This window comes from Vulpes lagopus, chromosome 10 (assembly GCF_018345385.1).
Source record: "Vulpes lagopus strain Blue_001 chromosome 10, ASM1834538v1, whole genome shotgun sequence".
Taxonomy (NCBI): domain Eukaryota; kingdom Metazoa; phylum Chordata; class Mammalia; order Carnivora; family Canidae; genus Vulpes; species Vulpes lagopus.
Genome location: NC_054833.1, coordinates 36,171,862 through 36,243,950, shown reverse-complemented (window position 1 = coordinate 36,243,950; position 72,089 = coordinate 36,171,862). Strand labels below are relative to the sequence as shown.

At 38.4% G+C, this 72,089-nt stretch overlaps 4 protein-coding genes across 4 annotated transcripts; 1 reads left to right on the top strand and 3 right to left on the bottom strand.

Moving 5' to 3' along the window:
- Positions 1-9,855: 9,855 nt before the first annotated feature.
- Positions 9,856-18,225, bottom strand: LOC121500868 (olfactory receptor 8B3-like). Its single transcript, XM_041772981.1, has 4 exons — positions 17,966-18,225; positions 17,041-17,156; positions 13,426-13,495; positions 9,856-10,816 (listed from the first exon to the last, which is right to left on the bottom strand). The coding sequence occupies exons 1-4, from the start codon at positions 18,223-18,225 to the stop codon at positions 9,856-9,858; spliced, it is 1,407 nt and encodes a 468-aa protein (XP_041628915.1).
- A 12,522-nt stretch (positions 18,226-30,747) lies between these two features.
- Positions 30,748-31,680, bottom strand: LOC121500162 (olfactory receptor 8B8-like). The gene has a single exon (XM_041771669.1). It carries the CDS (start codon positions 31,678-31,680, stop codon positions 30,748-30,750), a length of 933 nt encoding a protein of 310 aa, XP_041627603.1.
- A 7,580-nt stretch (positions 31,681-39,260) lies between these two features.
- LOC121500867 (olfactory receptor 8B3) lies at positions 39,261-49,244 on the bottom strand. Its single transcript, XM_041772980.1, has 2 exons — positions 48,709-49,244; positions 39,261-40,224 (listed from the first exon to the last, which is right to left on the bottom strand). The coding sequence occupies exons 1-2, from the start codon at positions 49,242-49,244 to the stop codon at positions 39,261-39,263; spliced, it is 1,500 nt and encodes a 499-aa protein (XP_041628914.1).
- Positions 49,245-60,732: 11,488 nt separating this feature from the next.
- On the top strand, positions 60,733-61,668 carry LOC121500343 (olfactory receptor 143-like). Its single transcript, XM_041771989.1, has one exon. It carries the CDS (start codon positions 60,736-60,738, stop codon positions 61,666-61,668), a length of 933 nt encoding a protein of 310 aa, XP_041627923.1. The 5' UTR covers positions 60,733-60,735.
- Positions 61,669-72,089: the final 10,421 nt, after the last annotated feature.

Below are 72,089 nucleotides of genomic sequence, written 5' to 3'. Positions count from 1 at the left end.
TTTTTCATTTCTGGTTGCTTCCCACACCCTTTTTCCCCCCCTTTCTTTCTTTTTCTTTCTCTTTTTCTTCTCTTTTTTCCTTTTTTTCTTCCTTTTTTCTTTTTTCTTTTTCTCTTTTCTTTCCTTCTTTCTCTCCTCTCTTTTTCTCCTTCTCCCAATACAACTTGTTTTTGGCCTCTCTGCACTGAGCAAAATGACTAGAAGGAAAACCTCACCTCAAAAGAAAGAATCAGAAACAGTCCTCTCTCCCACAGAGTTACAAAATCTGGATTACAATTCAATGTCAGAAAGCCAATTCAGAAGCACTATTATACAGCTACTGGTGGCTCTAGAAAAAAGCATAAAGGACTCAAGAGACTTCATGACTGCAGAATTTAGATCCAATCAGGCAGAAATTAAAAATCAATTGAATGAGATGCAATCCAAACTAGAAGTCCTAACGACGAGGCTTAACGAGGTGGAAGAACGAGTAAGTGACATAGAAGACAAGTTGATGGCAAGAGGGAAACTGAGGAAAAAAGAGGCAAACAATTAAAAGACCATGAAGATAGATTAAGGGAAATAAATGACAGCCTGAGGAAGAAAAACCTACGTTTAATTGGGGTTCCCAAGGGCGCTGAAAGGGCCAGAGGGCCAGAATATGTATTTGAACAAATCCTAGCTGAAAACTTTCCTAATCTGGGAAGGGAAACAGGCATTCAGATCCAGGAAATAGAGAGATCCCCCCTAAAATCAATAAAAACCGTTCAACACCTCGACATTGAATAGTGAAGCTTGCAAATTCCAAAGATAAAGAGAAGATCCTTAAAGCAGCAAGAGACAAGAAATCCCTGACTTTTATGGGGAGGAATATTAGGGTAACAGCAGACCTCTCCACAGAAACCTGGCAGGCCAGAAAGGGCTGGCAGGATATATTCAGGGTCCTAAATGAGAAGAACATGCAACCAAGAATACTTTATCCAGCAAGGCTCTCATTCAAAATGGAAGGAGAGATAAAGAGCTTCCAAGACAGGCAAGAACTGAAAGAATATGTGACCTCCAAACCAGCTCTGCAAGAAATTTTAAGGGGGACTCTTAAAATTCCCCTTTAAGAAGAAGTTCAGTGGAACAATCCACAAAAACAAGGACTGAATAGATATCATGATGACACTAAACTCATATCTTTCAATAGTAACTCTGAACGTGAATGGGCTTAATGACCCCATCAAAAGGTGCAGGGTTTCAGACTGGATAAAAAAGCAGGACCCATCTATTTGCTGTCTACAAGAGACTCATTTTAGACAGAAGGACACCTACAACCTGAAAATAAAAGGTTGGAGAACCATTTACCATTCAAATGGTCCTCAAAAGAAAGCAGGGGTAGCCATCCTAATATCAGATAAACTAAAATTTACCCCGAAGACTGTAGTGACAGATGAAGAGGGACACTATCTCATACTTAAAGGATCTATCCAACAAGAGGACTTAACAATCCTCAATATATATGCCCCGAATGTGGGAGCTGCCAAATATTTAAACCAATTAATAACCAAAGTGAAGAAATACTTAGATAATAATACACTTATACTTGGTGACTTCAATCTAGCTCTTTCTACCCTCGATAGGTCTTCTAAGCACAACATCTCCAAAGAAACGAGAACTTTAAATGATACACTGGACCAGATGGATTTCACAGATATCTACAGAACTTTACATCCAAACTCAACTGAATACACATTCTTCTCAGGTGCACATGGAACTTTCTCCAGAATAGGCCACGTACTGGGTCACAAATCGGGTCTGAACTGATACCAAAAGATTGGGATCGTCCCCTGCATATTCTCAGACCATAATGCCTTGAAATTAGAACTAAATCACAACAAGAAGTTTGGAAGGACCTCAAACATGTGGAGGTTAAGGACCATCCTGCTAAAAGATGAAAGGGTCAACCAGGAAATTAAGGAAGAATTAAAAAGATTCATGGAAACTAATGAGAATGAAGATACAACCATTCAAAATCTTTGGGATGCAGCAAAAGCAGTCCTAAGGCGGAAATACATTGCAATACAAGCATCCATTCAAAAACTGGAAAGAACTCAAATACAAAAGCTAACCTTACACATAAGGTAGAGCTAGAGAAAAAACAGCAAATAGATCCTACACCCAGAAGAAGAGAGTTAATTAAGATTCGAGCAGAACTCAATGAAATCGAGACCAGAAGAACTGTGGAACAGATCAATAAAACCAGGAGTCGGTTCTTTGAAAGAATTAAGATAGATAGATAAAACATTAGCCAACCTTATTAAAAAGAAGAGAGAGAAGACTCAAATTAATAAAATCATGAATGAGAAAGGAGAGATGACCACCAACACCAAGGAAATACAAACGATTTTAAAAACATATTATGAACAGCTCTATGCCAATAAATTAGGCAAACTAGAAGAAATGGACGCATTCCTGGAAGCCACAAACTACCAAAACTGGAACAGGAAGAAATAGAAAACCTGAACAGGCCAATAACCAGGGAGGAAATTGAAGCAGTCATCAAAAACCTCCCAAGACACAAGAGTCCAGGGCCAGATGGCTTCCCTGGGGAATTCTATCAAACGTTTAAAGAAGAAACCATACCCATTCTACTAAAGCTGTTTGGAAAGATAGAAAGAGATGGAATACTTCCAAATTCGTTCTGTGAGGCCAGCATCACCTTAATTCCAAAACCAGAAAAAGACCCCACCAAAAAGGAGAATTACAGACCAATATCCCTGATGAACATGGATGCAAAAATTCTCAACAAGATACTAGCCAATAGGATCCAACAGTAAATTAAGAAAATTATTCTCCATGACCAAGTAGGATTTATCCCCGGGACACAAGGCTGGTTCAGCACTCATAAAACAATCAGTGTAATTCATCATATCAGCAAGAGAAAAACCAAGAACCATATGATCCTCTCATTAGATGCAGAGAAAGCATTTGACAAAATACAGCATCCATTCCTGATCAAAACCCTTCAGAGTGTAGGGATAGAGGGAACATTCCTCGACATCTTAAAAGCCATCTACGAAAAGCCCACAGCAAATATCATTCTCAATGGGGAAGCACTGGGAGCCTTTCCCCTAAGATCAGGAACAAGACAGGGATGTCCACTCTCACCACTGCTATTCAACATAGTACTGGAAGGCCTAGCCTCAGCAATCAGACAATAAAAAGACATTAAAGGCATTCAAATTGGCAAAGAAGAAGTCAAACTCTCCCTCTTCGCCGATGACATGATACTCTACATAGAAAATCCAAAAGCCTCCACCCCAAGATTGCTAGAACTCATACAGCAATTTGGTAGCGTGACAGGATACAAAATCAATGCCCCGAAATCAATGGCATTTCTACACACTAACAATGGGACTGAAGAAAGAGAAATTAAGGAGTCAATCCCATTTACAATTGCACCCAAAAGCATAAGATACCTAGGAATAAACCTAACCAAAGAGGTAAAGGATCTATACCCTAAAAACTATAGAACACTTCTGAAAGAAATTGAGGAAGACACAAAGAGATGGAAAAATATTCCATGCTCATGGATTGGCAGAATTAATATTGTGAAAATGTCAATGTTACCCAGGGCAATTTACACGTTTAATGCAATCCCTATCAAAATACCATGGACTTTCTTCAGAGAGCTAGAACAAATTATTTTAAGATTTGTGTGGAATCAGAAAAGACCCCGAATAGCCAGGGGAATTTTAAAAAAGAAAACCATAGCTGGGGGCATCACAATGCCAGATTTCAGGTTGTACTACAAAGCTGTGGTCATCAAGACAGTGTGGTACTGGCACAAAAACAGACACATAGATCAATGGAACAGAATAGATAACCCAGAAGTGGACCCTGAACTTTATGGTCAACTAATATTCGATAAAGGAGGAAAGACTATCCACTGGAAGAAAGACAGTCTCTTCAATAAATGGTGCTGGGAAAATTGGACATCCACATGCAGAAGAATGAAACTAGACCACTCTCTTTCACCATACACAAAGATAAACTCAAAATGGATGAGAGATCTAAATGTGAGACAAGATTCCATCAAAATCCTAGAGGAGAACACAGGCAACACCCTTTTTGAACTCGGCCACAGTAACTTCTTGCAAGATACATCCACGAAGCAAAAGAAACAAGAGCAAAAATGAACTATTTGGGACTTGATCAAGATAAGAAGCTTTTGTGCAGCAAAGGATACAGTCAACAAAACTAAAAGACAACCTACAGAATGGGAGAAGATATTTGCAAATGATGTATCAGATAAAGAGCTAGTTTCCAAGATCTATAAAGAACTTATTAAACTCAACACCAAAGAAACAAATAATCCTATCATGAAATGGGCAAAAGACATGAACAGAAATCTCACAGAGGAAGACATAGACATGGCCAACAAGCACAGGAGAAAATGCTCTGCATCACTTGCCATCAGGGAAATACAAATCAAAACCACAATGAGATACCACCTCACACCAGTGAGAATGGGGAACATTAACAAGGCAGGAAACCACAAATGTTGGAGAGGATGTGGAGAAAAGGGAACCCTCTTACACGGTTGGTGGGAATGTGAACTGGTGCAGCCACTCTGGAAAACTGTTTGGAGGTTCCTCAAAGAGTTAAAAATAGACCTACCCTACGACCCAGCAATTGCACTGCTGGGGATTTACCCCAAAGATACAGATGCAATAAAACGCCGGGACACCTGCACCCCAATGTTTATAGCAGCAATGTTCACAATAGCCAAACTGTGGAAGGAGCCTCGGTGTCCATCGAAAGATGAATGGATAAAGAAGATGTGGTCTATGTATACAATGGAATATTCCTCAGCCATTAGAAACGACAAATACCCACCATTTGCTTCAACGTGGATGGAACTGGAGGGTATTATGCTGAGTGAAGTAAGTCAATTGGAGAAGGATAAACAGTGTATGTTCTCATTCATTTGGGGGAATATAAACAATAGTGAAAGGGAATATAAGGGAAGGGGGAAGAAATGTGTGGGAAATATCAGAATGGGAGACAGAACATAAAGACTCCTAACTCTGGGAAATGAACTAGGGGTGGTGGAAGGGGAGGAGGGCGGGGGGTGGGGGGGAATGGGTGACGGGCACTGAGGGGGACACTTGACGGGATGAGCACTGGGTGTTATTCTGTATGTTGGTAAATTGAACACCAATAAAAAATAAATTTATTTTAAAATAATAAAAATAAAATAAAATAAAAGATTTGGCCTTCCCTCTTACACAGCTTCTATATTCTCTCTTCATCTCCAATTCAGATTACTCTAATAGTTTTCTAACCTGAACTACTACCAAGATGAGAATTTGTAACTTTTCCAACCTGTACCATCACTGTACAGACATGCACATCCTCTTCTTGCTCTCTATTCCTAATTCCTACTACTGTATGATTATAATTATAAATCAGGTGAGTTGGTGCCATTTTTAATCCCTTTTCTGTCATGTTAGTGATTTCAAGACGAAATAGAGACAACTTGCTTACATTAGTCTTTCATCCTTAACCAGAGTCTCCACTGTACTTTTAGGATACAACCTAGGAGAACACTAAGTCCACAGGAACCTGAAGCCTGGAACTTAATGTTCCAGGTTTGAGAGTTCTATTCTACCCAAAGTAGATGGTACATGAGGGCTAAAACTCCATAAATAGACACTCTCTTTATTTTAGAGGTCTTCCTGGCCCATTTCATTTAATGAACAATTTTTGAGCATTTAGACTGCAAGACAGAGTGAACACACACAGAATGAGGTATAGGCCTTGACCTTATGATTTCTCAGTATAATTAGAGAGAAATCTAAGGACATAGATTTATACCACTATTAGTTATTGTTAGCTAGTCACAGTGCTAGACTCTTTATCCACCTTCCCTCATGTCCTCCTTGATGCCCATCCTCTAAATTAGGCAGGAAGGATTAATTGAATGTTCCATGTTCAAAACAGCAACTGCCAGAACAAGATTCATATTTTAGTGTCTATGGATCCAGAATTAATTTATTTTACTACTACATTATGCAGAATTGTGTAGTATATGTGAAATATTTTGTAGATTACATTAAGAATCCTTCAAATTAAGTGACATAAATTCAAGGTGAATCTAACTAAATAAGCCAGCCTATTCCACAAAAGTGGTAAATGAAATCAGTAAATTGAGGATTTACATGGCTTCTTGTAGGGATGTACAGGACCAAGTCATTCACGTGTGTGTCTCTCTTCCCACTTTTTGTTCTGCTTAGTTCTACACAGTTTTAATCTCAGAAAGGTTCTCCCAAGGTAGCAAAAAGAACCAACAAAATTCCTAGACTTAATCTTAACAACTCAGTAACTCTAGGGAGAAAAGAAAGGTTAAAAAAATAGTTATGGTAGAAAAGACAAATCAAATGTCTACTACTGACTAATCACTGCCATTGAGGTTTGGAATGTGCTGATTGGACAAGATAATGTCTCCTAAAGTAAGTAAATCAACCTATAAAAATCACATAAAATGTGCTACCTGTATCAGACACGGTATAATCAGAAAAACAAATGGCATAATATGTGCTTCTTATAGAGTGTATTTAAAACAAGGAATTGGTTTATACAGATATTGTAAGGGGGGAAGAGAAAAAAGTTGAAAAATATAGAAAATAGCTACGACTCTCACAACTGCTAAAACACATGAAAAGAGGAAGTATAACCAGATTCTAGAATCTCCTCATCTAGAGGAGAAGTCTATATGCCTGTGCTTGGATGAATGGAGGGTTTCAAGGTGCCCCACATATGGTGCTTGGACCTCTGAAGTAGAGGCTCAACCCAGGGCGGGGCCCAACATGGAAGAAGACCAATGAGCAGGCCTAACAAGTGCTTAAACCTCTCAAGTGGCATAACCCATGCAATGAAGCGAGGGACGACAGTATAGCTGCCAAGAGAGTGTTGTGCAGCTACTGACTACACATCTAAGGAGATGCAGAAGGTAAAACACATTCCCATGGGCTTATTGGCCATTTGCATGCCTTTTGGGGGGATATGTCTTTCAAATCATCTGTCCATTTATGAAATATTCTTTTAGTGCCCGTCACCCCTTCCCCTCCAACACCCGCCCTCCTCCCCTTCCACCACCCCTAGTTCGTTTCCCCGAGTTAGGAGTCTTTATGTTCTGTCCCGTTCCTGATATTTCCCAACATTTCTTCTCCCTTCCTTTATATTCCCTTTCACCATTATTCATATTCCCCAAATGAATGAGAACATACACTGTTTGTCCCTCTCCGATTGACTTATTTCACTCAGCATAATACCCTCCAGTTCCATCCACGTTGAAGCAAATGGTGGGTATTTGTCGTTTCTAATTGCTGAGTAATATTCCATTGTATTGTCAAGGTATCTTTCAGTTTTTAACTTGTTATATATTATGGTTACAATACCTTTATCAGATAAATGTATTGCAAATATTCTTCAAATCTGTGGTTGCCTATGAATTTTTTTGGTAAACAGATGCTCTAATTTTAATGCAGTTTATTTTATATTTGTTTTTTTTCTTTTGAGACTAGTGCTTTCTAGAATATGTTTTAGAAATCTGTCTACACCAACATACTTTTCTATGTTTTCTTCTAGAAGATTTATGTTTAAACTTCATGTGTGCAGTGTGATCCATTTAAAACTAATCATTGTATATGGTGTGATATGGAGATGGTGTTTCTCAAGAACAGTATTTTCAGCATGATTGCTTTAAAAAGGTTCCTATCCCCATGGATTTACTTTGTTGCCTGGTCAAAAATCAATTGACTATATAAGTAAGGGTCTCTTTCTGAACCTTCTATACTGTACCATGACTTATCTATCTTTATAACAAAACCAATCTATCTGCATTATCAGAGGATATACCTAAGTGTTAAAATCAGTTAGTGAAGTGTAAATCTTCTGTGTCATGTAGAGTTCCTCAAGAAGCAGATGCCAAGAAATAATTACACCTGCAAGACATTTATTGTGAAAGAGTTGTGAAGGATAAAATCGGAGGGAGAGGGAGCCAGTGATAAAGGCCTTCAGACTGAATTGAAACTCTGACACCTAAGAAAGAAGAGAGAAAGGAAGGACATTGTAGGAAAATCTCGGACTATAGTGCAGTCCTAAAAACTTTCTGTTTAGGATGACAAGAAGTCCCTATGAAAAAGATTGCCTATCAGAAGACACCTGTGTTATATAGATAATGTCCAGCTCCTGTATGACTCATCATGCTAAGCCACTACCTGGGGACAGACATCTCAGAGTGAGCGTGGACTCTACCTGAACATGATGGTGAATCCAAAGGAGTATCAGCTTTGGACTATCAGTCAACAAGGAGCTGAGCAATACCTCTCTATGATTGCCACAATGCACTCCCAGAAGCAACTTATACCCCAAAGTTCTTCCTGATTTATTTATTACTTTATTATATTTTATTAATTATTATTTTAGCAATAAACATTGTTGTTATTCAAGCAAGATAATCTAATTCTTGTCCTCCCAATATCTGACATTCTAAATATACAAATGAGAAAACATTGAGAAATACGAACGTTATGGGAAACAGAATCTACTTTAAATGCTTATTATCTTATTCATGAGACAAAGTGCTATGGTCAAATATTGAAATCCTAACCCCCAAATATATTAGAATGTGGGACCTTTGGGAGATGCGTAGGTCACGACAATGGAATTCTCATGAGTGTGGTTTGTGCCTTATAAAAGAAGCTACATGGAGATCACTAGTCCTTTCACCATGTGAGGACATAATGAGAGGTCTGCAAACTACAAGAGTGCCCTTACCTATTCCACCAGGCACCCCGATCTTGGACTTAATGGCTTTCAGAACTGTGAGAAGTAAATTTCTGTTTATAAGCCCCCGAGTCTGTGATATTGCTATAACAGCCCAAATGGACTAAGACACAGGTGCAAATAAGCTCAAAATGTTGCTAGAAATAAAGTTTATTATCATTAATATATACCCTTTTCTTGTGGAAAACTTCATTAAATAAGTAAAACAATGTCTGTTTCTCCCAATATGTGGTATTTTCTTTTAAGTGATAAATAACAGACTACAGTGAGAATTTTATGCTCTTTTTCAAAATACTTGATGTTATTTTAGATAGTAATGAAGACAAGTCTTATAATACATCAGTCATCCCCCCATATTTGGATCCTGAGATATATATTATTCCTTTAATCATACTATGCTAATATGATTGTTGGCAATAAAAGGTGGAGTCATATGTATTCAATTCAATATTAAATGAACTGGACTAATTGAAATTCTCAAAAACATGTGGTATGTAGTATAGATTTTGCCATTTTCAAAGGGAACAAGAAAGAAGAGAATAACAAAAAGAAAAGTTGATAAGAAAATAGAAAAAAAGAAAATAGAACAAAATGCAAACATCAGAGGGATTTGATTACACTTTAAGCTATATACACAGTTTGTAACAATATGGAGAATAAGAATGTTTCTATAGTATTTGGCACTTTTGTGTTTAGGTGAGCAAGCTGTAATTTCAACTTCCTGTGACTTATGAAGCTTACCATATTTGTCCAGATTAGAAACAGCCTAGAGACAGAAACAGTAAGGGCAAAAAAAAAGAGTCAATATATTTATTCTTTTCACACATGTTATTAGTTAGTTAGTAAACTGGTATCAGGTACAGAAATATGGAAGCAAAAATGAAACAAGGTAGCTATAAGGAAAATGATTAAGACAAGTCTACTAAACCACACATGACACAATCCACAGAAACAATATTGGTAATGATCAAAACACCTTCTTGAAAAACAATAATAAAAAATTTTTAAACTTGAATTTCTTTACATTATAACTTCTAATTAAAACATGTTTCTACTCTGGATTTTAAGCAAGGTTTTCTGCAGTGTAACTTTGATATCCTTGTTCCTCAAACTGTAGATCAGGGGATTGAGCATGGGTACCACATTAGTATAAAACACTGAAGAAATTTTTCCCAGGTCCATAGATCCGGAAGAAGAATATTTAAGATACATGAATGCTGCTGATCCAAAAAAAAGGCAAAGAGCAATGATGTGAGAGCTACAGGTACTGAAGGCTTTTGACCTTCCTTGAGCAGATTTGATGTGAAAAATGCTAGTGAGGATGAAGACATAAGAAATCAGAATGGTAAAACTGGGTACTGTTATATTAATTCCCACGACTATCAGAACTACTACCTCATTGACATAGGTGCTGGTGCAAGAGAGTTGGAGGAGAGGAAGGATGTCACACAGGTAATGGTTGATGATATTGACATTGCAGAACGTTAGTCTAAGCATGCACCCTGTGTGGGCAGAGGCTCCGGCAAATCCCATCATATATGCAGCAACAGTTAGCAAGGAGCAGACCTGATGGGACATGGTGACCTTATACAACAATGGATTACAGATGGCCACGTAGCGGTCATAGGCCATTGAGGTCAACATGTAGCATTCTGAGATGACAAAAAAGAGAAAGAAGAACAGTTGAGTCATGCACCCAACATAGGAGATGATATTGTCCTCTGATACAAAGTTCATCAGCATCTTGGGGGTGAAAACAGAAGAGTAACAGAGATCAATGAAGGATAGATTGAAGAGGAAATAGTACATGGGAGTGTGGAGGTGAGAATTGAGACTGATGAGGATGATCAAGCCAAGGTTGCCCACCATGGTGATAATGTAGATCATCAGAAACAGGAAGAAGAGGGGTTGCTGGAGCTCAGGGCGGTCTGTTAATCCCGCAAGAAGGAATTCAGTCACTAAGGAGTCATTTCTAACCAATATTCTCCTCTTTGGAAATCTGTGAGAACAGAAGAAAATCCCATTAATAGAAAACCCAGCTCCCTCCTTACACGCTGTCATTTATGAGAAGACACAGAATTCAAATAAGTTCTCCTTTGCTTCACAGGGTCAGAATGGACTACCACATGCCCCGCAACATTAAAATCGCTCTGTCTTTTGTTGCATGAGCTGCATGTGACAAACAAATGCTCCTGTTTTTACTAGAAGATACAGGGATGAAGTAGCTAGGATGAAGGATACCTGCTGGTGAGCTTCAGCAGTGGGGAGTATCCCCATCATGCCCTCCCACTCATCTGATCCTCCACTTTCTAGTTCCTGCTCATGTTTCCATTATCCTACCAGATACCTCAGTTCCCCTGTGATGATGTTTTTAAAAGGGGGAGAGAGAAAAAGAAAAAATTCTCCTAGGGTATCAACCAATCAGATATTTTGCTTCCTAGAAGGAAGTCTCTCATGGTCTACAGGGTTTCCAGATACCTTACTATCAGAATTCACTAAGTAAATTACTGATAGCACTTACTGAGGAGACCTAAGATTTGCACTTAACCATACACGTGGTTTGTTTCTGCACATTCTCCTTTTTTCCATCTTAGCTATATAGAAAATGAATAAAGGAAAGTGCATGTGTTTCCTTTGCTTTGTGGGAGAGCATGAAAGAGAAATATAATTTGGATGCCAATGAAGTTAGTTACATGTAAACTTTTCCATATGTTTAGTATATTTCAGGGAAAAAAATGTATAGGGAAAAAAAACAAATCTTTTCTTCCTCTGATGTTCCTATTATCTGGACATGTCACTTGGAACCGCTATAGCTCTCCTGCTACCAGACTGAGGATCAAGCCAACACAAAAAGGATGTGCTGAGAATAATGCAGGCAATAGGGTCTGCATACTTTTGAGTTTCTTGTTATTAAAAGTAAATACTTTGCACCATTTTTCAGCAACAGGGTGAGAGAGAAATAGAAACTTGCATAACTCACTCTTCTGCCATTGCGAAAACTCAGTGCCAAGACTTTGTGAGTTTCACCCCCATTGTCCTGTAAGAACTCGCTTTTACGATACCAAAACTGAGTAGATATAGGCACAGGATCCTCTTTCTTTATTGGCAAAAGAGTGATAGCATAGATCTCCCAGACTGGATGTTCCAGAAGTCAGACTGAAGAATAGATCAAACTTCTACTTATAAATTTACTAAGAGAATTTGAAGAGAAACCACATAGCTGACATCGGACCCACCATATCATAGAGCACAAGGCTTTTGCTTAAGGCTTATAATTCTTTTAGACCTCATTAGAAATCTAGGTATAGGTTTCCCCTATGATCTTCCCATCATGATAAACTCTACAGGGAAGAAATTGATGTCTGAGTTTACACCCTAATTGTGACAGTAAATTTTAATTTCCCATCAGGGATGATATATTCCCCAGGTTTTACAAGAAAGGATCCTCTGCTTGTATAAAGATGCAAATAAATAGCATCATTGAAAATGTCACTAATTGCCATTCTAGGTAATAGTAGTTTTAGCAAGAATTTGTGGACATTTCAGTAAAGTTTATTAGGCTCTTTTTAATATTTCGAGAACCTTCAAATAATCATTGTTTATCCATATTTTATAAACATAGAACAAAAGGATACTTTTAATTGATTTCAGAGATTATTGCTTAATGAGAAGTTATTTAATAGAATGACAATCCATTATTCCATAAAACTTTACTTTGGGTTGTTCTCACTCCATGTGTCATGCTTTCAATGTGTTAAAGTTAAATCTATAAGAAAAATCAGGGTTAATAGGCTTCTATTTCTTTTTTTATTATTTTATTGGAGTTCAATTTGCCAACATATAGCATAACACCCAGTGCTCATCCCGCCAAGTGCCCCCCTCACTGCCCATCATCACCCAGTCACCCCAACCCCCCGCCCACTTCCCCTTCCACTATCCCCTGTTCATTTCCCAGAGTTAGGTGTCTCTCATGTTTTGTCACTCTCACTGATATTTTCACTCATTTTCTCTCCTTTCCCTTTATTCCCTTTCACTAATTTTTATATTCCCCAAATGAATGAATGAGACCATATAATTTCAAAAAAAATATGACTTTAGAACTTCACAGTATATATTAATTTCTACTTGTGCTTGTGAGAAAGCATCTAAAATTTACCTTTAAATGAGCACAGATTCACAGGTAATTGTAAAAATAATGCATCAATTTCCCCCAGATTCCTACTACAGTGACATCTTCAACAACTGCAGTATAATAGCAAAACCAGGAAACTGACTTTGGTACAATAATGTTAACTTCTTTAGGACTACAGACGCTTAATAGTTTTCAGCAGTTTTACCTGCATTGAGTGTATGCCAGCATACTTTCTTGGAAACCTGGTGAATGTATCACTCCTGATGGGAAATTAACACTTACAGTCACTTTTAGGGTGTAAACTCAGACATGTTTCTGTCGTGTGTATGTGTGTATGTGTGTGTGTGTGTGTGTGTGTGTGTGTGTGTGTGTGTAAGTCAATGCAATTTGATTCCTTGTATAGATTCATGGGACAAAAGCTACAATTAATATACAGAACTGTTCCATCACCTTATTCTGCCCCTTTGCAGTCATACACATCCCCTTCCACCTGCATCTCTGTCTTCCAGCAACCACTAACCTGTTCTCCTTCTCCACAGTTGATGCCTTTAGAGAACAATAAATGAAATCATATAATATGTAACCTCTGAGTTTAGCTATTTTTAGCTATTATTTATTTGTGTTTTTTTAATTCCATATTTAAAATCAATTTAATTAACATATAGTTATCAGTTTCAGGAATAGAATTTAGTGATTCATCAGTTGCATACAACACTCAGTGCTCATTCCATCAAGTGCTCTCCTTAATGCCCATCACCCAGTTATCCCATTCCCCACTCACGTTCCAGCAACTCAGTTTGTTTCCTAGAGTTCAGCATTTCTTATGGTTTACCTCCCTATCTTCATCTTCTTTTATTTTTCATTCCCTTCTCCTATATTTATCTGTTTTGTTTCTTAAATTCCACATGAGTGAAATCATATGGCATTTGTCTTTCTCTGACTTATTTTGCCTAGCATTAAATGCTCTAGTTCCATTCATGTCATTGCAAATGTCAAGATTTCATTCTTTTGATGACTAATATTCCATTGTATATATACTACATCTTCTTTATCCATTCATCTGCCAATAGACATCTGACTTTAGCTTTTTTTAGGATGCCTTTAAGTCCATCCCAGTTGTTATGTGTATCAATGGTTCATTCCTTTTATTGATGAGTAGTATTCAGTTTTTTATAATTCAAGTTTATTCAACCTTCTGTAGTCATTTAAAATTTGTGTATTAATACAAAAATAAATCTGTCTTATTTATGGAAAGTGTTTCAGAGACAGGATCCAGAAGATCACAGTTGAGACCAATTCAACTAAGAATTCTCTTTAAGCCAACCAGAGTCGAGGTTCTCATTCTTCCTCCTGTAAGAACATAGGCTGGAACACTCAGAATTTAAGTCAGTCTTGTAATTAGTCAAAGACATGGGGAACACAGGGTATACCGGAACATTACTCTTTCTGAAGTGCACATTAGTAGTCACAATCAAATAGTCAAGAAGAGGCATTTGAATATAATGAAATTTCTATTAGCTACAATTTCTTATTCATTCAACCCCAGTATATATATATATATATATATATATATATATATATATATATATATTAGAGTTTCAGAGTTACAAACCCATACCCCTGTGGGAAACAAATGTACCAACTAGAGTACAGTGCTTATATACAGGTTTTTTTGCATTTACCCTTGCAATGTACAGTCAAGTAACTGTTTCTGTCACAGAAAGACTTCTAGAGGAAGTCTCGAATAAATGATCTGGTGCTAGATTAGAATCAGAGAGAATATTTATATTTAATATACATATTAAGATACCCAGATACAAAAATATAGATAGATGACTGATAGGTGATAGATAGATAGATAGATAGATGATAGATAGATAGACAAGTGTTTGAATACACACAAATATTTCCTACCTCTCTCCACCAAGACGACCTAGAAACAGTGATACCCTAGTAGCAATGAACACACCAGCACCCTGCTCTTGGTTTCTTAATAACATTCTCTAATAATAAGAACTAGGGCTCCTTGGAGAAGTGATTCATTTGGGGGCTGAACCAGGGAAATCACAAAATGATCCTGTAGCATTGTAAGTATCAGAGTGTAAAGAATTAATTTTTAAAAAAGAAGACACAGACATGGTCAAAAGTTCACAGGCTCCAACCTGAGAGCTGTGAAAGAGTAAAGCTGGATCTATTAGAGGAACAAAATAAATACTGTTGACCCTTTAATCACACAGGCTTGAATATATTGGAAATATTTTTTAGAGATTTTTCTCTAGCTTATTTTATTCTAAGAATTCAATACATAATACATATAATATACAAAATATGTGTTAACTCTTTATTTCATTGATAAGGCTTCCAGGCAAGTTTTGGAGTTGCCTCTAACCCCCCATGTTGCTCAAATATGAGTCATAAGGATATTATTGGATTATAACCCCCAAAATAAATTCAATATCCGTGAATCTACATTGTTACAGGAGAAAAAGAACAAATGTTCCTTGAGAAGAATTTCAAGAATATATGTCTTGATAACTGCTCTCAGGGAAACAGAGCTTAATTCCTCTTCCCTTGACTTAATGACTGGATTGCAAAGGACTGAGTATGAAAAGGGAGAAATATTACATTTTTCTGACAGACACCACCTTATCCAATTGACCAAAGTTAATAACACCAGTGATAAATCATACTGATATCATATAGACTTGATATGACAGATGCCTCACTTTACATTATTCTTCCCGGAACATACAACTCAATCTAATAAGGAAAAAGCATCACGCAAACCCAGATAAGGGTTGGATCCTGAGATTCAAAAGGGTACTGCATAAAGTAAGAACTAGGAACATATTTGAACATGGCTTGAGCTTTGAACTCCCTTGCCTACTTACTACAGATAGCAGTCAAGAGCAGTCAGAAGCATTACTAACTTGACATGTTTGACCTCAACGTCTGTCCAATCATTCTCCAAGCTCTTAAATATGTTGATGCTAGAGTAATCCCTCAGATTTCAGGCTTAAGAAATTGAATTTTTTTAAAATTTCAGTTGACTGACATCTGTTTCCAGCCAAGATGCGAGTATGTCATTGCTCTCTACCCTCTTAAACTAAAAAAATCCTGGACATAACAAACAGCAAGACTCTGAAAGGTAAAAAGAAGGCAGACGGCCATGGGATATGGGGGCTTGGGGAATATAAGTGGTGAATTCCCTGGCTTTTCACATATAACCCCAAGCCACCCAAGACACAGATCTAAAAAACTTTCCTCTAACCAAAGGAATAGAAAAAAGGTAGCCAAGCAGAATACAAAACATTTTTTATAATATTCACCCTCCAACAGCCAAAAATTAAATGAAAACCTGCCCCACAACCCATGTCAGCAGGGCCAAACAGAGAGCTACATCTCCAGTCTCCAGTCTCCAGTCTCTTGGTGATAACAGAAGGTACAATGATTCCCTTATAGGGATAAGTCAGAAGGGCCACAAGGAGACTAAATTTCTACCTCTTGTCTGGAAATAGGAAGTGGTAATCTGATGCCACAACCAGCATGGTGTTACAGGAGTTGAGCAACAATCTGGACTCCCCTCCTACTCAGCAGCAATAAACTTGAACAGAATGATGGTTATTGGCACTCTGTATCTCCTGCTAGTACCCCCTTGGTCAGTGGGACCAAGTGAGGAACTAGCTTCCATCCCACCCAGTAGCAATGAAGTAAAACAAGATTGTATAAGACAGTGCTAGTTGTCATACTTAGCCCCACTCCCTACTGCTGTCCATCGGGTCCATCAGGGAGTTAAACATCTACCCCTCACTTAGCAGCAATGAAGTGCCATTAGTAACTACTCCATTTTGACTGAGGAGTCAAAGAACTGAAGTGGGAGTTAAATTTTAAAAATTTAAAAAGAAGTTAAAAAAAGAAAAAGAACTGGCTCCACTTACAACCATGGTGACAAACACTGAGTGGGAACCTGTCTACCCTCATGAGGCTATCTTAAGTTGTATCAACAACACACACACACACACACACACACATACACACACACACAGGAAGTGTCATAGGAGGCCTAGTAGAAAGTCAGGACTTTTAATTACCCAGCATTAGTGAGACCACCCTCACTACAGTGTCAGTGGAGAACATGTGGGAAGCCAGAATTCCCATTCCTTCCCAGCAGTCATGAAGTGTTTCTTCCCTTGAATGTCGACAAAGCCTAAGAAGGGAACATAAACTTATAATTCAACCTGCAGTAATGAGATAATCCTTCCCTTCTCCTACCGGGGCAGTCTTAGGGGAAAACAAAACAAAAACACAGATTACATGGAAGATTTAAATAAGATCCAGAGTATCATACTATAATATTAAGATGGCTAGGTTTCGATCAAAAAACATTTGTCATACCAAGAATCCAGAAGATTATACACTTACAAAAAAGACATTGAGATATCAGAGATGTTATAATTACCTGAAAATCATGATAAAGATACACCAGTAAACATTATGAACACATTTGAAACAGATTTAAAAAATGCAAAATCTCAGCTAAGAAATAGAAAATCTCAGCAAAGAAATAGAAGAAATAAAGAACAAAAGGGAACTTTTAACTACAATTAGTAAATTAGAGAATGAACTCACCAGTAGAATGGACCAGAATCAGTGAACTAGAAGGTAGAAAAAGGGAAACAAGAGACATTACACAATGTGAAGAGCATACAAAAAAGCAACTAGAAAAAAAAATTGAGCAGATTCTCAAAGGCCTGTAACACTATAACCAAAAAAATCCAATATTCATGTCATCAGAGTCCTGGAAAGATAAGAGAAGCACGGCTGAAAAAGTGTTTAATTTGGGGGAAGTTTCAAAATTTCCCAAATTTGGCAAAAGACACAAATATACAGATTCTGATATTTGATACGGTATGATATTTGAACATACAGATTCAAATCCACAGAAATCCATGCCAAAACACATCATAATCAAATTTCTAAAAATCAAAAAAACATGTAGCAAAAAAGAAATGATACCTTGAGTCTTCCAGGGGCGCCAGGTGGTCATGGCAGGTGCAGCAGATGGCTCCTCTGGGGAGGCAAGGGTGGCAACAGTCCTCAGATCCAAGGTGACTTTCAGCAGGACATCTGAGGTGGGGAAGCCCCTGGGGCCAGGTTGTCCCAGGCAGCGTGTCGCTGCGGGGGGCTGGAGGCCTGGGTTGTTGAGAGGAGCCACCACTAGGCTGCTCAATGACAACATTCCTATTGGAATGTTGGGGCCCCACAGGAGAGCACATGGCCCCAGTGGCAGTGTCTAGGCTGCCAGAAGTCACAGGGGATGGAATAACACAAGGAGGGTGAGGCCCTTATCTAGAAAAAGAGGCCCAAGCACTGGTTCTCCAAGCAGGATCCAAAATGATGCAGGAAGAGGTGGTGGTCACCATGTACCCAGAACACAAGCAGCAGCAGACTACATAGCACCTCTTCTGAAACTCAGCCACTGCCATGGCCCAGCTCTACAAAGACCAAGTGTATCAGCAGCCTTAACTTTCTCTCTGGGTCGCACCACCATCATCAGCCTCTACAAAGAAGCATGGATACCCATCAGTGAAATTTTGACATTGACATCAGATTGGTGGTCAGCATAGCAATAAGGATGCATTCATTGGCCTAGGTTATAAAGCTCAGAACTGTTGATAGAGATTTCATCAGCTTCCTGTGTGGAAGAGCTCCCCCACCAAGAAACTCTAGAGATACCCCAAGACTGACTAGTGTCCCCCAACTTAGCTACTTCAACAAAAACTACAGTACAGACTGATTTACGACCCTTCTGGAAGCCCTGGCTTTAAGTGGTAAAACTGTTTAACATATTTCAGTGGGAAAGTGATGAAGAGTGTCCCTGTGGACCCACTTTCACATTTAGATTTAGATCCGGGTAGACATTGTCTGGTTTTTGTCTATTATACTATGTGTTCTAGTAATGCTTAAGTAGAATGTAAGCTAAAAACTTACGTGGGTGATTTTTGAGTGTTAGCTAGCCTACCCTAAAAAGAGCAGAAAGTGGTTTAGAAAATTAATTTAAGCTTATTGCTGTCACAAAAACAATTTTGCAACACTGATTAGAATGTATTGCTTTAAAAGAAACAAACAATCCAATCATGAAATGGGCAAAAGACATGAACAGAAATCTCACAGAGGAAGACATAGACATGGCCAACATGCACATGAGAAAATGCTCTGCATCACTTGCCATCAGGGAAATACAAATCAAAACCACAATGAGATACCACCTCACACCAGTGAGAATGGGGAAAATTAACAAGGCAGGAAACCACAAATGTTGGAGAGGATGTGGAGAAAAGGGAACCCTCTTACACGGTTGGTGGGAATGTGAACTGGTGCAGCCACTCTGGAAAACTGTGTGAGGGTTCCTCAAAGAGTTAAAAATAAACCTGCCCTACGACCCAGCAATTGCACTGTTGGGGATTTACCCCAAAGATACCGATTGCAGTGAAACGCCAGAATACCTGCACCCCCATGTTTATAGCAGCAATGTTCACAATAGTCAAACTGTGGAAGGAGCCTCGGTGTCCATCAAAAGATGAATGGATAAAAAAGATGTGGTCTATGTATACAATGGAATATTACTCAGCCATTAGAAACGACGAATACCCACCATTTGCTTCGACGTGGATGGAACTGGAGGGTATTATGCTGAGTAAAGTAAGTCAATCGGAGAAGGACAAACAGTGTATGTTCTCATTCATTTGGGGAATATAAAAAATAGTGAAAGGGAATAAAGGGGAAAGGAGAAAAATGTGTGGGAAATATCAGAAAGGGAGACAGAACATGAGAGACTCCTAACTCTGGGAAAAGAACAAGGGGTGGTGGAAAGGGAGGTGGGCAGGGGGTGGGTGTGACTGGGTGATGGGCACTGAGGGAGGCACTTGATGGGATGAGCACTGGGTGTTATGCTATATGGGCAAATTAAACTCCAATTAAAAAATACAAATAAAAAATTAAAAATAAAAGAATTTATTGCTTTACACTAATGTACATATTTTCTTACTATTCTGAGTCAATGAGGAAGTTCCCACATCTTAGTAATTCTATTACTTTTATAGTTGCCTGTAGGGCCTGACCAATGACAGGCAAGTAAGGCAGATTAACTGTTGGGTTAATTCTCATGGGAACTCCCTTTGATACTCTACATTATTTAGTGTGCCTATAAAGGGTGAGAGTTGATGGCTCAACTTGGTATGGACAGATGTAAGCATAATTAACTTCCCTTATATCCACTGTCCCTTAGGCCCTTGATTTGATAACCAGGATGGTCAGAGGACAGTCCATCTCCATCTCTTTAGGCCATATATACCATAAAAAGCCATTCTTCACTAAGAGGTTTAAGTATTACTGGAGAAACCTGGGGTAGGTAGTCAACAAGTCTCTTATTGTTTGTTCTTCTCTAATAAAGATTTCCAAATAGAACTGGGAGAGGTACTTCTATTGGACAACATTTAATATTTCTGTAAAAATAAAACAACAAAATAATAATACTTGGTTTAAACCACGATGACAACATTGATGACTAAGGCAGGTGACTAAGAAGATAGAATAATTAGTGAGTTAGGTCACGAGTCCTGTTAAAAGTGAACAATTCTGGACTATAGTATAGGTCATCTAAAACTAAATATACTGGTTGAAAACACTGGGCTTCTATATCATTGAAGCTTTAATTCGTATACAGATTCCTATCCTCTTTGGCAGACTTTGGTTCTTTACCTAAAACTCCCAATCATAATATAGGATTGGAAAATAGTGTTCTTTTTTTCCTCCTGACCATAAGTTTGTTTATGATAAGTTTAAAACACCAAAAAAAAAAAAAAAACACTTATTGCAAGGAAGTCCCTGAAGTGTGGATGCAGTAATTAAGATTGCTCATTCTTTCTAATATAGTGTGTAGTCATACTACCAGAACTTCCGAAAACTCAGACAAAGAAATATTGAATTGTACCTATTTAATTGTAGGGTCAACATCTTTTATCATTAAGTTTGGAACAAATGACTAGAAGTGTGCAGTGTGCCAGGTGACTTTCTGTGCACAGATGAGCTGGATGTAATTGTCTCTCTTTAACCATTCTGATTTTCTTCCTTTATTATCAAGATTTATTCCATATTTCTCTTAAACTATATCTTTTCTGTATTATACCATACTTTAGAAGATAGTTTTAAGACAAAGAAATGCCACTCCTGCTATAAAATCTTAGTTGCATACATTATAAAAGGCGCCAGCCATACCCTCTAATTGTCATTACATTTGCTTAAATTGACTGTTTAACCTGTGATTTATTATTTAACTTTTGGAATTTTAGTAACAATATAGATTTAGGAAGGAACTTTATAGGTTTGACTTATGTTTAGATTATGAGGGTTTGAAAATCTTTGATTATAAAGCTGTATAGACAAATAGTCTTTAGCTTTAATAAATTTATTAGGTAGAGCCAACCCTGAAAGAGAAAGAGAGACAAATGATATCTAACGTACATATTAAATTTTGTTTTTAAATCATGAATCTCTCATCAGAAACCATGAAAGTTAGAAGGAAATGGAGTAGCATTTCTCAGGTGCTAAAAGAAAAGAACTGTCACCCAGAATCTGATATAGTCAGTGAAAATATTCTTTACAAATGAAGGGGAAATCACAACATTTTCAGATAAAGACAAGTGACGGAATCTGTTGTTAGCATCCTTCCCTTAAAGAATGGCTAGAAGAGGTTCCCTAAACTAGAGGCAAATGATTTTTTAAAAATTGGAACACCAAGAAGTAAGAAAGTATATGCAAAGCAAAAATAAAGGTTTTCCTTATTGCAGTTGGTTTCATTCTCCTCTTGAATTTTCTAAATTACATTTAACAGTTAAAGCAAAAATTATATCATCATCTCATGTGATTCCAAATAATACATAGGAGAAATGTTAGAGATAATTACAACCAAGAGAGGGCAAAAGAACATAAACAAGTGTATACTTCACTTAAACTGCTAACCTATGATATGCATACTTAACTCAATATCTAGAAAATCTATTTTTAAATGCTATCCAAAGAGATAAACATAAAAACACTATAGACAAGTCAAAATGGAATTCTAAAACTAGTTCCAGTAACCAACAGAAAGGCAGGGGGAAAAAAGAACAAAGCAAAAAGAAGAAAAAGCAAACAAAAACCAAAAGATAAAATGGCAAGTGTAATCCCAAATTACAATAATTTGTAAATATAAAATGACCTAAACACATCAATTAAAAGTCAGAGATTAGAATCATGAATTTAAAATTTAACGCAATTAAGAGGCACCTGGGTGGCTCAGTCGGTTGAGTGTGAGACTTAGTTTTGGCTCAGGTCGTGATCTCAGTCATGGAATGGAGCCCTGCAATGGGCTCTGTGCTCAGTGTAGAGTCGGCTGGAGATTGTTTCCCTTTCCTTCTCCCTCTGTCTCTGCTCTTCCCCCTGCTTATGCTCTCTGTCTCTGTCTCTCTCTCTCTTTCCCTAAGGTACATAAATAAAATCTTTTTAATATATATATTTAATATATGTGTATCCCAATTAAGTGCTGTCTCCAACATATTAACATATTGACTAAAATAATGACATAAGGAAGTTAAAAATAAAAGAATGAAAATAAGTATATCTGTAAATATCAATCAGATGAAAGCAGGAGTGGCTATACTTATCAGATAAAATATACTTCAAAAAAAGAAAATTACCAGAGATAAAGATACACGTATTATATAAGGATAAAAATGTTAATCTACCAAGAACACAAAGCAATCATAAATGTGCTTAAACAAGGAACAGAGCTTAAAATATATGTGAAATAAACTTGACACAAATGAAAGGAGAAATAGACATACACACAATTACAGAGATGTCCATTCTTCTCTCAATAACTGATGGACAAACTAGACCAGAAAACCAGTAGGATATAGAAAAACTCAACAAGACCATCAACCTACAGGATCTAAATGACATTTATAGAATATCTACTCAACAACAAAAGAATATATATTCTTTTCAAGTGTCTGTGGAGCATATACTAAGATTTCTCATTTCCTAGGTCATAAAATTAACATCAACACATTCTCAAAACATGACATCACATAGGTTGTTCTAGAACTACAATGGAATCAAACAAGAAATCAATGACAGAAGGGCGCCTGGGTGGCTCATTCAGTTAAGCATCTGTCTTTGGCTCAGGTCATGATCCCGGGATCCAGGGATGGAGCCCTAAGTCAGGCTCCCTGCTCAGAGGGGAGTCTGCTTCTCCCTCTCCTTCTGCCCTTCACCCCACCCCTCCACCCCCACTCACGTTCTCTCTCCCTCTATCAAATAAATAAATAAATAATATTTTTTAAAAAAATCAATGATAGATAACCAGAAAATCTCCAAAGACCTGGAAACTAAATAACATACTTTTAAATGATCCATGGGTCAAAAAGGAAGTCCCAAGGGAATTTGATAAATATATTGTAAACTGGTTTCAGATTAGATATGTAAAGAGCTTAGAAGATGACATTCCTGTCATTACAACAAGAAAAAGTTAGATAAGCTGAGATCAATTACTTTTCTTGGATCCATCAGAGAACTGATGTTGAGAGAATATTGTCACTGTGAAGTACGGAGAGATAGGCTCATCTGGAGAGACACAGCCAAGATCTGTTTACCTGGAGCAACCACTGATACAATAAACTTGTAGACACATGTAAGTGGTGTTTTTGGTGAGTTTCTATGGGTTGAGTGTGGACTATGGTGACAATGAGGATTTTCTGAGAACCACAATTTTAGGAGCACCTCCACACTTTTTGGATTCACCTCCAGCAACACCACCTGGGTTTCATAATGAAGATCTGAGAAAGAACCATCATGGCTTTTGAAGGAGAGGAAAAGACTAATAATAATTATGAAATATTCCCTGCACCTTCACCTTAATGCTCCATGAGAAAAGAACATTATGTATAAGTACTAGACCCACTTATACACTGAGATTTATTCAAATGATTATGAAATGTTCCCATATACCCTATTACCACACCACAAGGAATCTAGTATAATGATGGCTAATTATAGCTAAGAGACTTGCAAGATGCAGACACTCTCCAAAGAGGCCTACTTATCTAAAACACACAAAAAACAAAGACACTAGAGAAATTTGAAGACTCTGGCCCCTATACTTACTACAAAATTAAACATAGCCAAAATCCTAGCCAGAATGTTCTCACACTAATGGTCATTGACCTGTTGTTAGTACCTGATACAGCATGTCTGTCATGCAACAAAAAATTGTAAGACTTGACCAAACACAAGATAAAAATGCAACTGAAGAGATAATGCAATCCCCAGAACCAGACTCAGATAAGAAGCAGATGTAGAAATTATTAAATAGGAATGTAAAATATCTATATTGAGAATGTTAGGGCCTTAAGGAAAAATAGATAACATGCAAGAGTAGATGGGTAATATGAGCAGAAAGATGGAAACTCTAAGAAAAAATATCAAAAGAAAATGCTAGAAATAAAAGAAACGGTAACATAAATAAAGCTCTTCTGTTGCTCATCAGAACTCAACACAATTTAGAAAGTGAGCCTGGATGGCTCAGTGGTTTAGCGCCGCCTTCAGCCCAGGGTATGATCCTGGAGACCCGGGATCAAGTCCTGCATTGGGCTCCCTGCATGGAGCCTGCTTTTTCTCCCTCTGTCTGTGTCTCTGCCTCTTTCTCTCTGTGTCTCTCATGAATAAATAAATAGAATAAAAAAAGAAAGAAAGTGAGCTGATGACAGGTCAATAGAAAAAGAGTAAAATACAAAACAAAAGAAATAAGAAAACCCCATAATATCCAGTAACTTGATGGAGGGAGACAGAATATCCAATAACTTTGGAAAAGTAATTTGGAAAACTAATTTCAAAAGGGAGAAATACACATAATTGGAATATCAGAAGGATAAGAAAGGGTGGAGCAGAAGAAATTTTTGAAATAACAATGGCCAAGAATTTTCCAAAATAAATATAAATTTTCCAAAATAAATAACAGATATGAAACCACAAATCTAGGAAGCTCAGAGAATGGCAAGCAAAATAAATTATACACACACACACACAAACACACACCCCAAAACACACATAGGCTTATCATATTCCAACTGCAGAAAAATCAAATACAAAGAGAAAAATCTTGCAAGAAGCCAACAGAAAAAAAAGCATTTTCCCTATAGTTTACAGGGATAGGAATTACACAGTGGAACTCTCATCAGAAACTATTCAATCAAGAAAAGAGTGGAATAAAATGTTTTAAAATGTTGAAATTAAAAAAAAAACCCACTCTAGAGTTCTATATCCAACGAAGTTATACTTCCAAAGTGAAATAATGACTTTCTCAAACAAAGTATGAGAATGTATTGCCAGCAAATCTGTCTTGCAAGAACTATTAAAGTTCTACAAGCAAAAGGAAAATAATTTAGGTCAGAAGTTTGAATTAACAGAAAGAAAGAGCACTAGCAAAGGAATAAATGGAAGTAAAATAAAATATTTAATTTTCTTCTTCTTAACTTATCTAAAAGATAACTGTATTTTAAATAATAATAGTTAACAACACATTGGTGACTACAGTGAGGATCAGTGAAATGACTAACAGCAATGGCAGGGAGGAAGAAGTAGAAATAATCTGAGGTAACTAATTGTACTATACATGAAGTGGTAGAGTGTGTGAAGGTGAACTTAGAGTAATTTAAAATGTGTATTGTAAACTATAGGGAAACCAGTGTAAATATTTTTTTTAATTTTTATTTATGATAGTCACAGAGAGAGAGAGAGAGGCAGAGACACAGGCAGAGGGAGAAGCAGGCTCCATGCACCGGGAGCCCGATGTGGGATTCGATCCCGGGTCTCCAGGATCGCACCCTGGGCCAAAGGCAGGCACCAAACCGCTGCGCCACCCAGAGATCCCCAGTGTAAATATTTTAAAAGAAGTATTTGATAATGCTGAGAGGAAATAAGATGGAATAATATAAAATGTTCCGTTAAATCTGAAGAATAAAAAAGCAGAAAGGAAGAGAAAAAAGAAATGTGTGCACTAGTAGAAAACAGGTTAGGAACAGATAATAATCCAACTACATTAATAATCACTTTAAATGTGAATGCTCTAGATATACCAATACAAAGACAGAGATTTTCAAAGTCAAAAAACCCCAACTACATGCTGTCTCTAAGAAAGTCATTTTAAACGTAAAGACTTAGGTTAAAAGAAGGATGAAGAAATATATACCATGCTAACACTCAAAAGAAAGCTGGAGTAGCTATCTTAATTTCAGGAGGGAGATATAAGAACAAGGCAGCTTATCAGGGACACTTAATCTTTATTGAAGAGAGTTATGAATTCATAAAGATCACCCAGGCAGAAAAGTCAGTAAGGATAATATCACCTAAACAGCAAATCAACTTGATCTCATTTAAATTTACAAAATTAGGAGATGAAATGGCATCTACCACAGCAGTAAACACATTTTTCTCAAATTCATATAGAACAAGGAATGGGTTTCTCTCTTTCTTCCACCAAAGTGCTAATAAAACCAGCATAGTTTGGATGCCTGGGATCAGCTAAAAACAAAAGGAGAAAGCCAACAGCTTGCTTCAGCCCAGAACTGAGACTGGCTTCTACCCCAGAAGGGAGAGGAGCGGAGCATGCCTCCGGTGTCCTTGCCTATAACCTGGGTTCTAGTAAAATTTGCTCAAAAAGCTTTAACTCTGGACAAACATAAAAATGCTTTCTGACAACTCGATGAACACTATTTTTTATAGTCTTGAAATGCAAAGTGAATTAAAGAGAAGATTCAATTAATGGATACTGTCCATCAATTAGTCATTTAATAAAGCCAATTAGATCTCTAAAATTTACTCAGTTGAGGGGTGCCTGGGTAGCTCAGTAAGCTAAGTGTCCAACTCTTGATTTCGGCTCAAGTCATGATCTCAGAGCTGTGAGACAGAGCCCAGCAACAGGCTCCCCACTGGGTGTGGAGCCAACTTGGGATTCTCTCTCTCTCTCTCTCCCCCTATCCCCCACGCTCACTCACTCTCTCTCTCCCTGTCTATAAATAAATAAATAAATAAATAAATAAATAAATAAATAAATAAATAAATAAAATTTACTTAGCTACATTTTTGCTATTTATACTGTATAGTGTATTTTTATTACTTATAGTATTTAGTAAATACATTCCTGTGTAATAAATTTCATATGTTTAGTAAAAATCTTATATATATTGTTTTGCTGGGGTTGCCATAACAAAATATCACAGACTAGGTGGCTTACAGAGCAGAAATGTATTTTCTCACAGTTCTGGAAGCTTGAAGTCCAAGATCAAGGTGTTAGCAAGTTTGAGTTCTTCTGAGGCAACATCCCTTGGCTTACAGATGGCTATCCTTTGCCTATATCCTCACATGGTTTTTTCTCCATTTGCACACATTCATGCCTTTAATGTCTCTCTGTGTCCAAATTATCTCTTCTAAGACATTAGTCAAGTTGGATTAGGACCCATCCTTCTGACCTCATTTTAATCCCCTCTTTAAAGATTTTATTTCCAAATACAGTCACATTCTGAGGTACTGGAGGGTAAGGTATCAGCACATGAATTTGAGTGACCACAGTTCAGCCCACAACAACCATTATTAACTAAACAAGGTAAAGATAATTTGAGGTTTTACTGAAATTTTAATGTTGCCGTTTGTAAGACATGACATTGGGAGGGGGGGCTTGCATGCTAAGAAAAAAAGACTGCCAACTATATAGTGGCATGATAATCACATGCCACTTAGAATTTCCTTTTTATACTTAATAAAAATATTCTTCTAGCAGTTTCTAGACATTACAAAGAATTCAGCAATCCACCCTGTCTTCAGTTACATTGCTTTTCATGTTATGATGTTCTTTTGCATGTGTCTCAGTAATGAAATATGATCCAGCTTCATTGACTTGTGGGTATCTTACTTTCTTAGGGCCTATAAAACTCTTTTGCTATTGTTTTACAATAAATAAATAGAAAAGACAGATGGATGAATGGATAAATGAAATTGTGACCATTCCACCAATGAAGTCTAATTACTTCACTATTTTCTAATTTACACCCACTGCTCCTGTTTCCATATATTTCTGATCCTTCTGCATACATGATAACTTTATACTCAGTACTATATAATAATGATAATGTAACTTAAATTATAGTTATAAGCACTATAGAATTAAATTTTTATATAAAATATATATTTAAAACTGAAGAATTTTAAATGGCAATTAACCCCATACATGTGTTACCAATTCTAACACAGTTGCAATGACAACAGCATGAATAGCTGTGATCAAATTTGCACATGCATGAGCAATGAATACTACATCACAACTGCCACAAGCCAACAACAAAGGTAAGACAGTACTGATAAGATGCATACTAATTTCAGGGAAGTTACATAAAAAGATGTGTACATCTTAGATTTATTGGATTATGATTTTTAAAACACGAAAACTATGTAGCATCTTTTAAACATTTCATTTAATCTGTAACAGAGCACTTTGAAATATTAGCCATGAAGAAACTAAGGCTGAGAGAGCTAGAATACAACAAATCACAAATAACTGGAGCCAAACCTGATTACATGGTTCTAAATTCAACAGTCTTTCTATTTTGGGACGTTTGTATCTAGTCGGTGAAAAGACAAGATCAAGGGTATTTCCATCTAATTCATACTCCTGTTTTAGCTGACATCCTGCAGGCTTTGGTTCATCTTCTTTAAGCAAGCAAAATTAGCAGGAGAAAAATCCCTCATGCAGGAAATGGCAATCTGGTGTTACTGAAGGTATACTGCTTCATGGGTTTCACTAGAAATCAGTCAGGGAAACCTGAACTTTTCTCCAGAGTTATTTAGAAATAATGGACAGGGCCCCCCAAGAAGAGGGGAAAGCAGATGTAAGGTCTTTTGTGTGATTAACATCACATGGATTTTTACAGCACTAAGATAATATCCACTTTTTTCAAGGCTTGCACAACCTTGATTCTCTATCCTCATTTCCTAATTCTTTTACTACGTACTACATATACTTCCTAATACTTACACTTATACCCCTATGTTCCAGTCACACTGGCCTGTTTTTCTGTGCCTCAAGCTGACCTGTATGATTACTTGCCAAAATTCCCTTGGCCTGGAATGCTCTACATATGGCTATTCTTCTTGTCAGTGAGATCTCAGCTGAAGTGTCACCTCTTCAGAAAAGCCCTTCCACCCAATCTAAGGTAATCACACAGTTACTCTCTGTACCATTACCTTAACTTAAGTCTCTGCAAAGCAGGGGCGCCTGGCTCAGTTGGTTAGGCATCCAACTCATGATTTCGGCTCAGGTTATGATCTCAGGGTCATGAGATCAAGCCCAACAGTGTGGAGCTTGCTTGATATTCTCTCTTCTCCCTCTGCCTCTCTACACTCACACTCTCTCGCTCTTAAAAAAAAAAAAAAAAAAAAGACTCTGCAAAGCATTTTTCTGATCTTTTCACATGTGCTCATCTGTCTCCTCTTCCTGCCCATGTGCACCGCAGCTCCACCTTCCTGTAGACTATGAACCCTATGAGAGTGCATACATTGTCTCTCTTATTCACCACTGTATCTTTTGATGTTTAAAAACAGCATCTGGTACAGGATAGGTGTTTCTATTTGTTAATTAAGTAAACTGTATCTTTTGTAGCATAAGAACTTGAGACAAAAGGGATAATGAAAACAATAAAGGGAAGATGCTGAGTGCTAATGAATTAGAGCTGTGGGGATCCCTGGGTGGCGCAGCGGTTTAGCGCCTGTCTTTGGCCCAGGGCCCGATCCTGGAGACCCGGGATCGAGTCCCATGTCGGGCTCCCTGCATGGAGCCTGCCTGTGTCTCTGCCTCTCTCTCTCTCTCTCTCTCTCTCTCTCTCTCTCTGTGACTATCATAAATAAATTAAATTTTTTTAAAATAAAATAAAATAAATGAATTAGAGCTGTGAAAGCCCATTACAGCAAAGAACAAATATTCCTCTGTTAATAATTGGTAAATATTCCTAGTAAAATTCTTCCCATTGAAGACATAGCAAGTCCTATTTCCTGTCTTAAAGTCCAAGAGGTAAAATCCAGTGTAGATTCCCTTCATTCTTCATGGCTCTAAAAGGTTATCTCAGTTTCCTGTCCTTAGGAACAGGAACCAGACGGAAATCTTGCTTTACCACATTCCCTTGAGACTAAAGTGAAAAGAGACCAGAGACCAGAGTGACAGGAGCATATACCTATTCTTACCTCCTTTGAGGAGATAAAAGAATCTCCTGAAACAAAAGCCCCTACAACACTCAAAAAAACCTCCTTCAGTTCCTCAAACTCAATGGTCTTTCAGGGGAGGTTTATTGAATGAATAAATAAATGGCCAAATCTAAAGTCCACCAAAGTCCATGTAACCATTAACAAAGTTTCGTAGGAATTCCAGACATGCCTCCGTCAAAAAAATCTCACAATTTGCCATTTCTGGATTTACCTCCATTCAACCTTTTATACTTAAAACTTTATAACTTCTGAAAATAAGCTGGAGAATGACAAATGAACTCCTTTTTACCTTCTATGAAAAGATAAAGCACTGATCCTTGATCCTCTTCTTCCTTATATTGTTTGTGTAAAGTGACTTATAAATAATTAATTTACCCTATTATTTGAATCATTTGCATTTCTATTTTGACTCCTTACACTATGTACCCTTGCTAGGATTTGGAATCCATTTATGAGAACACCCTTTTCTTCAAAGTCTTACTCAGTGCAATTTTAACATCTTTGTTCCTTAAACTGTAGATAAAAGGATTCATCATTGGCCCCACGATGGTATAAAAAACTGTGGATACTTTATCTCGATCCAGGGACCCAGCAGGAGAAGGCTTAAGGTACATGAATGCCGATGCTCCAAAGAAGAGAGAAACAGTAACTATGTGAGAGCTGCAGGTACTGAAGGCTTTGGACCTGCCCTCTGTAGAACGGATATGGAATATGTTGGAGAGGATCAAGGTGTAAGAAATGGAGATAGTGAGACTGGGCACTATTACATTGATGCCCACCACAATGAAAACCACCACCTCATTGATGTAGGTGCTCGTGCAAGAGAGCTGGAGAAGAGGAGGTATGTCACACATGTAATGATTGATGATGTTGCCATCACAGAAGCTGAGTCTCAGCATACATCCGGTGTGGGCAATGGCACCCACAAACCCCATCCCATATGTTCCTGCCATGAACATGAGGCAGACCTGATGGGACATGATGGCCTTGTAGAGCAGGGGCTTACAGATGGCCACATACCGGTCATAGGCCATTGATGTCAAAATACAGCACTCACTGATAACAAAGAAAGCGAAGAAACAGAGCTGTGTCATGCACTCTGGATAAGAGATGATGTTCTGTTTTACAAAACCCATCAGCATTCTAGGGATTATGACAGACGAGTAGCAGAAATCAATGAAGGAAAGGTTGAAGAGAAAGTAGTACATGGGAGTGTGCAGGTGAGAGTTCAGCCCAATCAGAAGAATCAAGCCCATGTTCCCCACCATGGTGACCACATAGAATCCTAAGAAAATGAAGAAGAGAGGCAGCTGGAGTTCTGGCTGTTGTGTTAAACCCAGCAGGATAAACTCGGTCACTGAAGAGTCATTTCCTATGGCCATTCTTCCCTAGGGCGTATCTGTGAGAACAGGACAAACGGTGACATTAAAATGAGTACCCAGCTGTCTCTCCCTAATTCCTCCATAATGAGACTGAGACCCAGAATGAAAGAATGAACTCAAACCCACCCTGCTGTGTGCCTTTGTCACCTCCACTGTATAAAGGCTGCGCATCTGTTTAAAGATGTATATCAAAAAGCCATAAAAGGCAATTTCCATAGGGATAAAATTCAGGAACTCTGTTGTAGCGTGACTCTGCAGCATCCCTACTGCACTTATGCTTTGACAGTCCACTCCCACCTCAGAGACAACTGCCATCTCAACAGAAGATGTACCATTTCAAAGAGTCTATGGCTCTCATAGAAAATATTTGGAAAAAGAATAGCAGGACAGAAAAAATCCAACACTCACCCTTCTGCATCTAAACTTCAATACTGGAGTTTGGCTCTGACGAATTTCAGGGAGTGAAAACAGAAAAGAGAGACTTTTTGTTTTCAGTGAGTTTTGGACTAAAGATGCCAGAGCACAGACCTCAGTACCACAGACTCTGAGGAGCCATGAGTTACGGATCATAATTACTGATGGTGATAGTTTTGCCCAGTGTCCTTTCCAACTAGAGGGTAGTTGCTGGTGCAACTGCTGGTGCAATATCATCTGCTGGTGCCAGAAGATCCATCTGCTAATATGACCCAAGAGGTTTTCATGAGTGGGGAAATCCTAGGGACCTGATTAAAAGTTGGAAGGCCTATGTTTTCCCCAGAGATCAGGGTTTGCAGTGGAAAACAATTTTTACCTAGTCTACATTTACAACTCAGTTCATGATAATAACATTGACCATTGGAAATGTATCTTTTTTTAATTTTTATTTATTTATGATAGTCACATACAGAGAGAGAGGCAGAGACACAGGCAGAGGGAGAAGCAGGCTCCATGCACCGGGAGCCCGACGTGGGACTCGATTCCGGGTCTCCAGGATCGCGCCCTGGGCCAAAGGCAGGCGCTAAACCGCTGCGCCACCCAGGGATCCCCGAAATGTATCATTTCATACACATTTTAATTTCCTACCAGGGGATCCCTGGGTGGCGCAGCGGTTTAGCGCCTGCCTTTGGCCCAGGGCGCGATCCTGGAGACCCGGAATCGAGTCCCACGTCGGGCTCCCGGTGCATGGAGCCTGCTTCTCCCTCTGCCTGTGTCTCTGCCTCTCTCTCTGTATGTGACTATCATAAATAAATAAAAATTAAAAAAAAATAATTTCCTACCAAATGGGATACATTCTCAAATAGAAAAATATGATGATCTTTCCTGCATCCACAATGGTTTCTTTCTAGCCCCTATCACTATATGAAATACCACACATTTATTCATTTATTGTATGTTCCCACCACATATAAACATACACTCATGTACCTGCTTACATTTAAATCTAAGCTCTAAATGTGCCTATTTTCTTCAGTGCTATCCCCATAGCATCTTAGAGCAATACTTGGCATAGACAGTAATTTTCTATAAATATTTGTATAAAGAAGAATAGATGAGGATCCTTTTCCCATCTTGCCTGGAACTTATATTGGATACTACAACAGAATTCCTTTGCCACACAGGCAAAGGCTTATGTAGTGCCAATGTTTTTTCTGCGTAGACCTGAATGTGGGCTGGAAAAAAAACCTCAGTAACAAATGTAAAGGACACTGCTGAATTCTTAGATACTATCCAGATCAGAGCCACTGAGCTCAAAGAAAGAATGTAATTTTCCTTCTCCCTGAATGTCACATAGAGGACATAGCTTCACAGGCTTTCCAAGAGGTCCCAGTGTCCCCCCACCACCACCACCACCCCTCTCTGGATTGCGGCATGAAGTCAGATCAAAAGTCAGATTTGGATGAGTATAGGAAGCTTTCAAATGCCAAAATCAAGGTCAGCTTATTATAAGAGGTCATTAAGCCACTTAAGATTTTTATTCCTACTTTGGCTCAGGATAGAAATAATCAAAGTGCAGACTTGGAAGGATGAATATGGCGGAAACCAGCAGGATGCACTGGTATAAAAAAGACTGGAGGCAGGATGAGCTGTAAGAGGCAATTATAATGCAATGTTATTATAAACAAATATATAATAAATAAATGAATAATAAATATAATGCAAAAGATGTTGTAAGGAAAGATTCATCAGGACTTCTCACAAAGGGGATGAAAACAGACAAGAAATCCCCAAAGATACTAGCATTAGGTATTTGGATAAACTATGGTGTTACTATAAGTAGAGAATTCAGGAAGAGTAGAAATATTCATAAAACATATACATTCAGTTTTAAACATGGTGGACTTGAGTTGCCAACTGGACCTCCAAGTAGAATTATACAGCCTACTTAAGGCTAAATAAAGTTTAAATCGAAGACCAGAATATGAAAAAAAAAAGATTTGGAGATTATTTCTATAAAGGTTAAAGCCATGACTTTATGTGAACGCAATGAGAGAGAGAGTAAAGAGAAAAAGAGCAGAGGTCAAGAAAAATATTTGGGAAATCCCTCATATGGGTGTTACACTTAGGATAATTTAAAACCCAACCATTACTAAAATGGGTTCTCATTATCATTCTCAGACTCCTCAAAATTACAAGGGTACTAAACATTCCTCAGAGCAAATTTGAAATATATCCCACAAGATAGACATTCCTTGGGCTGCAGCAGTGGTGAGGACCTTGGAGATTCATTAAAACATGTGTTTCCTATGGAAATGTTTTTTTTTTTTTCCTATGGAAATGTTAAGAACTCTTATTTAGGTGATGTAAGAACCAGAAACACTCCCTCTGAGTTCATATTATATCAAATCATATTGCAGAAAGAGTTTATGCCAAGATTTTAAGCAAGATTTAAAAGTCACTTTCACCTTTAATACAACCAATATTAATGTCTGCAAATACAGAATGAGTGTAGAGAGACACTGAGCTTAGTCTTACATAGCAAAACTATCCCATTCATTTCCTTTGTTCCATCTACATAACAGTCAGCTTAGCCTAATTCAATTATATCAAAGTATATGAAATGGTCATCCTTTTCATGATATACCAAACCATCTCTTTTTTTTAATAATAAATTTATTTTTTATTGCTGTTCAATTTAGCAACATACAGAATAACACCCAGTGCTCATCCCATCAAGTGCCCCCCTCAGTGCCCGTCACCCATTCCCCCCCACCCCCCGCCCTCTTCCCCTTCCACCACCCCTAGTTCGTTTCCCAGAGTTAGGAGTCTTTATGTTCTGTCTCCCTTTCTGATATTTCCCACACATTTCTTCTCCCTTCCCTTATATTCCCTTTCACTATTATTTATATTCCCCAAATGAATGAGAACATACAATGTTTGTCCTTCTCCGATTGACTTACTTCACCAGCATAATACCTTCCAGTTCCATCCACGTTGAAGCAAATGGTGGGTATTTGTCATTTCTAATGGCTGAGTAATATTCCATTGTATACATAGACCACATCTTCTTTATCCATTCATCTTTCGATGGACACCAAGGCTCCTTCCACAGACCAAACCATTTCTTAACTCCTTTGTAAGCAACTCAAGCCCAGCATGTTCTAATAGGTCAAAGTTAGTGATGATAATTTAAGCCGTGGAGTACATTATCATGAAGATGCAGAAAAGGAAAACTTATTTTTAACTAAATATATTTTTAATTTGTAGGATTATGTCACACTGAGCTAACATGCTATAAACACCCAGAAACATTAGCTAATATCTCTTTAAATGTAAATATATACCTGAGGTAGTAAAAAGAAAATTAAATCTTCAAGTTCTAGGAGGGAAAAGGGAAACCAGAATCTAATTCAATAAATCTTAAGTGGGGTACTAGACATTGTACTTCTAATAACTTCCCAGCTAATGCAGAAGCTGCTATTCAGATGACCATATCTTGAGGAGAAAAACCTTAGGACACCCAGTGTTTAGACTGTGGCAGGTGTCTGCAGCTTATCACAGTTTTTTTCACAGGTGAATGCCTGTTTCAGTACAGACAGAGCAACATGGTTCTGAGTCTCGATAAAGGTGCATGGGCTTCAAAAAAGGGAATAAAGCAAAAACCCAAGCCAACTTTAAGAAACAAAAGGGCAGTGGAAACAGTGAGAGATTTGGGGGAAAGGGTCAGCTAAATGCCAGGTAATCTGAGCAGATACCCCCTACACAGACCCTGACAGCCTGGAATGAAAGCAAATGAACAACTACTATATCTATGAACAAGAATAAATACCAAACATGATTCTGAATTAAAAATTCAAAAGGAAAAAAATTCAAAAGGCCAGGCACAGTATGAAAACATAAATTTTTAAATATATAAAACTACTCTAATTGTAAATTATTGGTACACATATAGGTAGTAAAATTATAAAAACTGTATTCTGAAGTGGAAAGTTTTCTCTTCTACCTCGTAAGGTCTTCCAGCTGGGTCTAAGAATTAAACTGTCTTAAGACAGATTAATAGGGAAAAACATACACCTTTTAATTATTTTTTACATGTGCATGGGAGCCTTCATGAGAAAAGTGAAGAGCAAAAGAAACTGCTTAGAGCCAAATGCTTATGATGCTAAGTTGGACAAAGAATAGCAAATTATGGAAACATGACAAGGCAAAAAGACTTTAACAAGGATAGCAAATTGTGGAGAAGCAACTAGAAAAATAAGGTTTAATGAGGTTTATTTGTACAGATTTCTCAGTCTTGACTCTCCCATCACTGGTGATAATTTTTGCCTCGTGATAGAGGGAGAACATCTTTTGGATAAAGTTTGTAGTATAATTTTTTTCTGAGGAGAGGCATTGCTGCACCCTCCAATATGTCATGTTTTTAATATTTTTTAGATCTTATTTTTAAAAAGTTTTCTGTTTACAGAAAAATCAACACGATAGTACTAAGTTCTCATATATCCTTCTGCACACAGCCCTAATATTAACATTTTACAATCATACAGCACATTCATTATAATAAATGAACCATTTTTCTTATTTTTTATTTATTTAATTAGATTTGGCTTTTGCCTAATGTTTTTCTTTCCAGGATCTCATATTACACTCATTTGTCATGTCTCTTTAGGCTCCTGTTGGCTGTGACCATTTCTCACAGTTCCCTTGTTTTTGATGACCTTACAGTTTTGAAGAGTAGTTCTCAGGTATATTATAAGGTGTCCCTCTATTGGAATTTGATGACTTTGTAATGACTACAGTGAGGTTATGGGCTTGGGAGAAGCAGGTCACAGAGGTAATGCCATTTTCACCACATTATATCAAGAATCTGTACTATCTTTATGATTTACAAATGTTCATTGTGACTTTGATCACTTGCCTGAAGTATTGTCAGGTTTCTCCACCATAAAGTCATGCTCTCCACACCCCAACTACCATACCGTTCCTTTTAGGAAGGAGTTACTATGAGCAGCCCACAGTTAAGGAAGAGGAAGTTATTAATTTACTGAATAATTTATTTACATCAACTTAACCATATGGATATTCACTTCATACCCTGAGTTATAATCCAATGCTACTTTGTTTACTCAGATTTTCCAGCTCAAATTTTCCAGTGGAGCTCTTTCAGTTGGCTCCTTTGCCCCTTTGGAATACCCTCATCAAGCATGTGAGCATTTCCTTAATCTGTGGAATTATGAGATGCTCCAGGCTCATCTTGGTTATCTCTTGCCTTGGTCATAGAATCAGCCATTTCTCCAGGATATGGCATTAAATTCTTTTTATTAAGGAATGGTATTAGAAACCAAGATTTCAATGCTAGTTGTGCTTGTTCTTCAAAGGGTGCCATTTTTAAGGCCCTTTCAGTTGACAAGACAAAGAAATATGTTTGTATACTAACAAATGTATATACACAAATCTGTGACTATGTCTATATGTAACCATCTTTACCTATGTCACGCTAAATGTGAGTTCTTACTAATGTCTTCACCTCAATCTATGACCACATCCATCATTCTAGCCTCCTGTTAATTCTACTGACTTGTAAATTCCCATTCCAACAGCAAGAAATGTGGCTCCCACCCTTCACCATGCATTTGATTGTTCAATTCCAGTAAACATGTACAGCAACGTCAGAATTCTTAAACCATACCCCCACAGAAACCAAATGCATCAACAAGAGGACAGTGCTTATGTGCAGTTCCTTTGCTTTTATCCTTACAAACTTCACTCATTTCTAGCACCTGTCTCCCTTACCTCCTTTGCTGAGGTTGTTTCATATGTTAGTAATACACTAAGATTCTCTTTTCATTATCTGTGTTCCTTCCTGGGATTGTGCTGACTCCACAAATGATTTTCCAGACTTTCATACATTAAACTTTATTTTTTATAATATTCTATGGGTTTTTGAGAAATATATGATCTCACTTATCTATCATTATGGTATCATACAGAATAGTTTCACTGTCCTAAAAATCCCTGATATTTCTTTTATTCATGCTGCTCCCTCCAAAAACCTGACAACTACTGATCTTTTTACTATCTATAGTTTTGCCTTTCCCATAATATCATACAGCTGTAAACATGTAGTATGTAGCCTTTTCAGACTGACTTTTTCACTTGGAAAAATATCTTCAACACTCCTACGTATTTTTTTCATGGCATGATAGCTCATTTCTTTTTATCATTGAAAAATAATCCCCTATACCGGTATACCAGGTTTATCTCTTCACCTTTTTTAAAATATTTTTTTAAAATATCTCATTTATTTTATTTGAGAGAGAAAGGGGAGGGGAGGGGCAGACAGAGAGGGAGAGAATCCCAAGCAAAGTCTGTGCTGGGCATGGAGCCTGACGCAGGCATGCTCCCAAGACCCTGAGATTGTTGCCTGAGCAGAAACCAAAAGTCAGATGCTTAACCGACTGAGCCACCCAGGTACCCCTGTCTATTCACCTTTATAACATCTTGTTTGCCTCTTGTTTTTTGGCAATCATAAATAAAGCTGCTGTAAACATTCACATGAAGGTTTTTGTGTGCATATGAATTTTCAAATCAATTAAGAAATATCTAGGGGCATGATTCCTGGATTGTATGCGAAGGCTATTTTTGCTTTCATAAGAAATTGTCAAACTGTTTTCCAGAGTAGTTGCACCACTTGGCATTACCTTGGGGAGACCTGATCTTACTTTAAAGTATACACAGTTTGAAATGGGTTTATTTGAAAGCTGCTGCCTATAATAGCGACAATATTGATAAAAATGAGAGTTCATGTACTGTTTGTCACTTCTGTGTCTAGATCAGTGACACTCTAATTTTAATTTTATGTAACTGATAAAATTAACCATATTTGTCCAAGTTAAGAGTAGCCCAGAAACAAAAGTAGTATAAAAGTTATTTTAAACATCAGTGCATAGTTCCTGTTTATAAAATATATTAGTTATTTATGTAAACTTCCACAAGGCGATGGAGATATAAAAGGAAAAACAAGACATGATCAGCTATCAGGAAAATGATAAATCTATTAAACCACACACAACCTATAAAGCAACATAGTTATGGACACAGTCACATCTTGAAAAATACCAATAATTATTAAACAAAAACTGAACTTCTTTATATTGTTGCTGCTTCTAGAACCTAATGTTTCTCTTCCATATTTTAATCAGAGCTTTCCGCAGTGCAATTTTGACATCCTTATTCCTCAAACTGTAGATCAGGGGATTGAGCATGGGTCCCACATTAGTATAGAACACTGAAGAAATTTTTCCCTGCTCCATAGATCCAGGAGAAGAATATTTAAGATACATGAATGCTGCTGATCCAAAAAAAAGACAAAGAGCAATGACGTGAGAGCTACAAGTACTGAAGGCTTTTGATCTTCCTTGAGCAGATTTGATATGAAGAATGTTAGTGAGGATGAAGACATAAGAAATCAGGATGGTAAAACTGGGTACTGTTATATTAATTCCCACGACTATCAGAACTACTACCTCATTGACATAGGTGCTGGTGCAAGAGAGTTGGAGGAGAGGAAGGATGTCACACAGGTAATGGTTGATGATATTGACATTGCAGAACGTTAGTCTAAGCATGCACCCTGTGTGGGCAGAGGCTCCGGCAAATCCCATCATATATGCAGCAACAGTTAGCAAGGAGCAGACCTGATGGGACATGGTGACCTTATACAACAATGGATTACAGATGGCCACGTAGCGGTCATAGGCCATTGAGGTCAACATGTAGCATTCTGAGATGACAAAAAAGAGAAAGAAGAACAGTTGAGTCATGCACCCAACATAGGAGATGATATTGTCCTTTGATACAAAGTTCATCAGCATCTTGGGGGTGAAAACAGAAGAGTAACAGAGATCAATGAAGGATAGATTGAAGAGGAAATAGTACATGGGAGTGTGGAGGTGAGAATTGAGACCGATGAGGATGATCAAGCCAAGGTTGCCCACCATGGTGATAATGTAGATCATCAGAAACAGGAAGAAGAGGGGTTGCTGGAGCTCAGGGCGGTCTGTTAATCCAGCAAGAAGGAATTCAGTCACTAAGGAGTCATTTCTAACCAATATTCTCCTCTTTGGAAATCTGTGAGGACAGAAGAAAATCCCATTAATAGAAAACCCAGCTCCCTCCTTACACGCTGTCATTTATGAGAAGACACAGAATTCAAATAAGTTCTCCTTTGCTTCACAGGGCCAGAATGGACTACCACATGCCCCGCAACATTAAAATCGCTCTGTCTTTTGTTGCATGAGCTGCATGTGACAAACAAATGCTCCTGTTTTTACTAGAAGATACAGGGATGAAGTAGCTAGGATGAAGGATACCTGCTGGTGAGCTTCAGCAGTGGGGTGTATCCCCATCATGCCCTCCTACTCATCTGATCCTTCCCTTTCTAGTTCCTGCTCATGTTTCCATTATCCTACCAGATACCTCAGTTCCCCTGTGATGACTATCATGAAAGAGAGGATTCCTCTTAGGCAGACTATATTACAACTGTGCTTCCTAGAAGAGAGACCCTACCAGTCCATAGTGTTTTCAGATAACATACTGCAAAAATCCATGAAGTCAATAATTGATAACAAATATTGAGAAGAACCTTTATAGCCTAAGATTTATAATTCATCATATACTCCGCTGTTTCTATACATTCTCCTTCTCTGTTCCACCCTCGCTGGACAGAATGAATAAAGGAAGGTGGATGTGCTTTCCTCGGTTTTGTAGAAGGGCTTGGAAAAGAAACATAATTTGGGTACTGATTAAATTAGTTGTTACTTTTGTGAAAAATGTATCAAGCTTCATGCTTATAACACATAAACTCTTTTACAAGCCTATTTCAATTAAAAACCTTATCTTAAGAAAGAGATAAATCTCTTCCTTTGATGCTGTTATACTCTGCATGTGTCACTTAGTACTGCTTTAACTATCTCACTACCAGACCAAAGATGAAGCCAACACAGAGAAGGTATGCTCAGAATAATGCAAGTGGTATAATCAGAGCTCCATACTTTTGAGTTTCTTGTAATTCAATATAAATTTTTTCCTCATTTTCAGGAACAGAGAGTATGAGAGATAAATAGAAACTTGATTAACTCACTCTCCTTCCATTGAAAGAACTGTGCTGACCCTTATGTGTGTTTCACCTCCACTGGAAGAACTGGCTTTTGAGATATCAAAGCTGAGCAAATTTAGTCACAGTCTTCTTCCTTAATAGGCAAGAGAGTCATATCAAAGATCTCACAGTCTGAGTGTTCCAGGAGTCATTCTTGTCATTATAAATTTACTAAGAAAATATTAAGAGCAACTACACACTTGACACCTGAGTGTGTGTCATAGACCTCAAGGCATTTGCTTAAGGCTTATTTATTTTTTAATCTGATTAGAAATCCAGGTACCCATAGGTTTCCCTTAGGACCTTCCCATCATGATAAGCTCTGCAGGGAAGAAACTAGGGTCTCTGTTTATACCCTAATTGTGACAGTAAATGTTAATTTCCCATCAGGGATTCTACATTCCCTAGAGAATATAAGAAGGGATTCTATGCTGTCCCTTCTTATTTTCAATGTTATTGAAAATTTCTCTAATTATATTTCTAGGTAACATATTAGTTTTAAGGATTTAAATTTAAAAAGATTTATGAACATTTCAATAAAGTATATTTATTTTGCCTTTTTAAAATATTTGAGTCTTTTTAAATATTCAGTGTGTAAGCAAACTATATAGACACAAACAAAAGGAACTTTTTTTCTATAGAGGTTTAGCTTCTTTTTTTTTAATTTTTATTTATTTATGATAGTCACACACAGAGAGAGAGGCAGAGACACAGGCAGAGGGAGAAGCAGGCTCCATGCACCGGGAGCCTGATGTGGGATTCGATCCCGGGTCTCCAGGATCGCGCCCTGGGCCAAAGGCAGGCGCCAAACCGCTGCGCCACCCAGGGATCCCCAAAAGGAACTTTTTAACTCATTTCAGAGATTATTATTTAATAAAAATCATTTAATATAAAATGATCCATTATTTCATGGAAATTTAATTACCTTGGGTTGTTCTGACTCAATATGTCTTTGCTCTTAATATATTATATCAAATCTATCAGAAAAATACTGTTAAGAAGCTTCTATTTCAAGAAAATATGGCTTTAGAATTCCCAGTTACATATTAATTTATGATCATCCTGGTGAGAAGGCACCTAATTTTTCTTTATTTTGCAATTATGACAGATTCACAGAAAACTGCAAAATAATATATACAGTTCCTTGAAATCAACCCAGCTTCCTACTACAGTAACATCTTTAATAACTGTAGCATAATAGCAAAACAGGAAATTGACATTAGTAAAATAACATTCACAGGATACAGGACTACAATTTTTCTAGTATTTAGCAATTCTACATATACTGTGTGTTTGTGTTATGTGTGTAGATCTATGTGATCTGACCATGTTGTCTGTAGTATGTGATCAAGATCATGATTATGTGATCATGACCACAATCATGAAAGAGGACTGTACCACCACCATACAGGAACTCCCTTATTCTACCTCTTTACAGTCACACTCATCCCCTCCCCCCCTTTTTCTGTGTCTTCTGGCAACCACTAACCTTTTCTCTACTTCTAGAGTGGAGTTATTTGAAAGCCTCAACAAATAAGATTGCACCATGTATAACCTCTGAAACTGGTTTTGTTCATTAAGCATGATGTCGTTAAGTCCATCCCAATTGTTGCATGCATCAATGCTCCATTTCTTTTATTATTGAGTCACACTGAATTTTTTACAACCCATATTCATTCAACCTTCTATGGTAATTTAAAAATAATGAGGCTGTTGTTGAATACAAAACTAAATCTGTTTTATTGATGGAAAATGTTTCAGGGGCAGAGACAAGAAGATCACAGTTGAGACTGGTTCTTACAATGTTCTTTTTTTAAGTCAATTTTATTGAATTATAATCTGAATGCAACAAAATGCATCCACTTCACAAGTACAGTTCAATGACTTTCAAAAAATAATGCAATCATGTAACTGCCACCATAATCAAGACCTAAAGCATTTCTATCATACTCAAAAGTTCTTTCTACTCTTTTGCAATCCATCTCCTGTCCTGTTTTAATAATGAAAGGATGTTTAAAGTGGTCAAATGCTCTTTCTGCATCTATTGAGAATGATCATATGATTTTTATCTTTTATTCTATTAATCTGGGGTGTTCCATATATTGACTGGTATAAGTTGAACCATTCTTGCAACCCATGGATAAATCCCACTTGATAATGGTGTACAATCCTCTTAACGTGCTACTGAATATAGCTTACTAGAATTTTGCTTGGATTTTTTACATCAATATTCATCAAAGATAGCAGCCTGTAGTTTTATTATAGTGTCCTTGCCTGGTATTGGTGTGAGGGTAATTCTGGCCTTATACAATGAATTTGAGTGTTCTCTCCTTACAATTTTTGGAAAAATTTAAGATTTGGCATTAATTCTTCTTTAAATGTTTGGTAAAAGTTACTCGTGAAACCATCAGGTCCTGGGCTTTTCCTTCTTAGAAGGTTTTTGATTATTGATTCAATGTCTTTATTTGTTATTGGTCTGTTCAGATTTCCTATTTCTTCATGAATCAGTCCTGTAGGCTGTGTGGGTTTTTTTTTTAAGATTTTATTTATTTATTCATGAGAGAGAGAGAGAGGTGCAGAGACACAAGCAGAGGGAGAAGCAGGCTCCACACAGGGAGCTTGATGTGGGCTCGATTCCAGGTCCCCAGGATCATGCCCTGGGCTGAAGGCAGCACTAAACCACTGAGCCACCCAGGCTGCCAGGCTGTATGTTTCTAAAACCATATCCATTTCTTCCAGGTTAACCAATTTGCATATAATTGTTCATCATAGTCTCTTATGATCCTTTGTGTTACTGCAGCATCAGTAATAATGTCTTCTCTGCATATCATCATCATGATATCATCATCTTCTTTGTCTATGTGTCCTAAAAGCTGAAGTAAGTCTCTTGTAGGCAAGTTGGGTCTTGTTTTTTGTTTGTTTACCCATTCAGCCACTCTATGCCTTTGGATTGGAAAATTTAAACCATTTACATTTTAAGTAATTATTGACAGGCAGGGACTTATTAATGCCTTCTTAATTATTTTCTGGCTGTTTTGTAGTTCCCTGGTTCCTCTCTTCTTCATTTGCTTTCCTTCTTTGTGACTTGATGACTTTCTATAATGGTATGCTTTCAATTCTCTTTTCTTTACCCTTTTGCATCTACTGTAGGCTTCTGCTTTGTGGTTACTACGAGACTTACATAAAATATCTTGTAGACATTATGGTCTATTTTGAGGCAATAACTTCAATCACATGTAAAAATTCTTTTACTCTCTTCTCATATTGTTTTTGATGTCACAGTTTACCTTTTTATGTCATATATCCTTTAGCAAATTCTTTAGCTATAGTTATTTTTAATCCTTGTCTTAACCTTAATCTTAACCTCTAGTCCTTTAACCTTCAGTTGAGTTAAGTAGTTCATAATATTTTAGTACTAGAGTATTTTGAATTTGACTAAATATATTTATATTTACCAGTGTGCTGTTTATTTTCTAATTTTTTCATGTTACTAGTTAGTGTCTTTTTGCTTCAGCTCAGAGAACTCCTTTCAGCATCTCTTATAAAGAAGGTGTAGTGGCAATGAATTACCTCAGCTTCTGTTTGTTGGGAAAGTCTTTATCTCACCTTTATTTATGAGAAACAACTTTACTAAGTAAAGTATTCTTGGTTGACAGTTTTTTCTTTAAATATATCATCCTAGGATGCAAAGTTTCTCCAAAGAAATTTGCTAATAGCCTTATGGCAGTTGCCTGGTATGTAAGGGTTATTTTTATCTGGCTGTTTTGAAAATTATCTCAATTATCTTTTATTTTAAACAGCTTAATTATGATATGTCTTAAAGAAAATCACTTTGGAAATATTGGAGTGACCTATTAACTTTATGAAGTTAGAAGTCCAAATCTCTCCCCAGATTTAGGAACTTCTCAGCCATTATCCCTTTAACCAAGCTCTCTTGCCCGTTTCTCCATCCTTCTTTTTCTGAAATTCCAAAAATGTCTACAGTGTTTCTCTTAATGGTATCCCAAAGGTCCTGTGGGCTTTCTTTATCCCTCTTCATTATTTTCCTGTATTCTCACTGCATAATTTTAAATGTCCTGTCTATTACTTCACAGACTCATTCTTTTGCTCCAGCCAGTCTGATACTGATACTCTTTCCTGCATTTGTCATTTCATTCATTGTATTCTTCAGCTCCAGAATTCCTGCTTTCTTTGTTTTAATGTTAAACTTCTCATTTTGTCTGTGTATTGTTTTCACGATTTCATTAAATTGCCTTTACATGTTTTCTTGTAGCTTGCCATGCTTCCTTAGAACAGCTATTCTGAATTCTTTATAAGACAAATCACAGATCTCCATTTCTTTGGGATCTCTTTCTAAAAAATTATTGTGTTCCTTTGGTGTGCCAGGTTACATGATTTTTCATATTCCTTGAAGACTGCTGCTATCCTCATATTTGAAAAAACGTCACCTCCTCCAGTCTTCCTGACTTGCTTTATGAGAAAATTACCTTCTGTTACCCCTGGTAGTGATTCTGAGGCTTTCTCAGACCTTTTCTATGGTTATTACTGCTCCAAATGTCTTATTTCATCTTATGGCAGAATTCTTAGACTTGTATGCCTTCCCTCAATCCTACAAAGCTAGGTTAGTTGCTGAGAGCCTCCTTTTTGTTCTCCCTAGGGTGGAACTGAATGCTCGAGTGTGTGATCTTTCCCAGCCTGTAGAATCAGGCCATCTTTCTGCATGTGCTCACTAGCCATCTACAAAGGCTTTCTCTCACTGGAAGCACATGTGGAAAACCATCCACAGGATGAGGGTATGTGTGGGTAAGGTGCACAGAGTGGGCAGGTACCCATGACTACTTGAGGGCATCTCCACTGGCTCATTAGCAAGCTTCCTGATGGGGTCTATGGCACAATTAGTAGGATTCACATCCCTCTGATGCCCTCCAACAGCCCTACCTGCTACCTTCCCAGACACTCCCATCCTCAGCCACACAATATACCTCAGCAAGCTGAATGGGATGAAAAGTGGATCTCTTTGGTAGTGTCTCAGAGCTGAAGAAACCAGGCATTCACTCTCATGGTCTCACTTTGTGCAGTGAGAGGAATCACAGTCACAGGTTATTAGAACACCTCTTTTGGCACTGAGCTACGCCTTAGGAAAGGCAGGGGAAACTATTCCTCTTACCTTCTTCAAATGCATCCAATCTTAGAATTCTTTGCTCTAAAAACGTGCTGAAATTTTTCTGCTAAACTTCTGGACTTCCACAAAGGCTCTCTCATCTGTGGGTGATTGTTGAAATTGGTACTCTTTGTGGAGAAAACAGTAAAAACTTGTTATTACACCATTATGTCATATATATTGCTCATATTATGATCTTATTACAGAATTCATCTTGGAATTTTATTTAAGCCAACCTAAGTCAAGACTCTCATTCTTCAAGAATAAAGACTGGGACACCCAGAATTTCATTGGTCTTATAATCAATAACAAAGGGAACACAGAGTATGTCCTAACATTACTCTTTCTGAAAATGCACATCGTTACTTGTGTGTGTGTGCGTGTGTGTGTGTGTGTGTGTGTGTGTGTGTGTGTGTGTGTTTTGTTGTTAACACCAAAATGTAAAGAATCACATTTTGGGAGATGTCTTATTTAGCAAGATGTGGGAGGATACACACAGGAGGCTCCAAGGGCCCTGGCTGGGCTCCCAAATTCTGGCCTCTGCATGAGCAGAATGCTTCACTTCCTGCAATAGTTCTCCCTTAATAGCAAGCCTAGAACAGTCTCTCAGAACAGCAATACATCAGGGTGCACAAAAACAAACCTGACCTTTCCACCCATAAAATGTCCCAGCTTCCACCCCTACCTGAGAAGTGGCTTTGGTAACAGACAGTAAGTTGTCAGGGAGTGAAAGTGTCCCCAAAATACCACAATTCTCCCTTCTTCAGCTTCTCAGAATGGCTGCTTTTGCTCAGTGGCCTCGTCCTTTAAACCTTTTGTTCTTGTGATTTCTTACACTTAAAAAAAAAAAAACTATCTGAAAAGAAATAGCAGAAACTCTCGTTTCACAGTGCTAGAACCTATAGGGGGAGACTTTCTAAGCATTTAATGCCAAAATGTGTCATTCGAAATCAAAGTCACTCTTTGGAGGTGAAAAAGACACAAGAAAAGTAAGAAAACAAACTTGGACAAATTTTGCAGGTTTGTGACAAACAGGAAAGAATCCAACAACAGTGTGATGTTGAGGTCTGCTGGGTACCTGCGGGCAAGGACTGCTCCTACCTCACGGTGTGCCAGGACCCCGTGAGCAGTGGGCTGGGGCTCAGGCACCACCATACTCTGTCCCCTGCCCTTGCCTATTCAAGAACAAGCAGTTCTTGGGACACCTGGGTGGCTGAGCAGTTGAGTGTCTGCCTTTGGCTCAGGGCATGATCTTGGAGTTCCAGGATCGAGTCCCACATGGAGCTCTCTGCATGGAGCCTGCTTCTCCCTCTGCCTATGTCTCTGCCTTTTCTCTGTGTCTCTCATGAATAAATAAATAAAATCTTAAAAAAAAAGAAAGAAAGAAAGAAAGAAAGAAAGAAAGAAAGAAAGAAAGAAGGAAGGAAGGAAGGAAGAAAGAAAGAAAGAAAGAAAGAAAGAAAGAAAGAAAGAAAGAAAGAAAAGAAAGAAAGAAAGAAAGAAAGAAAGAAAGAAAGAAAGAAAGAAAGAAAGAAAGAAAGAAAGAAAGAAAGAAAGAACAAGCAGTTCTCCTCCATCCCCTTTCTGGGCATAGCTAGGGATGGGCCTGTGAACATGTGCCTGTCAGAGGATGCCAGGGATCCTTCATGAAGCTGGGGTAACATCATCCATCCAGACTGAGTTTTACTGTGCTGCAAAGCCTAACGCTCCTACTGCCCACCAGGTGCTAGCTGGAACCTTGGCTAGAGGAGAGAACCAGATCTGTCTCAGCTGGCATCGGCAGGGCAGCCTCTCACGGATCCTCTGTGCCCTGCCCCCTCGCCTGCACTAACCCTACTGCACTTCCTAAGAGAGGCATCCTTTGGGTCTGGCTCCATCTCTCCCTCAAAAACTACCGGCAACCAGCTCTTGCTTCCCCACCGCAAAAGGACAGGCCACCAATAAAAGCTCGCGGGGGGCGGGGGGGGGCAGCCAAAGAAAAATGAGAACCCAAGCAGGGCAAAAAGCGAGACCTCACCAATTGGAGTGAGGATGGGAGAGAAAAGGCCGTGAGAAGGTGCGAGGTCCTGAGTTAGAGAATGGTGCTGCCAAGAGAATAGTACAGAGGCAGCAGAGTGAAGAAGCAAAGTAGGAGGCTGTGAACAGAGGGGATCCCTGAGAATGCAGAAGCCCCAAAACACGAGGTCCTGAGAGAATGGGGGCGGAGGCACAAAAAGATGGGCCCCCCTGAAAGATGGAGGACTAGAGAGGGTTCCCTGAAGTGAATGGGGACCTAAGGGGGTGGAGGCAGATGCACAAAGAGGTGGCTGAAGGCCCAGAGAGGCGCTGAGAGAGGACGGGAGTTGGCGGGGGCAAGGCGTGGGGCCCTGAGGAGCTGGAGGCCAAGGGCGCAAAGGCATCCCCGGGGCGGTCAGCTGGGCCCCAGACTGCGGCCCCAGGCCCCGGGCTCTGGCCGACGGTAGGGAGCAGGGAACTGCTGGGCCAGGAGCCTGAACTGCTTGCTCGCCCCCGACGTACCGGGATCTCGGCGTGACCTTCCCCGCCTCGCCGCCCGGGGCGCCTTCCCTGCCGGGGCCCCGGAACCGCTCCTTTACCCCGGCGACCCCAAGGGGCTGCGGCCGCTCCGGGCACCCGAGGTGGCCCCGCGCCTGTCCCCGTCGGGGACTGCACGCCCCGGGTGGGCGGCCTGGCGCAGCGCTGCGTGGCCTCAGGGCGCCGCAGTGCGAGGTCTTGGCCTCGGCGGAGGCCGCAGGGCCCACGGGACGCCTGTCTCCTGCGGCCGCCGTGCCCCGGGCTGCCGCCGGGGCTCCCAGCTGCGGTCCTGCCGCGCATCCTTGGGGTTGCAGCACCGGCCGAGGACCCGCAGGCGCCAGCAGCCGCCTCCCCCCCGGGAGACTCCCGGGAGAAGGTAAGGGGCAGGCAGCCGCTGGGCTCGGGCTCGGGGCCCCGAGGCACCCGCCCCTCCAATGCAGGGGGGCTTGGGGGAAGGCCCTTGGCGCCAAGCGGAGGAGGCGCGGGCGCAGGCGCAGAGAGGAGGCTGGGCCCGGGGTGCGGGGCGGCCCCGGCCTGTAGCTCCACCTCCCGGAGCAGCGGGGGCCCAGGTCGCCTCGACTTCTGCACCGTCGTCGTCGTCTCTTTTCTTCTTCTTCTTCTTCTTCTTCTTCTTCTTCTTCTTCTTCTTCTTCTTCTTCTTCTTCTTCTTCTTCTTCTTTCCTCTTCTTTTCTTCTTCTTTCTTCTTCTTCTTCTTCTTCTTCTTCTTCTTCTTCTTTTCTTCTTCTTTCTTCTTCTTCTTCTTCTTCTTCTTCTTCTTCTTCTTCTTCTTCTTCTTCTTCTTCTTCTTCTTTCTTCTTCTTCTTCTTCTTCTTCTTCTTCTTCTTCTTCTTCTTCTTCTTCTTTCTTCTTCTTCTTCTTCTTTTCTTCTTCTTCTTCTTCTTTCTTCTTCTTCTTCTTCTTTCTTCTTCACCTTCTTCTTCTTCTTTCTTCTTCTTTCTTCTTCCTTCTTTCTTCTTCTTCTTTCTTCTTTCTTCTTCCTTTTTCTTCTTCCTTTTTCTTCTTCTTCTTCTTTCTTCTCCTTTCTTATTCCTTCTTTCTTCTTTTTCTTTCTTCTTCTTCACTTTCTTCTTCCTTCTCCTTCCTTCTTTTTTTCTTCTTCCTTCTTCTTCTTCTTTCTTCTTCTTCTTCTTCTTCTTCTTCTTCTTCTTCTTCTTCTTCTTTCTTCTTCTTATATATTTTTTTTATTGGAGTTCGATATGCCAACATATAGCATAACACCCAATGCTCATCCCATCAAATGACCACCATCTTCTTCATCGTAAGCAGATTGGCCCGGGAGAGACGTTTCAGTATGACAAAATTTCTATTATTTACGATTTATTTTTATTCAATCAATCCCAGTATGCATGTAACCGAGTTTCAGAGCTGCAAGCATACTCCTGTGAAAAACAAATTGAGCAGCAAACGTACAATGTTATATACATTGCTTTTTACCATAAACTTATGATATCTAATCAAAGAGGTTAAAAATCGTAGATAATGGAGCCATGTTTCTCATTGCCAGAGAAATAAGTTACACATACGCAAAAGAGGAAGGCTGTAATGAACCCTGTGTTGCTAGACTAGCGTCATTAATTCGGGTTTCTATTATATAGTAAGACAGACAGATACAGGAATAACTAGATATGAAGATACATAGAAAACTTTGAATATGTATACATATTTCCCACCTCTTTTTGCTGAAAGTGTTACCTAAACCCAAGTGTGCTGCCTGTCACTCAAAAAAACAATACTCAAGAGTTTTGATTGAAGGGCCACCTGGGTGGTTAAGTGGGTTAAGCATGGGTCTTCAGCTCAGGTCCTCACCTCCTGGTCCTAGGATCCAGCGCCACAGGGCTTTCTGCTCAGTGGAGAGCCTGCTTCTCCCTCTCCCTTTGCCCCTCCCACCCCACTTGTGCTTTCTCTCTCAAATAAATAAATAAAAATTTTCTTTAAAAAAGAGTTTTGATTCCAAAGGAATATGAGCCTTATTCAGGAGGCCAGCCACTTGGAAAGAAGACAGACTCTTGTTCAAAGGCCAACTCCAAGGTTTCTGCCTGGCCCAGGGGTTTTTCAAAGAGTCTAGGAAAATTAATAAAAGGAGTGCCAGTGTCCCTAACATTTCTCCATTACATGCCCTTGGTTATGGGGATTGTGCAAGGGGGTCAGGTTTCTGGTTCCTGACCTACAGAGGCACTCTGTTCTTTCTAGGAAAGAATGCATGATCTAGGGCACCTGGGTGGCTCAGTGGTTGAACAACTGCCTTTGGCTCAAGTTGTGATCCCCGGGGGGGCCTGGGATCGAGTCCCGCATCAAGCTATCTGTGAGGAACCTGCTTCTCTTTCTGCCTGTGTCTCTGCCTCTGTGTGTGTGTGTCTCTCATGAATAAATAATTTTTTTAAAAAAAAGAATGCATGATCTATAGATAAACAAAGAAAGGTTAGTTAAACACAGGGGCTGAGGGTGCTTGCTAGAGCTTAAAGACTACTAGGCTGGCTGGATGGCTGAGGTAGCTTCAAGAGGGCCTGGAAGCAGTGATACCCTAGTAGCAATGAACACATCCAAGCACCCAGGTCTTATTTCTAAATAACATTCTCTGATAATAAGAACTAGGGCTCTTTGGAGAAGTGATTCACTTTAGAGCTGGAACAAGGAAATTACAAAATGATTCCGAAGCATCTCATAATGTCAGAGAGTAAAAAAGAAAAAAAAAAAGAAAAAAAAGATCTTTAAAAAGAAGATGGAGTCATAGTCAAAAATTTATAGGATTCAACCTGGGAGCTCTTAAGGACCAAAGCTGGAATTATTTGGAAAACAAAATAAATAATGATAGTATTGGATTATAAACCAAAGGATAAAGTAATATTCATGAGTCTGTATGACTTTCAAAAATACATATCTAGATAACTCCCCTCCAGGAAGTAGAGCTTAATTCCTCTCTCCTAAACATAGTGACTTGCTTCCAAAGAATTGAGTACAAAATAAAGTAATTGGGGAAAATAGTAAATTTACAGTGGAAGGGAAAAACAATAAATTTACAATGGAGAAAACTGACAGACACTACCTTCACCAGTTAATCAGAGTTAACATTGTTAGTGGTAAGTCATGTTGATATCATATAGACTTTGTTATGATGCAGTAGTAAAGACTCTTCACTCAGCATTATTCTCCAGTCTGAGCATGAGGAAATATTATACAAAACCAAATGGGGACATTCTACAACATATTTGACCTACAGTCTTTAAAATTGCTATAAGTCATTTAAAAAAGACAAAGACTAAGAAATTGTCACAGATCAGAGAAGACTAAGGAGATGTATCAACTAAATGCAACATGGCTTCCTAAGTTGGATCCAAGACAGAAATATGACATTAGTGGAGAAACTGGTAAAGTCCAAAACAAAATCAGTATTTTCATTAGCAGTGTTGTACTGAAGTTAATTTCTCAGTCTTATGAAATGTACCACAGATATGTATAAAATTTATACTAGGGAGAATTTGCATGAAGAATATACATAGGTATTCTCTGCACTGTGTTTATAACTTTTCTATAAATCTACAATTATTTTTTAACAGTTTATCTATTTATTCATGAGAGACACACAGGGAGAGGCAGAGTCATAGACAGAGAAAGAAGCAGGCTCCCTGCAGGGAACCCGACGTGGGACTCAATCCCAGGACCCAGGATCACGACCTGAGCCAAAGGCAGATGCTCAACCACTGAGCCACCCAAGTGCCCCTACAATTATTTTTAAATAAAAACTTATCTACAAAAGCACAAATTGCTCATTACCACAAAAAATATAATATTTAATTTTATGTAAACCTCTCTATAGATTTGAAAACATAATTTCTTCTTTTCTATAAATAGGAAAGCATGTTTGCACATACTTGTCTCCTGGGAAGATGGAAGAGAGTCCTACTTCATGCCTTAGATAGAATCCTCATCTTGCATCATCTTGGTGGGATGTAGTAGTGCCCAAACTTCCACTATAGAATCGAAGAGGGAGGAAAAGCCTGGGTGGCAAACAGAGGACAGGCACACTCACCTACCCTCAGTCAATCCCATAACTCTTATCTAAGATTTTGACCTGGAACAAATTACACAAACACAGTGAGACAATTGGGAACCATTCATGTGGCTGCAGCTGTATCCAAGGGTGAGTCAGTGGCGTGAATAGAGTGGAACTTCTGCAGCATCAAGGCCAATAACGTGGCCAGACTATTCCTCTGAAATACTTCCTGCCCTTGACCCCTGCAGTTGGCTTGGTTTTACCTCTTCTCCAAATTTGGTTTTACAACCTCAAACCAAATCTCTTAATTCCTAATGTCCTTTCTATTAATGTTTTTCTGTTTAAAGAAGCTAGAATCACTTTTTTCCCAGTTTAATTGAAATGTTATTGACAGCACTGTATCAGAGTCCATTTCTATTGTTTCTCTACATAAACCCTTATATATTTCCCCACATGTGTAAGCCAAAATACAGCTACCTGACAAAACATTTATCTGTTAAATGGGTTAAATGATAAATTATAAATATGACTAAACTTTAAAATGTAAGATGGTAGGGTGTTTAAATTAACAATTACTGAAATTTGTGTAATCTTTGTACTTCCCAAAAGACAAGAATCTAGCTTCCTCTTTGGCAAGCAATATCACTATTGACTTTCTCAGTAATAAGTCAGGACTTAAGAAACAAGTTTCATATCATATCAACTCATTTGCTACAATTTTGGATTTTTCCACCAAAAAATTATTAGAAATAAGTCATACAATTTACATTTTTTGAAAAAGATGGGTATTTCAAACCGAAAAGAACCTCAGTGGAATGTCCAGCTACAGCTGAGTGAGAAGATCAGCAAAGAAAGTTGGACAGAATTGGCAAAATGACAATTACGACACTCTGAAAACCAACCAAACCTGAGAACTGGTGATGCTTCAAGAAGTGTTGAACTTTATGTAAGACAATGGGATTCTGTGATGTTTTGCTCCTTCCATCAACATCCCCTACTCCCAGCTTTGTAGATGCAGGGGTTCTGCAAGGGTGGACCACGCCACGAGGGCTAGAAGCTCCACTGCCACTGACAAAGGATGCTCACTCAATCCTGAACAGTAGGCAACATCAGTACCCACATCATGTAGCATAGTTGTGGGCATGACATTAGTGTGAAGAAAGCAGAGAAAGCCAGTGCCTCCACTAGTCTGAGGTTGTGGTTTGTTGTAGCAAAGGGGTGAAGGGAGTGACTCCAGAGGGCCTCTGCACTTCCTGTGAGATTTTAAACAATTTACATAACCTCTTTCAGCCTTGATATCCACATCTGTAAGATAAGAATAATTTTTGTGTGGGTTTAAAAGCCAAAGAAAATGGCACCTGCTTAGATGTGCACCTGCCATACCTCTGGTAAAAGTAACACAAAACAATAAGAAGAACAAATAAAACTCAATAAAAACAATATAATCACAGCATAATCCAAAGACAGAAAATATTCAAGCTTCAAAATAACTTTAATATGAAAAGAAGAAACTCCAAGTCCTAAGGAGCAATCTCTGAGTCCTGCTCTGCTTCAAGCTTTTGCAACAAGCAAGGGCAAGTGGGGAAAAAAACAGAAAGAGAGAGGAACATGGTTGTGATGCATCTAATTGGATCTACAACACAGTCAGAAAAAGTAGGTGCTCACTAACTGTGAGAAAAAAATTTTTTTGCCTTGATAGATCAGAGCAAGATATACAGGAAGGGAATGAGAGGATATGCAGTTTGAAGTGGCACCTCTGGGTACCTTGAGAGAAGAAAAAAAAGAAAGATCTGTGTTTGGACTGTGGCTCCGCCATTAGTTGCTGTGACTTTGGCAAACCCTACCTTTGGCATTTAACCCTACCTTTGGTTTCTTTATATGTGAAACAGAGATGCCTGCCTCAGATAGTTGTGAAGATTGTAAAGGACAAGCTAATAATAAGAATTGAGTATTGTGACTAGCACCAGTTATCTATAAATTGTACAATAGTTGGTTTCTTTTGTTGTTTCTCTAATCAAACTGAGAAAACCAAGGGGCATCATCTGTGTCTTTTTCTTTTTTGTGTTCAGAGTGCCTTGCAACTTAAGTCCTCTAAGAGATGTTTCTTGAATAAAATGAATCAGTAAAACTTCTAAAATAATCAAATAATTTGTTTGTGAAGGATTTTAAACCTTAGGGACAGTATCCTTCTCTAAGCAGGGACAGGTGCTTTTTGCCACTGAAATTATGATTTTTTATGCTCCCAGACATCACCCTAAAAATTCAGCAATAGGACTTCTGATTAGACATAGCAGATTGAGTCCATGTATTTAACTACTCTTACTTTCTGAAAGCTCATTAGAATGATTATAAAGGCATTGGAAGGACAATCATCATATTGTTTCACTCATATGTGGAAAATAAGAAATAGTGAAAGGGACCATAAGGGAAGGAGAGGAAACTGGGAAAAAATAGAGGGGATGACAAACTATGAGAGACTTTTAAGTCTGGGAAACAAACTGAGGGTTGTTGGAGGGGAGGTCAGTGGGGGGATGGGGTAATTGGGTGATGGGCGTTAAGAAGCGCACATGATTTGATGAGCACTGGGTGTTATCCTGTATGTTGGCAAATTTAATTTAAATTTAAAAATAAATTAAAAAAAACAAAGGCATTAGAAGTCAGGAGCACAAGTATGTTATGTTAACCCACTGGGACAAAGGAAACAATAGGAGGAAGAAGAGTGGGAAGAAATTTGGAACACTAGAAAGCAGAAAAATGGTCAGTAATTGACTCAGTAGTCCCCAGGAAGCTCAATTCTAAGCTATGTGGTAGAAGCAGATATGACACATTTCATCATTTCCTGTATGCTCAGTAATTTGGTGGCACAAATCACCTCTGAATGTAGAGGTGAAGGAAAAGATAAAAAGAGGAGAGCTCCATGTAAGTCTTTAAAAAAAAAAAAAAAATCCCCTGGTGAATGTTTCTCCTGAAACAGAAGACTGGGGGTTGTTCTGTAGAAAGTATAGAATGGAGGTTCTGTGGAAGAAGGGCACGTGAATATGGTCATACTACACTAAAAACAAGAGAAATAGTTGGAAGTTCACATATTGAGTGTGATCATTTAAATATGAGTATGAAACAAAGATACTTTCAGACATCAGGATGGGATTAAGACATGCAAGATATGGATAGGCCCGCTATCCAAAAACTCTTTTTATCTTCTTCTTGGTCACAAGACATTTCCCTGGGAAATGTAGTCTGAAAGGGAATTTCAGTTAAGTACAACCTGGTGACTGAGTTCTAAGAAATGGAATATGAGCAAGTTATGTGTGCCAGTTCCAAACCCACAAAACTTCACTTTGAGAATCTCTCATAATGTTTCCTCTTTGGCCAACTCAGTGTAAAAGAGTATGTGTTGAAGGAAGCTATAAGAAGGAAGGATCTTAGGTCCAAGTTTATTGTTTTTAGGAAGCTGGCTATGATTTAGAAACCATATCTTGGGTTTTCCATGAGTGAGATGGAAACTTATTGTATTTTAATTATGTATATTTGATTTCGAATGCTTAAAGTTTTTTAAAGTATTGGAAGATGATTTAAACAACTGAGGGAAAATGTTGAGGTTAATTATAAGTATATAGAAAATTGAACCAATAAAGGAGGTTTGTGACGGAAAGGTAATCAGCATATTTTACTACTTAGACATGCAGAGCATAGGGGCTTCTGGGTGGCTCAATCCATTGAGCATCTGCTGGTCATGATCTTGAGGTCCTGGAATTGAACTGAGCAGGGAGCCTGCTCCTCCTTCTCTCTTTGCCCCTCCCCCCAATTGTGTGCATGCTCCCTCTCTCTCTCAAATAAATAAATAAAATCTTGTTTAAAAAAGATATGCGGAGCGTGTACATCCTTATAAGTCATGTAAATACTGAATATTGATCTAACTAAAAAAATTACTATTGGGAAAATGAAAACACTGAGAAGTGTGTTCGTGATGATGGAAAGTGAAAACTGACTAAATCTCATTTCCCAAACTTAAAGTCAGTTGACAAAGCCTAATACTAACAAGTTGAGAAGCAACTCCGTGTTATTTAGAAATATGGAATTAAAAAAATAAAAAGAAAAAGAAAAAAGAAAAGAAAAGAAATATGGAATTAAAGATGGGAGAAAGAGAGGGAGAAGGAAGGAAAAAGTCTTTTCATAGTAGCTTGGATGAAAATGAGTGGGATTGAATCCTCACCCTCTAGGAGGGTACAGTCTAAGTGTAATGAAGATACATGGGTAAGCTTGTTGTGTATAAGTGGGAGCATGCACGAGATGCCTCAGCAGCATACAGAGAAAGCACTTCAGCTGCTGAGAGTAGGGACAGGGGAAGAGATCAGAAGAGATGTTTTATCAGAAATGAGGACAGGACTGAGTCTTAGAGAATGAGTAAGTTGTATACAAGTGAGGAAGAAGGGAGAAGGCACTTCAGGCAGATGAAACAACAGAAGCCAAAAAATCACCAAAATGTGTCAGGTGAGCGTGATGACCACTACACTACGGAAACAAAATCACCAAAATGTAAGAAAGGAACATCAAACTCCTCAGTATTACTGGAGAGTACAATTCAAGAAGTGGAGACATGGGAGATAAAGCTATGGATACAATTAGGAAGGAAACTCTAAAGATCTTTCAATGACAGGATGAGAGGTTTCACTTGTTTTGGGAAAGAAGTGGAAGGGTTTTAAGCAAGGGAACATTGCATTCTCTACACGTAATTCTATATAAAATGTGTGGATAGATTTCCAAAGAAGATGGTTGTGGTCGGTAGAATTCTAAAACATGACTCCCCAATGATTTTTTCCCTTGTATTATCCTCTCTCCTTTGAGTGTGAGGGGAACCTGTAAATATAATGAGATAGCACTCTAATGCTATGTTATATATACAGCTGACCTTAAAATAGGGAGATTATTAGGGTAGGCCTAACCTAATAACGCAAACGTTTTAAAGGCAGAGAGTTTTTTCTCAAGTTAGTGGCAGAAAGGGAAGTCAAAGAGTTAAAGCACAAAAAGGATTCACATGTTGTTTATTGCTCGACTGAAGACAAGGGGGCTACAGAAGGAATGCAGGCAGTGTCTAGAAGCTGAGAGTGACCCCTAGCATAGAGCCAGCAAGGAGATAGAGACCTCAGGGAGCTGAATTCTGCCAATAGCCTGAATGAGCTTGGAAACATTCTTCCCCAGAGCCTCCAGAAGGGAATGTAGTCCTGTAGTCCTGCCTACACCTGATTTCAACCTGCACAGAGAAACCAGCATCACATTCTGTACCAAATTTCTAACCTACAGAACTATGACTAATAAATGGGTGTTCTTTTAAGTCACTAAGTTTATGGTAATTTACGACACAAGAAAAAGCTAATATAATGGGTGATGGTAGGACCCCAGGTTAAGGAAACTTAGAGTGTTCCAGACTTTGAGGCTCAAAGGCAGTCCAGTGAAGAAGTTAGAAACCAGGGATTTTAAGGAAATGGAAATATGTAAACTTTGAAGATCAGATGTCAATGTAGTGGGAAGGAGGAGTCCAGAATGACAACCCATTTCTAGATTATCTAACTAGGTTAAGGATAGTGCCGTTAACTTAGAAAAGGATAGCGAGAAGAGAAACGGTTATGGGACCACAAGGAGATGCTGAATTTGCTGAATTCAATTTAGTGGAGATGTCTAGTAAACACTTGGGTATAGAATTGGGAACTTGGGCAAGAGGTCCATGTATAGATAGAGATGAGGATAAAGAAGAAGGCAAACTAATACTTACTTAGCACTTAACCATGTGCCAAGCAGTGTGCTAAATGTGCTAGAGATTATGAGGCATTTAATCCTCAAAGCAATATAAGTAGAAACTTTTACTAAACTTACAATGTAGATGAGGTAAAATAAGCTCAGAGTGATTAATTAGTCCAAGATCACACACATGGTAATTGGAGGAATTTGAATTCAAGCTTGATTGACTCCAGAGCTCATTCTTTTAAATATATATATATATATATATATATATATATATATATATATATATATATATGTTATTTATTTATTTGAGAGAGAGAGAGAACAAGCTGAGGGAAGACTGGGGGTGGGAAGAAGAAGAGAGAATCTCTCAAGCAGACTCTGTACTGAGCATGGAGCCCGACATGGGGCTCAGTTTCACAACCCTGAGATCATGACTTGAGCTGAAACCAAGAGTTACATGCTCAACCAACTGAGCCACCCAGACACCCACACACACAGCTCATTCTTTTAATATTTCTCTATAGGTACAAAAGACACCAAAAGATGGATAATATAAAGTTATTACATAATTCTATACCAATCACAGAACAATGGGGAAAAAAAGTGTTGGGAATGGCAATGGCTCTGCCCCTGAACACTCACTCCTCTTTTATAATTGAGCATGAGCTCTAGGATAACTGGGAACATAAAGGAGGTTACTCCCCCCCTGCACAGAGGATCCAAAGTTTTTAATATAAACTGATGCTTGGAGAACATTGAGTCCCAAAGGAACCTATATTAACTTACTGGCAAAGGATTGTAAACACAGGCTCAGTAATTTCTTCCCTCAGGACCCTGATCCAACTCTGATGCTAAATGAGCCTTGTTTTCCAAGCTTCTGAATAAGTTGCTGAGATCCAGAGAGAATAAGATAAATCCACAATATTAGCTTGCTGATGGTTTGGAGATACGAGTTGATACATTTGCTTTGCCCTGAAGACATTTTATGCAAATCCACAAACAGAAGGAATATTGGCTTCTCCATTTTCAGAGCCTTTGTCTGAAGGGAAGCGAAAGGAAAAGAACTCTTAGAAGTCTGGCAGTAGTGAGGTCTCCAGGCGGATGGAAGTTGGGCAACTGAGTCCTTCTGTTCTGATGTTTTCATTGCCACGGCTACAGCAGTGGAGAAGTGTGGGGAAGTCATTTGTCATCCTTAAACAGTTCATTGTGATTTTGAGGTAAGATTGGATAAAGGGGAGGATCCCTGGGTGGCTCAGGGGTTGAGCGCCTGCCTTCAGCCCTGGGCATGATTCTGGAGTCCCGGGATCAAGTCCCACGTGGGGCTCCCTGTGTGGGGTCTGCTTCTCCCTCTGCCTCTCTCTCTCTCTCTCTCTCTCTCATTCTGTGTCTCTCATGAATAAATAAATATTTTTTTAAAAAGATTGGATAAAGGGAATGAATAGGAGAAGTTCACAACAATAGTGGAATTCAAATTCCTCCAGTTATTATATGTGTGATCTTGGACAAGTTACATAATCTCTGTGAGCCTTTTTACCTCTTAGCACTTTCACTAAGCCAGGTACTAATTTTCTAAAAGATAAGAGGGAGAGGGTGGGTTGAGTAGTGGATATTGTGGGTATCACAGTGACTTTGCTGTCTTCGAACTTCAGGTATTTTCATAGGAAGTGGTCTCAAGTACAACTGTTGGCTCCTCTATTCTCTACCTGCATGACCTTGACCAGCCTATTCATCTCTTCAAAATACTGCTTCCTTATTTCTCACATGTGATCATCACTTTTGGTATCCATTCTAAAAGACTTCATCCCGGATTGTGTTAGTCCAGGGGAGGTGAGGAGTTACAGTTGAGATCTGAAAACAGAAGAAAAGGATAAACAAGAAAAGAAAGTTAAAGATGGAGAGTCTGCCCTGGCTCTTCTTTCAGGATGCTGTCCCCACAGCCCCCACAGAACAAGGCCTTATTCGAGAAGCAAAGCATCTGAGTCCCTTCCTGATGTGACACTTCTCTCATTTCCTCACAGATCACACCCCTGCAGAATATGGCTATGGAAAATGAGTCTTCAGTGACTGAATTCATCCTGGTAGGATTTACAGATCAATCTCAGCTCCAGTTACCCCTTTTCTTCCTCTTTTTACTGAACCATGTGGTCACTGTGGTAGGGAATTTGAGTTTCATTAATCTAATTTGCCTGAATTCTCACTTGCACACTCCCATGTACTTTTTCACCTTCAACTTATCCTTCATAGATCTCTGCCAGTCTTTGGTCATTACACCTAAAATGCTGATGAACTTTGTGTCAGAGAGGAATATCATCTCCTTTACAGAATGCATGACTCAGCTCATTTTTTTCTGTTTCTTTGCCCATTCTGAGTGCTATGTGTTGACAGCCATGGCCTATGATCGCTATGTGGCCATCTGTCAGCCCCTGGTGCACACGGTCACCATGTCCCCTCAGGTCTGTTCTCTGCTAATGTTTGGTTCTTATGTGATGGGGTTTGCTGGTGCCATGGTCCACACAGGGGACATGGTCAGATTGTCCTTCTGTGATTCCAACATCATCAACCATTACATGTGTGACATCTTCCCCCTCTACCAGCTCTCCTGCAGCAGCACCTATGCCAGTGAGCTGGTGGATTCAATTATTGTGATCACAGTTGTCATAATATCCAGCTCCATTATTTTCATTTCTTATGTTTTGATCCTGTCCAGTGTCCTCCACATCTCATCAGCTCTGGGTTGGTCCAAAACCTTCAGCACCTGGGGCTCCCACATAGTAACTGTTGATGTATTCTATGGATCTGGGCTGTTCACACATCTCAAGACCTCTCCTTCTGGTTCTATGGGCCAAGGAAAATTCTTCTCAGTATTTTACACAAATATAGTACCCATGTTGAACCCCTTTATCTATAGTCTAAGGAACAAGGATGTCAAATGTGCTCTGAAAAAAACTCTGAAGAGAATTGCAAATTAAGCACAATGAGTGTTGCTGGGTTGTTAGGGAATGTGTGTATGCTGTGTGTGTGTGTGTGTGTGCATGTCCCCATAATTTTCTTCAGAATGAGATTTTTGCTTTAAGTACTTATTTCTCTGTAAACATGTCAATTAAACCTGCAATCATTATTGAATCTCATGGTTATTCTCAGTCCGATACTGAACTGAGCTTTATTCTTAACAGCGTGCTCCAGATACGCAGCCTAATTCCTACTTCTTTTTAGACCACCTCCCATTTTGCCTCTTTCCATGGACTTTTCATACATAAACAAACATTACACTAGAAAGCTGTCTGATGAGGTCATCCCTCTTTGTTTTCCCTAAAAACAATCACATATGGCCCTTCTGGTTTTCAGCTTTTGGGGAATTTTTACTGTATAAGTTATAAATTTTCCAGAATTTCAGAGTCCTTTTAGTCTTTGTTTCTATACCGAGATTTCCTAACCCACAAATGAGGAAGATTGAGCCTTTGCTTTCTAAAAATTTTTATTTCTGCGGATGGCAAAGAATGAGTGGGGTTCGCCAACCTGCCCGCCTTCAAAACCACCCATGGTGAAAATCACAGGTATTTCTTGAGAATCATGGCTAGGTTTCATAGTATTGAGCAAATTGTCTGATATACTAGAAAGAAGATTGCTACTGTCCTGTCTTCTGATCACCTTTTTTCTCCCAATGTTTTCATAATTCTCAAAAAATATTTTGAGACATAAGGAACCAAACAAATTTCACAGCTTTAGTGAGTGTTGTTGGCCACAAAATAAAGTGTCAGGTTCAACATGAGGCTTCTCTGTCCACATGCACAGAAAGCATTGCCCCTTTGCAAAGGTTGATAGCCTTTCTTGTTCTGTTCAAGACGTACAAACAAGAATGAGAAGACCCTTGTCATGGAGGGCTTCATGCTTTCCATTTGTAATGTTCACTTTGGAGGAGACAGAATTAACATTTGTGGGGTTCTTAATGGGAGTTGTGTCTTTTCAAATGTTATCATAATGCACTTCTGAATACCCTGTTTTAGAGACAAAGAATCCAAGATTCAGAAATTCAGCTCAAGATCACACAATTAGCTCAGAGCAAAAAGCCCAGATATGTACCTGATTCATCTAACAACAAACCCTGTATTCTTTCCATGTTATCATGTTGCTTCTCAGGGTGGAAAGGGGAAAAAATAGGAAATATAAGAGAAGGGAAATAAAAAATCTGGAGAATTATTTTAGAATTCACCTGGAAGTGAGGGTACAAATGACACCTTTAGCCTGAAGTCCCTGTAAGTGGAAGAATGGTCCATAAAGGCTTTAACTTATGCTTCTAGAAATGTTTGATATGAATTTTTATAATTATGTAGTATAATACTGATGAGGCATGACTGAATCTCTATGAATATTTTCAAAAGGAGACAACAAATTTTATTTTACATTTGGAAAAAGAAAAATGTAGTCTTTTCATAATACAAAATATCGAAAATTGTGCTCTACCAAATTTCTTGTTTTGTGTGATTACAGAGATACAACACTAATTTACTTTCCTCAGTGATTCTCAGTGGGGCCAAAGAAAGACACTCCCTTACATGCTGTATCAGGGACTGTGGTAAGCTCAACAAAGCCTCAGTAGTATCTGTGAGATATTTATGCTTAGTCAAAGGGATCGCAAGCATTAGCTTAAAAGTATGGCATATGTTAATACCAGTTGGGAACTGAGAGAAATGAACATAATTAATTTAAATCAAATTAATCTTGGGACTCCTGGGTGACTCAGTGGTTGAGCATCTGCCTTCAGCTCAGCACATGATCCCAGGTCCAAGGATAGAGTCTTACATTGGGCTCCCTGTGAGGAGCCTGCCTCTCCCTCTGTCTATATCTCTGCTTCTCTCTATGTGTCTCTCATGAGTAAATAAATAAAATATTTAGAAAAAATCAATTTAATCTGACTTCTGTTATAAAAGCATTGGAGATAAAAAAAATCTATATTATATACAGATATATATATATATATATATATATATATATATATATCAGACTGTCCTTATTTTGTTGACATCTCTGTCTAATCAAATAGAATTTGACCACTTAGTCTTTCTTTTTTCTCCTATGCATAGTTAGCGTAGAATCTGGAAAAATAAATATTTATAAAATTAAGTTTGTGAAATTATTAGATACGAATTTTTCTCTAAGCCAAATTAAAAACTATGTTAAAAAAAACAGTAATTTTCTCCCATGAAAATTAGCTTTCTTTAAACACATGGCTATAACTCTTCAAGACTGAAAAAAGAGTCTAGTTGGATACAACAGACAGAAATGCGATTCTTTCTGTTATAATACATGTGTCTTTCAAATTGGCTAATGTTCTAGGTAACCAGCGCTCCCCATTTACAAAATACCTGTTTCTCCTGAAGAACTTGGATTTCCTTTGAAACAAAAAAGGAACTGTTTGGGTAGGTTACAATATAAATGAGGAAAAACACACAATTTTACTTCAGAAACTAAAATGAAATAGAGTTGTATTGTACTATTTATTATATATGTGCAATTAAAAACCTGTCTCCAAAATGCAACCTATGCCTTTGTCAGTAGAAGATAATAAAATCAAGTAAATAAATTAGCTGTGTATGCAAAGTGGCTGTGGAATTTTTATAACATGAAAATTCATCATGGTAAATAAAATTTTGTCTCAGGGTAGCCGCAGAAACAGCACAGACATCTCTGCTATTTTGCATAATCCTCAGGCTTGGCTTGAACCCTGGTAAAAACTGATTGCATTTCAGTTTCCTCATTAGGATTGGCAGTTGCCTTGCCCTAAATCTCAGGCCACTAGAATGCTGGGTATCAGATACCACAACAGGAAAGCACTGTCATTATCGGCTTTGCCAATAATGAGTCCTCTTTCATATAACATGAACATCATTTGCTAAAATTTGACTTTTTACCACCAAAAGCTATTAGAGGTAAGTTACAAATTCTGCTTCTATTAAAAACTATGGGGAAGATGGAATCAAAAGAACTTAGTGTACCCAGATTGTCTAGTTTAAGCTATATTCAAAACAAATTTTCAGGATATTTGGTGATCATATAATAGCACTTAGGTGCCTGGCTAAATTCAACATAATATTAATTTCACTCACTATGGACTCTGGAACCTACAACATTTCTTTAAGATTAAAAGTAGAACAAAAGGGAATTAATCCATAAGATAGCATGTGTCAGATAATGTTCATTGTCTCTCAGGCCTATACTCCTCTCCTATGTATATCCAAGGCTAGAAACCGCTGCCTACATATCCGGAACACTCTTGAAATCTTGATACAGTGATGAATAATTTGTCTATTGTCTTGTAAGAGCTAAAAGTCTAGAGTGGAGTCTGACAAGTCAGTGAGGATAATAGGTACAATGGTGCCCAAGAATATAAGATTGGTTTAAGAGATTGTGAGGCTTAACAGAGAAAGTAATGTTAAAAAGAAAACACAGGAAGGAAATGAGTTAATTAAACAAAGGGAGAAGTGTGCATTGTCTGATGAGAAGTTAGGTGGAAGCATGGCAGGAGGAGTGTATTTTAGAAGAACAATTTGAGGAAAGGGCCAAAGGGGACAGAGCATGATGCATTCCAGGAGAAGCACAAGCATGCAGTGAAGAGAATATGGCAATTACAAATTACAATTGTAAAGAAATACAGCAAAACATTAATAGCAATGAATTCTGGGAGATGTCTATGGTGTGGCCTAGGATTCAGAGTGAGGATTTAGTCAGTCCTAGCAGAGGCTGGAATGCAATCAGATATCCATGACTAAGGCTGGACACCAGTAGAGGAGTTAGGGGGACATTGTAGCAGGTCGAAGAGGATGCATATGCCCACAAAATACTGAGCCTAGGACTTCAGGCTAATGCCCCCGAGGGATGGGCATAGGTATCCATATTGTCCATCTCAGTTATTATCAGCTCAGAAACAAATATGGATAAACCAGTAGAACACAAACCTCAGGACTTGAGACTGTATATAACTGGGAAAACATAGACAGACTCCTTCCTCTCTAAGGTAACCAGCCTGAGAAACTCTTGTGCTCTCCCTCACTCTATTATTCAGAAATAGAGTTAAGTGAATTCCCTGCTCTGATATTTATTGTAGTGAAGACTTTCCTAAGTTGCCTGAAGAAATAGTTCGTGATTATCCTTTTGATTCGTTCATTCAGTCATTCCACAGATTTTTCTGAACACCTATCATAGTATTTGCTACACTTGAGATAAAACAGAGAACAAAACTGAGTTCCCTATGTTCATGGAACTCACTCGTACTGTGATATAGAATGGTGGCTGTGACCTGGTAAGAAAATGTCCTATTTCCCTGAGTTTTGTGATAAAACATCAAACAGAACAATATGTAAAGAAAATAAAAAGGTGGGTAAGAAAAACCAACCCATGAAGGGAATAATGTGTGCAGCTGTGCATTTGGATTCACTCAGAGGAAAATGGCCCTTTTTCATCTGTGACTGATACTGTTCCTTTTCTTTCTTTCTCCAATTTTTTATTTAAATTCCAATTAATTAACATACACTGTAATATCATTTTCGGGTATAGAATTTAGTGACTCATCACTTTTGCACAACACCTTTTGAAGGCACAGTGCTCATCACAAGTGCTTTCCTTAATCCCTATTGCCCATTTAGCCCAACCCACACCCACCTCCCCTCCAGCAACACTGTTTGTTTCCTATAGTTAAGAATCTATTATCTGGTTTGCCTCTCTTTTCCCCCTATGTTTATCTGTTTTGTTTTTTAAATTCCACATATGAGTAAAATCATATGGTATTTGTCTTTCTCTGACTTTTTTCACTTAGCATAATACTCTCTAGCTCCATCCACATTGTTGCAAATGGCAAGATTTTATTCTTTTCTGTGGCTGAGTAATACTCCCTTGACTATATATACTACCTCTTCTTTATCCATTGATCAGTTGGCAGACATTTGGGCTGTTTACATAATTTGGTTATTGTTGATAATGCTGCTATAAATGTTGGGATGCATGTGCCTCTTCAGATCACTATTTTTGTATCTTTTGGATAAATACCCAAGGAGGGTTCCCTTTTCTCTGCATACTTGCCAGCATCTGTTGTTTCCTGTGTTGTTAATTTTAGCCATTCTGACTGGTGTGAGGTGATATCTCACTGTAGTTTTGATTTAATACTGTTCCTTTTTAATGGAGAGAAAATTTGTTTACCAGATCTTTGCTAAATATCATCAGGATTACAATTAATCCTGCAAAGATTCTTCTTCCAGCAAAGAAAACCACCAGATGAATGATTTCACTATGAAAGCAGTGATAATGAATGCTTGCATTATGGAGTTTGTGGTGGGATTTACCCTGCCTCCTAGAGTCTCCTCACAACCATTGAAGAAGTAGAGTAAAACTCTTAGCTAAGGTCACCAAGAATATCTTCCTGGAAGAAAATCTTGATCTTCTAGCCCCAGTTTCTAAAACTTTCTCTCCTAAGTAGGATAGACAAAGTTGGAGGTCAAGACAAAAATCTAATAATGTTAAGCTTGTGGGATGTCTGAGTGGCTGGCCAGTTGAGCGTCTGCCTTCAGCTCAGGGTGTGATCGCAGAGTCCGGGGATGAAGTCTCCCATTGGGCTCCCTGCGGGGACCCTGCTTCTCCCTCTGCCTATGTCTCTGCCTCTCTCTGTGTCTCTCATGAATAAATAAAATCTTTTTTTTTTATGTTAAGCTTGTATGGTTGGTTGAAAGAACACATATTTTGAGAAAATTTTCAGAATCTAGGGCTAGACATAGATGTTTGAGACTTAACACCAAAGAGATGATCCATAAAAGGAAAAACTTGTAAATTTAACCTCACCAAAATTAAATGTTTTATTTCTGTCAAAGACCATATTAAGAGGATAAAAAGAGAAGCCACAGAGGGGAAAATATTTGCAAGCATTTATCTGACAGAGAAGTAATATCAAGAATATATAAAGAACTCTCAGGACTCAACAGTTAAAATAAAAAAAGAAAGTTAGAAAAAGACTTAAACATTTCACTAAAAAGGGCCTGCAGGTGACAAATAATTACATGAAAAGGTATTCGATGTCATTAGGGAAACACAATTAAAACCACAATGAAACAACACTACAAATCTCTCAGAACGGCTAAAATAAAAAATAGCGACACCACCAAATGCTGGCAATGATATAGAAAAACTGAGCAGCCCGGGTGGCTCAGCAGTTTAATGCCGCCTTCAGCCCAGGACCTGATCCTAGAGACCCGGGGTCCTGGAGCCCAGACCCTGATCAAATCCCACATCAGGCTCCCTGCATGGAGTCTGCTTCTCCCTCTGCCTCTCTCTCTCTCTCTCTCTCTCTCTCTCTCTGTCTCTCGTGAATAAATAAATAAAATATTTTAAAAAAAAAATAAGAAAAACTGAATCACTCATAAATTGCTGGTGGGAATATGAAATGTTACAATCACTCTAGAAAAAGTTTGTTATCGTTTGCAGTTACTCTGCAGTTACACTCTTGAGCATATATCTCAGAGCAAGGAAGATTTATTCTCAGACAAAAACTGTACACAAATGCTCATAGCAGCCCTATTTGTAATAGCCCAAAATTGGTAACAACCCAGGTGCCTTCCAATAGGTGAACAATTAAACTGTGTTTATCTGTCCATATCATGGGGTACTATGCATCAGCAAAAAGGAATGAACTATAGATACATGCAGCAACCTAGATTAACTTCAAGGATATTTTACTGAGTGAAAAGCCAATCTCAAAATTTTATGGACTGTATTATTCCATTTATATAAAATGAAAGAATTTTAGTGATAGAGAGCAGATTAGTGGTTCTGTATCTTGACTGTGGTAAGTGAATGCACTAGCCTACACATGTGATGAAACTGTATAGAACTAAACACACACACACACACACACACACACACACACACGAGTAAAAGCGAAACTGGGAAAATCTGAACAAAACCAATGGATTATGTCACTATCAATATCCTGGTTCTGATATTATACTAGTCTTAAAATGTTACCTTTGGGGGACACTGAATAAAAGATACAAGGGATTTCTCTGCATTGTTTTTAAAATTTTTATAACTAATTTCTACAATAGAAATTGAAAGCTTAATTTTTTAAAAAAGTTAAATAATATAGGCTTTTATCTCTGGAACATAAAAACATTTAAAGGAATTTTTTAAATTATATACTTTTTTTAAAGATTTATTTATTTATTCATGAAAGTCAGAAAGAGAGAAAGAGAGAGAGAGGCAGAGACATAGGTAGAGGGAGAAGCAGGCCCCCCATAGGGAGCCCGGGGCGGAACTCATCCAGGATCCCAGGATCATGCTCTGAGCCAAAAGCAGAGACGCTCAACTGCCGAGCCACCCAGGCATCCCAAAATTATATTCTTCTTAAAACTGAAATCTTAAGATATCACCTGTTTAGGTTGATTCTATTATTATCTTGAATTTAATTTGAGATGAGCATTTTCAGTGCTATTAATGTTCTACATACTAGAACAGCTCTCTTAAGTGTTGATGTTTCCTTAATACCTTTTTTTTATGGAGCATCCTATGTCTGTTCTGTTCCTATCTGAATGAATTCCCCCCACCAATAGAGCCACCCAATGTAACAGAGATTCCCAAGATTCAAATGGGTCCAGTAGAAATAAATGTGTTAAAGGCTTATTTTGTCCCACATCAATTTAGATGGATAAAAATAAAGTTACACTCAAGCAACTTAGGTTCAATATTTAGAACCAAAAAAATTGATCAAATATCCCTAATCTCTATGTGTCCATTCTCTTTGGATGTATGGGCCATCCATGCCCAACACAGCCAAAATCCACCCTTCTTCCCAACTCCCTTAATACAATTTCTGTATTCAGATACCATTTTTACTTATTCTGCATCTGATCATTTCTCCAATTCTCTCCATTCCCAAAAGCATCCACATTGTTCCTTTCCAGGAAGCATTCATTTGATTGAAACTTATACCAGCTTTATAGCAACCAAAGCTTCGTACAATCTCGGGCATAAAGGGAAAAAGGAAGGCCAAGCCTGCAAAATGTTCAGTTTCTGAGTTCACTAAACATTTAGGAACTCAGTAAAGATTGTGTTATTTGTTCTAGGTAGTGAAATCAATACTTTTTTAGGATTTTATGTATTTATTCATGAGAGACACACAGAGAGAGGCCGAGACACAGACAGAGGGAGAAGCAGGCTCCTTGCAAGGAGCCCGATGCAGGACTTGATCCCAGGACCCTGGGATCATGACCTGAGGCAAAGGCAGACGCTCAACCACTGAGCCACTCTGGGGTCCCAAAAGTCAATACTTGCTAAACAGGATTCCAGGGCAGCCCGGGTGGCTCGGCGGTTTAGCACCACCTTCAGCCCGGGGCCTGAATCTGGAGACCCGGGATCGAGTCCCACATCTGGCTCTCTGCATGGAGCCTGCTTCTCCCTCTGCCTGTGTCTCTGCCTCTCTCTGCCTCTCTCTCTCTGTCCCTCATGGATAAATAAATAAAATCTTTAAAAAAAAAAAAAAAAACAGGATTCCAGATAAGCCTAATGGAGATTCATAATGTTTGATGAAGTGGTAGGCTTCACTAATTAATGGTGAGTTGGCCTGTGTTGTGTCCATATTTATTTGTTGGGATGGGTGCTCCAAGAGAACTAGGACCATATCTGTAGAGTTCAGTTCTGTATCCCCAGTACATCATAGATGCTCATTTAAATGTTTCTTACATTGATATGTGAAAAACAAAAAAGGCAATGGAAGTGGCCACCATCCAGAGCAGCAGATGTGTGTGGGAAGTGGGAAATGAGGGATGAAGGAAGTAGAATTCTGTGTCAGGAGCTGGTAACAGAGTCTCAGGGAATGTGTCTTACTCCCATGGACTGTTCTCTGAGCTCTGGCGCGAGGGGCAACAGACAAATGTGACAGAAACTCAGGAGCCCAAGCAGCTGTTCTTTTCCTCAGAGAAGAACAAAAAGAGCAATATATCCTCTGATTAGGGGAGAAGGTGGTGGCAGGAGAGACTAGTGTGCTGCCAGCGAGATGTGGTTCCTGAGCACAGCAAGATCCTTCTGGAGACTCCCAGAAATTCTTGAGCAAATTTCAAAAGAGTTGAATTCCTACATTAGTTAGGGTAAGTGCAAGCAGTTGAAAATTATGTATTTTAATGTACCATTAATGGTTTTTAAATCTTAGAATTAGAGGTATTCTAGTGCAACCACCCCTATCTATGAAATAGCTTTGAAGACGCTTCTGGTAATCATTCAGCTTCTCCCCAGACAGTTCTAGCTGTGGTCACTTGAGGGAATGACCACCTCCAGCACGTCAGATTATAGGTATCATGGATCTGACAAAAATATTTTCCCCAAACTGTTAAATGGGCCTCAATCACCTAGAAAGCCCACAAACTTTTTTAAATGTTACCAGTAAGTAAAACAAAAATTGCTTTTAATTCACAAAATGTTAAGTTCCTGTGGGGAATAGGATTATAATTAAACAGTGCATGACATTCTTCTTAACCTCTAAAAATTAATTAACTTTGAGGAGGGACAAATCTTCCAGCCACATTGTTACGAGAGGACCAGTACATGTGGTATTTTGAAATACCTACATTTGTTTAACAGAAAGTTGTGTAATTTGAATAATGGTAGTTATAAAATTCTTATGTCATTTTTAAATATAAAAATAAGTAAATAAAAAAAAAAAGAAAACCCCAGATCAATACAAGAATGGAGGCATAACTCACAAGAGAAATTGTAAACATTAAACCAGGCAGTTCAGCCAAACAGCCACCAGGTTGTGCTGGTGACTCAGTGATGTTGTTTAAACAAGATAAAAAAGAATTTTGCCTAAAATTTATATTTTACATATTTTTAGGCCCCTAAACATATAGTCATGGATTTTACATAACTCCTATGTAAAAATATCAACTCATTATTAAAACACATAAACTTCTTAAAAAGATGTTCTTTAGGGAAAAATTTAAACAGGTTGAGTATATTTAATTTGCAAAACTTAACTGGGCACTTACTATATTGTGTGATGAGGAAAGAATGGATAAGACATAGCAGGCACACTATAAATAATACACACAAATATAAACAAAATATTCTAGTAGAGTGTTACCTCCAAGTACTTTTTGTTGTTATTTTGTTTATTGCTCATCCCCAATACATAGACTATAAATAAGAGTACAAAAAATAGTCGTTAAGTAAATGAAAGATTTGATGAATTAACAGTTATATAACTGATGTTTTTAGAAAGTGCTATAGATATAAAAATTAGTGTTATTCTCTAGTTTTCCAATATAACATATGATCTAAATTCATTCCTCTAAAACAGCATTTAAATTATCTTAAAACCATTTGATGAAAGTTTAAATTTTACAAATCGTAAGGATAC

What these genes read in the sequence shown, in the direction of transcription:
- LOC121500162 (XM_041771669.1), bottom strand. Translation starts at nt 31,680, where the DNA reads ATGGCCATAGGAAATGACTCTTCAGTGACCGAGTTTATCCTGCTGGGT.
- LOC121500867 (XM_041772980.1), bottom strand. Translation starts at nt 49,244, where the DNA reads ATGCGCGGCAGGACCGCAGCTGGGAGCCCCGGCGGCAGCCCGGGGCAC. An exon ending in GGGCCTTCAGCCACCTCTTT is followed by an intron (nt 40,225 to 48,708) that starts GTGCATCTGCCT and finishes CTGTCCTCACAG; the next exon opens with ATTTCCAAAGAGGAGAATAT.
- LOC121500343 (XM_041771989.1), top strand. Translation starts at nt 60,736, where the DNA reads ATGGCTATGGAAAATGAGTCTTCAGTGACTGAATTCATCCTGGTAGGA.
- LOC121500868 (XM_041772981.1), bottom strand. Translation starts at nt 18,225, where the DNA reads ATGTGCTCTCCTGTGGGGCCCCAACATTCCAATAGGAATGTTGTCATT. An exon ending in GGTGGTCTCACTAATGCTGG is followed by an intron (nt 13,496 to 17,040) that starts GTAATTAAAAGT and finishes TGTTCTCTAAAG; the next exon opens with GCATCAACTGTGGAGAAGGA. An exon ending in ATGCAGGTGGAAGGGGATGT is followed by an intron (nt 10,817 to 13,425) that starts GTATGACTGCAA and finishes CTGTTCTCACAG; the next exon opens with ATTTCCAAAGAGGAGAATAT.